Below are 72,089 nucleotides of genomic sequence, written 5' to 3' on the forward strand. Positions count from 1 at the left end.
TTTACCAATTTTCGCATCAAGATCTAAAAACTCCGAATCATTGGGACGTCTTCTAACTAAAGTTGACTCATCTCCAGTCCCATCATTATCAAGATTCATATTGCGAAACAAAGATTTAATAGGAGACACATCAATCACTTTTAGATCTTCATCATTATTATCATGAAAACTAGAAGAACACGCTTTCACAAAGCAATCTTTTTTAGCACGCATCCTAGCGGTTCTTTCTTCGCACTCATCAATGGAAATTCTCATAGCTTTGAGAGACTCATTGATATCATGCTTTGGTGGAATAGATCTAAGTTTCAAAGAATCAACATCAAGGGAAATTCTATCCACGTTCCTAGCCAACTCATCGATCTTAGGCAATTTTTCTTCAAGCAAAGCATTGAAATTCTTTTGAGAAACCATAAATTCTTTAACACTAGTCTCAAAATCAGAGGGCATCTTATTAAAATTTCCATAAGAGTTGTTGTAGGAATTACCATAATTATTAGAGGAATTACTAGGAAACGGCCTAGGATTAAAGTTTCCTCTATAAGCGTTGTTACCAAAATTGTTCCTACCAACAAAATTCACATCCATAGATTCATTATTATTCTCAATCAAACTGGACAAAGGCATATCATTAGGATCAGAAGAAACACTCTTATTAGCAAACAATTTCATAAGTTCATCCATCTTTCCACTCAAAACATTAATCTCTTCAATCGCATGAACCTTTTTACTAGTACATCTTTCGGTGTGCCATTGAGAATAATTAACCATAATATTATCTAGGAGTTTAGTAGCTTCTCCTAAATTGATTTCCATAAAAGTGCCTCCCGCGGCCGAATCTAAAAGATTTCTAGAAGCAAAATTCAATCCGGCATAAATTTTTTGTATAATCATCCATAAATTCAAACCATGTGTGGGGAAATTATGTATCATTAATATCATCCTCTCCCAAGCTTGCGCAACATGTTCATGATCAAGTTGCTTAAAATTCATAATATCATTTCTAAGAGAGATGATCTTAGCGGGAGAAAATACTTAGAGATAAAAGCATCTTTGCACTTATTCCAAGAATCAATACTATTTTTAGGCAAAGACGAAAACCAAGTTTTAGCATGATCTCTAAGCGAAAACGGAAATAGCTTCAGTTTAACAATATCATTATCCAGATATTTCTTCTTTTGCATATCACACAAATCAACAAAGTTGTTTAGATGTGTGGCGGCATCTTCACTATGAAGGCCAGAGAATTGATCTTTCATGACATGCTTCAGCAAGGCAGCATTAATTTCACAAGATTCAGCATCGGTAATGGGAGCAATCGGAGTGCTAAGAAAATCATTGTTGTTGGTATTGGAAAATCACACAATTTAGTATTATCTTGAGCCATCGTGACAAACAATCCAACACACAAGCACACAAGGAGCAAGCGAAAAAGAGGCGAACGGAAAAAGAGGGCGAATAAAACGGCAAGGGTGAAGTGGGGGAGAGGAAAACGAGAGGCAAATGGCGAATAATGTAATGCGAGGGATAAGAGTTTGTGATGGGTACTTGGTATGTCTTGACTTGACTTGACTTGGCGTAGATCTCCCCGGCAACGGCGCCAGAAATGGCTAGTTGCTGGAAGATCAAATCTTCACTTGACTTGGCGTAAGCCTCCCCAACAACGGCGCCAGAAATCCTTCTTGCTACCTCTTGAGCACTGCGTTGGTTTTCCCTTGAAGAGGAAAGGGTGACGCAGTAAAGTAGCGTAAGTATTTCCCTCAGTTTTTGAGAACCAAGGTATCAATCCAGTAGGAGACTACACGCAAGTCGCCTTGTACCTACACAAACAAATAAGAACCTTGCAACCAACGCGATAAAGAGGTTGTCAATCCCTTCACGGCCATTTGCAAAAGTGAGATCTGATAGAGATAATAAGATAAATTTTTTTGGTGTTTTTTATGATATAGATTGAAAGTAAAGATTGCAAAGTAAAAGAGATTGGAAACTTATATGATGGAAAATAGACCCAGGGGCCATAGGTTTCACTAGTGGCTTCTCTCAAGATAGCATAAGTATTACGGTGGGTGAACAAATTACTGTCGAGCAATTGATAGAAAAGTGCATAGTTATGAGAATATCTAGGCATGATCATGTATATAGGCATCACGTCCGCGACAAGTAGACCGAAACAATTCTGCATTTACTACTATTACTGTACACATCGACCGCTATCCAGCATGCATCTAGAGTATTAAGTTCATAAGAACAGACTAACGCAAGATGACATGATGTAGAGGGATAAACTCAAGCAATATGATATAAACCCCATCTTTTTATCCTCGATGGCAACAATACAATGCGTGCCTTGCTGCCCCTGCTGTCACTGGGAAAGGACACCACAAGATTGAACCCAAAGCTAAGCACTTCTCCCATTGCAAGAAAGATCAATCTAGTAGGCCAAACCAAACTGATAATTCGAAGAGACTTCAAAGATAACAAATCATACATAAAAGAATTCAGAGGAGATTCAAATATTGTTCATAGATAATCTTGATCATAAACCCACAATTCATCGGATCTCGACAAACACACCACAAAAAGAATTACATTGAATAGATCTCCAAGAAGATCGAGGAGAACTTTGTATTAAGATCCAAAGAGAGAGAAGAAGCCACCTAGCTAATAACTATGGACCCGAAGGTCTGTAGTAAACTACTCACACATCATCGGAGAGGCTATGGTGTTGATGTAGAAGCCCTCCCACTACAAAAAAATACACTTCCGTGATGATACGTGTTTGTCACAGTAGGTCACGTTTTCTGTCATGCATGTACATCCATGAAAAATTTATGACAGAATCAAGATAGTCATACCCGTGCTGTCGTAGAAGTGTTCCATGACATTACCAAAATTATCATCACGGAAGTGCCCACTTCCATGACGATAAATCGCGCGTCACAGAAGTGCTTTCATCAAGGGTGACCGACACGTGGCATCCACCGTAACGGAAACGCCGTTAAGCTATCGGGTCCGGTTTTGGATCCGATAACCCGTTAACAGCCCCGACCAATGGGGATTTTCCACGTGTAAAATCATCATTGGCTGGAGGAAACACGTGTCGGCTCACCGTTGGGACAGATGTCATCCACTCATTGGACCCAAAGCGCCTATGATACGTCGACACGTGGCATGGCCCAACAGAGGCCCATATAGGTTAAAAAGGCCGGCCCAGTCAAAGGCCCATAGTACTTACTCTGGTTCTAGTCGGCCAGCCCAATAAGGGCCTGCTTAATAAAGGCCCAATTACACCCTGAAGCCAGATCTGGCCCGTTAATTATCAGTCGAATATTTGGGCCCATTTACGGCCCGAAGCCAGATCTAGCCCGTTAATTGTTCGCCGAATATTTGGGCCCAATTACAGCCCAGTGACTTTCGGCCTGTTAGAGGCCCGATGTAGACATGGGCCCATTTCAGCCCGGTGTGACTTTCGGCCTGGGAATGGCCCGTGCTGCCCATGGGCCATATATGGTCCGACGGGACATCGGGCCCACTAACGGCCCGTGATAAAGGTGGCAACAGTTAAGCCCAACGTGACTTTGGGCCTGTTAAAGGCCTGTCGCATAATTCGGCCCGTTGATGTCTGTACTAAGCTTTCGGCCTCTTAAAGGCCCATGATATCAGTGGGCCAACTAAGGCCCGAGATATGTTTCGGCCTGGTAACTGCCCGTGATATAACTGGGCCCAAAAAGGCCCGGTCTACATTTCAGCCTTGCTGAAGGCCCGTCGACGACTAGTGAAAATTGAGGCCCAATACGCATTTCGGCCTGCTAAAGGCCCATGGTTTCATCTGGGCCGTAACAGGCCAGTACAATATTCAACATATTAATGGCCCAACGCTACCTGGGCCAAACTAAGTGCTGGGTCCACAAAAGGCCCAACTAAAATATAGGCCGGTGTAAGTTGTGGGCCTCACGCAAAGTGTGAAGGCCCCAATCATTCGGGCCCAAGAAAGATGCAGGCCGACCCAATTGTGGCCCGCTAAACACCAGGCCCGTTAGAGGCGAATGTTTCGGCCCGGTCGACTACATCTGATTTTTTTCAGATAGCTAATGATGGCAGTAACTCGTAGGAACTAAGAACAAACCTACTCTATACAATAAAGAAATTACGGCATAGTAACTAAGAATAAACCTACACTATACAATAAAGGATTTATGTTATATTACATCCACTAGGCATCGAAGTTCGCCACCAGTGATCATAAAGCGCAACGAAGAAGCAGATTACAAAAACTGGGCACCATTGCAGCGTAACAAAATAATACTGAACCGAGACCACTTCCAAGACAGTTCAAGAAAGGTTAGCCTTGCGTGGGAACTGCTGCGCAAGCTGCCGAGCAAGGCTGTGAGACCGGCCTAGCATGTCGGTCATAGCTTCCAGGTGTAGCTATTTAGCGATGAGGTTCTCATTGGTGTTCTCCGCAATCTTTCTTAGAGATAGGACTTCAAGTCGAAGTTGAGTTGCAGAATGCCTTTCTGCTAGAACTTGGGACTGAAGAAGTCGAACTGATTCAGACAACGAATTCTGTGAGCTTGTCTGACTTCTAGTCTAAAGTAACTTGAACACTGCATCAAGACAAGACTTTGGGGTTGTCTCGCTATCTTCAAGATGTTTTGCCTTCTTTGCTGCAATATATGTTGGGTTTGTCGCACAGCCTTCAGCAGACTTGTGCATGCCATCAGGCATATCACCCTGAAACAAAGCAGAGAGATGACAGGTTTTGCACGTGTATAAACAAAGATGATAACTGTGCTGTCAATTCCATCCAATTTCAAATTAGAAAATAAAGAGTAAGTTCAAAATATCAATAGCATAATTTGGCATTGTTCATAATGCGGGGAGCTTCACCACACTACTGGATTACCATGTCAACATAACAAGCATAGATGAAGGGCAAAGAAAATCATTGTATCTATTTTGGTTAATGTGCATGGCATGTTGTTCATATCATCAGCCACATCAGTAAGATAAAACAGGAGATGACAAGGTGCAAACGTGGGCTGCTTCACCACACACTGGATTATAGATCCACAAAAACAAGCATACATATAGGGAGTATTGAGTAATGTGCATGGTATGAATAAGGAATTTGGTTTTACAAGTAAAACTTAGAACTTACGGTTCTTGCGAACATGCATTTTGGTAGAAACAGCAAACTAAACAGCAGTAAACGATAGGGAGTATGAGCAAATTAAACAGCAGTTGAGGATAAAGGCTTTAGAAGGACTGACTTACATTAACAGTTAACACCGGCTTTATAATGCCCTTCTCCATGTCAAGGGAAGGATAACTCAAGAATTTCAGCACATAATCTTCTTCATAAGCATTGCCTGTACTCTACATTTTGTAGAGAGTAATTATAGATATGATAATACTGGAAGGGATAGAGGATAATGAAGATAAGATGCAGATTGATGCTACATAATCAACTACCAATCCCTGGAAGTACAAGCATTACAGGACAAAATGTACTGACAAGAGCAATGGGCTACACTTCTGCACTGGCATTGTCTGTGTATTCTACTTTTTGGTAAGATTAAATATAGATCTGATCTTTTTTAGTAAATGGTGGGCGAGGGAGATAAGATGCAGAATGCTACACAATGAACCAATCCCTCTTCCCATAATACAAGAGTGTTTTGAACACTGGTGTACTGTACAAAACGTTCTTATATCATGGGACAGAGTGAGTAGCTGTTAATGTAAGTACAGTGATAGATGACGTTCAGTCCTTACAAGAGGACTGCAGAGCTAAACCTCTTCAAAAGCATTGGGTTTATTCTAAATTTATGTAAGAGTCCATACGGATCTTATAATGTCCACCAAATGGACGATAACGAGGCTAACATGTGCAGTGATGCTACATAATCAAACAGCTATGAAAGTAAGTATGGTCATACAGGGCAAGAGGTACTCACAAGAGCAATGCAGTGTGCAGTATAGTTGCGAGATTCTGTGGTCCCTTGAGAACGAATGTTCTTTTGCTAACAGTTTTTGTACAAGTGAGACGTTAAGGCAAATGCAGAAATGTAGTTCAAATTGTGATGTTATATCATAGATAGTACCTTACGCTGCAGCCGAGACCAATGTGTAAACAAGATTATTCCAGTCACCGTCGGATAAATGTAGCACCGGAGACTTTACAGAAATTTCGTTTAGAGGCTTGCCATCGAAGTGCGCTTGCCTCAGGTAGGAACGATACTTCATCAACGAGTGCTTGAAAAGCGCAACCAACCCTTGCTCGTCTTCACAATCCAGTTTGGTCCTCGCCTATTTAAAAGAATGAAATCTTGTGTCTTCTGTCAGCAGAAACATATGCAGTAATGACCATGAATAACATTAGTACATTACTTACGCGTAAGTTGCGGAGGAAGACTGGAAATTGTTCTGTGTCTGCGGTATAATCTTTCCATGAAGGAAAGATGCGCACAAAGTTCCTGACAACAATATAAGCTTTGTCTTCTAAACTGGGAAGAAATGGAACAGGGGTCCTATTTGCTGCAATTGGGGCTCTCTCTGGTTGAAAAGGGATTTGGCAACTGGATTTGGTGTACTCTTTGCTGGAATGGGGGTTTTGCGTCGTAGAGCTGGTGCTATGTCAACTGGCATAATCATAATGTTTGCTGCAGTTGGGGTCTGCTGAGTTGGGGCATCAGAAATGACCAGTGTAGTAGGGCTAGAGTCTGCTAGAGTTGGGGTGTTTTGTGGGTCAGGTGATATTGCAACTACACCTAATGGGCTATTTGATTTATCAGGTGCCACTACCTTTTCCAAATACTTTGCTTGTGCTCCTCCACGATCAGCAATCGCCCTCTTCCTTTTGAACGTCTGATACACAAGAACAACATTTGAATGGATAAATATGGTATGATGACAGATGGAATATGTACTGAAAATGGATAGGCAGGCCGTATTCACATACACGATGTGTAAACTAAGCTAATGGCAGTTCAACAAAGTAGAAGCAATGCAAAGCATCAGTTGCAAGATATGTGCGACAAATATAACCTTGGAAAGTTAGAGCAAGCACCTTGATGGGTGAATAAGATAGGGCATCTTCCTCTGACTCCTCCACTAGGGAGCTACATTGACTTAGGTCTCCCTCTAGCTCAGAATCACTGTTAGGATCATATTCTGAGCATGAATCTGTAGGTGGAGAGCGTTTGCATTGCATTGCATCCAGACTTGATTTCAGTCCCTTAATGCCAAGTTTGACAGCCATGGCATTGTTCTGCTTTATTCTTTTCATGCGCGCAAGCTCATAATCATTATGATGCTGTTCAGAATCTGAGATTCATGAAAACATAAAAAGTAGTCAGATTATCTATGGAATGCATTGCGGATTCAACTCGAAGAGTGTCTCCCTATAAACCCTGCATATGCAAAGTTCACCCCCAACCGTGCTGACCAGACCACACACAGAAATACAAACCCCTTATGTCTCTATAACAGGCAGACACACATTTCAAAACTGAAGTAGGAACATTAGAATTATATGAAATTCGTATTTGAACAAATAAACTAAGGAATTATGAGTGGCATAATGTTTAGCTTCAAGGGTGGAGTGTTGGTAGTGCGACACAAAGCAAGTAGGCAGATTGTATTCCATGTAAAAGATCGAAGCCTATGTAAAAGCTGGAAATGACACTTTCTTTCTATACAATGCAGTGTTCGTTGCCCACACATGATGGAAGAGATCACATAGAGAAATACTATTCACTCATGTCTACGGTTGCAGTATTTAGAAACAGGGTGGTCCACCCTAAAAGAATATTGACAACAAATATGACAAGGCAAGCATAGATGTAGTGAATCAATCATTTACTTGTGAGCTCACTAGGACAAGTATGCAGAATTGTAACTGCAGTAAGAGACCGTCCAAAATCTGAATCAAGAAGTTTGTCTAGCACTTATTGTTTGCAACTAATCGACGTGAATAATTGGATATTATATCGAATGAGTAAGAAAGACAAGTAAAATTTTCAACAAACCTGGCTTGCAGTAGTAATCTGGGTCAATGTCACTACGACCAACAATCCAAAATGACTAGTGTCTGTTCCTAGGGCCGGAATTTTGAAAACCCTGTGAACTTTACAGGTACTAAAGATTACCGAAATACATCTGAACCATTAAGTGTAGGTAGCACTGAGCACACAACAAACCCTAATGACAGTCCTGCCTAATGAGTAATGAATCAATTAGAAAATGGGTGATGAGGAGTGGCTGCTGAGTGTTGAGGACTTATCTCAGGATAAATCGGGTTGGCTTAGTGGGTGCTGCACGCCTGAGCCCTGAACGGACTGGGAAGGTAGGCACGGCGGCGCGCCCGGGCAGCGGTGACGCTGTTGGGCGAGCGGCTCCTGACCTCCTGTTAGTCCGGCGTCTCCTCCTAGAGTCATGCCGTCCGGGGACGGCAAGTCGCCGGCGAGGCAGGCGGCTGGGGCGAGTAGAGATCGGAAGCGCGCAGCAGAACAGAGGGGAATCGGGGCCTGGGACGACCCAAAATCCCAGGGTGGGCCGGCCCACCGTGGGCACCCTGTAGAGATACACACCTGAGCGGCGAACATGCATTTTCGAAACTAATTTAGGAACATTTAGCTGACCAATTAAATGAATCTGTTTTAATAATATCAGATTCGTATTTGAACAACTATGCTTGTTTAGCTTGATGGGTCGAGCAGTGCTATTATGACACGAAGCACGTATTCTGATCGTATAGCGATCATAAAAGGAGGAAACCGGAGAAATGCTATTTAGCAGCCATTGTTTGCTTCGAACTAAGAACTAAATTCTAAGAGCTGAAAAGGAAGTAGAGTAACCAAGTTAAGATCTATTTTCTAGTTGAGATCAAAAGGTTGAGGAGATATGAAGTACCACCTCTCTTGCGGCGCCGTGTAGGCATCAGGGGTGCGATGGCTGTCGGTCGCATTGAAGCAGATCTGTGACGGTAGATGGGTGCATCAGGGGATAAGTCCCGTTGCGGTGGAAGAGAAGGTCGTGTGAGCGGCCCCGGCAAAGAGGACGACGGCGCCGATGAAGCGAGAGGACGTGATGCAAGGCTCTTGGTCCATCGCCGTGGATGAGAAACGTCCATCTCTAGCAGTGGACGACGCAGTCTTGGTAGGCGCTCCGGCATGGTGGAGGACGGTGGCGATGGATGTGGTGGAGGATGGCGGCGATGGATGTGGTGGAGGACAGCGACGATGGATGGGGTGGCGGACGGAGGCTGGTGTGGGGATGGTGTTCTAGCGCGGACGGTGTATGAATGGGAAAATGGAGGGAGAGGTACGGGGAACCATGTTTTTGGGACGCGCCTGTCTGAAATATGGGAAAGTTACGAACTTAGCCCCCGTTTAAAATTTGGACGTCTCGTCGGTTGGGGATACGACGGTAATCTCGCATCTCACCAATATTTGCCCAGAGCGATTTCGGGCGAGGAGAGGGTGGTTGGCGCCCATGGTTGGCGCCCACGGTGTATGAACGGGGCTGACAGGTAGGGCGGTTGTGTCACGTCTGAGTGAAGTTACAAACCTGCCCCTATTGAAAATATTTGCCTACATCGATTTCGGCCGAGTCGAGTTTGTTTTGCCGCCCACCGTGTATGAATGGGGAAATGGAGGGAGAAACAGAGGTCTTTCAGACGAGCTTGAATCAAATGTGTTTTGCCGCCCATGTTTGGCGCCCACCGTGTCGGAATGGGCTCAGAGGCGGTCGTGTCACGTCTTATTGAAGTTACTATCCTACCCCTATTTAGAGCAGTGGAAATCGGGCCGATGGATTGTCCGTGTAATGGGTAGACAGTAATTTCCATCTCCCAAACACTTGGCTTCGGGCAGCCGACGTGGGAGTGGACATTTTGCCGCTTCTTTCGAATTTTGGGACAATAAGCATCCACGTTTACCCTGGCAACTAAATTCGAATCCATTTTGTATTCCTATACGAATCTTTATAAATCATTCTATGTGTTTTTATATATCTTCAAAAGGACGACAAAGATGTATTCCACTGTCATATATGAATATGGTTTACAAATGCCGATACTCAAATTCAGAAGCTAGAATCCAGTTTAAGGTGAATTCGAATATTTGGAACACTTCATGTCCAACTCAAATGTCACACGCAGCATAATGTGTACTCCCATTTAGATATGTACACAAGCGATGTATCAAGATTCAAATACCGAGTGAATCAACCAAGAATGTACAGAACTAACAGACATATAAACACTTATAGAGTATATGGATCAATAATATCAACTAACATACATAAGCCAGGCCGCTGTACTTTTCTTTGCTACAACAACATCCTTTTTTAGCCAAGCTACTACAGCATCTTGGCCCTTTCCGATGCGTGCCACTTATGGTCCATCTATACTACTATTATTGCTGAATGCACATTCAGCCCGATTGGCATATTTGTAGGTCTGGCACAGCAATCAAAATGAAATGTCTCCGAGTCTTATCAATTAATACAGACTTGTGCTCAAATAAAATTACAAACCAAAAACAAAAAAAAAACAATTATTACATGATCTCTAAAACAAATGGTTTGATTGATTACATGAACAAACAACACAAAGGTTATTCAACGATGGAAAGAACATTTCACCTATGATTTACCAAGTGGGAATTTAATTTCCTTTTTTCCTTCAGGACCTTAACAATGTGGTCAGTCTCAGCTTGCTTCGTTTTGAAATCCACCAAATATTTAATGGTTGTCTTGAGTACTGCTACTGATTGTGCTGTTTGCTTCCTCAACATGTCAACTTCATCTCTAAGTGCAGAAGCAGAATCTCTTTCTACCACTAGTTTAGCCTCTAGAGCATCAGCAGTTGGCAATTCATAATGCACGATTGGGCCGGTGCCACTGCTGTGGGATGATACAACGTCCATGGGGACCTCGCTCTTTGATCTTGGGCTAACCTGTTTTGCCATTAAAGTTCCGATTGGATTCAGAAAAGTTGAAGTTAGCAAAACATCTCAACTGGGAGTTATAACAGCAAACCAGTTAAACAAACAAGGAATTAAAGAGTTTCAATTCGATGCTGAAAAGTAGTTATTAACATCATTGTAACCCGTTGTTGCAGCAGCAAAGCAGTTAAACAAACAAGTAGCTATTTAAGTTCAGGCAAACAGGTAATTCTTAACAGTAAGTATCAAACACATAGATAGGTGCAGTCTATAATAGGATTAACAGGCTGTGGCATTATGTAATCAGTAGCAAACTAAATTAAGCCAAGCAACGTAATTGAACAATTTTGCAATAAGTGGCTAACTAAAATTCCGAGAAGCAGGTAACTGAACTTACGCTAGTTCTTTGTACAGGCACACTGCAACTTCTTTTTCGCTTACAAGGTTGTACGAAGGAGTCCATGGCATCAATTGCTTGGATACGCAGTCCCAATACTTCTTTCTTCCCACACTGCATTGGTAAGTCGAATGGTTAATCTGGTAAGATGGTGCGTCCTTGATATGTTATATGAGGACGTGTAGTCAGACTAGTTGTAGCCACACACATCACACTGGCTTTTACTGTATATTTCATGCGATTACTTTTGGCATATCGAGATCTAAGCAATCTACAATAGGATGAAAAGACTGGCATCCTTCACATTATTGGCGAACTCAGTTCATAGAAACAAGCAATTCAACCATTCTGTGGGTAAATCAAAAGCGCCACTGGAATATTTTTCACTACCCCTATCATACACGCAAAAAGGGGCGACGCCACCATAGGGGCTGGTATGGGCGGCCGCCTCGGGTGGCTCGAAAGTGTGCACCTAGTTTGAGTCGTCCAGGTTGGCCCAGGCTAGTTTTGTTCGTCCCAACGCACGAGCAGGCAATGTAAAAAATGAAGAAAAATGTTTCAATTTGGATAGGCCAATAACATAAGTGCAAGGCAGGCCCTATAGCAGGCTCGCGGCCCAAACGAGCGCCTCCCATATCGATCGACAGCAGGAAAAATCCCAATTCATCCGCTCCAGCCTCCAGTCTGGTTCGCTCCTAACCTAGCCGCCGCTGGACAGACCGACACAGCACTTCCTCGCGCCCTCGTTGGAGGGCGGTCGCCGGGCTTCAAGCGAACGGAAGGACAAGAAGATGAAGATCCAACCCTGGGTGTAGCCTGCGTGGGAGGCAGCGGCGGCAGCACGGGCATGGCATCGAGCTTGCGCAAACGGACAGTCGCAGCTTGCAAGAGTAGCATGCGCAACGAGCAGGTACATCACATCCCTGATTATATCTAATTCAACTCTTCAATTTCTGGCCAATAGTTAAACCTGACGGTGTTGTAAAACTGCTTGTATGTAGGGAATCTATGAGAAAATGAAACCAATTTCTACTTATTTTATAACTCCCCCAATCAATACTGAACTGACTGAATCTGATGTATCTAATCAAGTTTCCGGTGCAAACATCCAAGCTCATGTTGTTCTTGAGCCTGAAGTGTCTAATGAACAGACTGCTAATGAAGGATTTGATGCAAACATTTTACATGCTCCTGGTGATGAACATATAGTGTCTAATGAGGCATCTAATGCAAGCATTTTGCAAGCTCCCATTGAAGGATTTAGTGTCTAATGATGATCTGCTATGTTGAGAGAGACATAGAGATTTGCAGGCATTGATGACAAGCAAATTATAGTGCATTTTCATGGCTTGAGGAAACGTCGAGGCCATCTACCAGAAAGTCCCCGTATCATGACAACGTAGCATAAATACTTTTCTAATCTGTTGTTTGAAACTATTGGCATACTTGTGCAGGATAGATATATTGATATGCAGTTTGCGCACTGGTTATAGGTGCAATTACACTTCGATATTTTCAGCCAGAGAACGAATAATTCAAGCAGGTACAGACCATGTTTGTAGTCCTTGTACACCATGTTGCATTTTGTGTTTTTTGGTGCTTGCATCATTTAGTGTTTATAATCTGAACTACTTTGGATCATTAGCTGGTTTTCAAAGTGCATGTAGCTTCACATTTCTCAAGTTATGTTGATTTCCGGAGTGCAAGTGCCTTCGTATTTTTTAAGTTAAATGTTCGCCCCTGGTAACTTGAATTCGTGGATCCGCCACTGCACACAAATCATACACGAATGCCAGTACGAATTAAATGAAATGCAGGGACTTACGCTAGCTCGTTGTACAGGCTCACTGCAGCTCTGCTTGCGCTTGGGATGTTCCATGTACAAGTCCATGTTACCACTTGCTTGGATGTGCAGGCCTTGTGCTCCTTGCATCCCCCTCTGCATTTTTGACACGGCGAATGGCTGATCAAATAAGAGGAATCGACCTTGCTGTTGTACCGGAGGACAGATACTTACAAGGTTATACGGGTGTGCAGGATGTGTACCAGATCCCGTAGCGCCGTCATGCTTCGCTAAAAAATGGATTTGCTTGTTTCAGATGATATCTCCAGAAGAAATAAGAGTTAAAGTCAGAGTTGGATAGGCGTGTAAGCTAAGAGAGCAGTGAAAGGATATCCAAACATCGTCGGAACAGTGCACAAGGGAGTGATGTGTGGATACCTAGTTCGGGCCGGCGTTTGGGCATGCTCGCCTAGCTAGAGTGCGGGTCACTTCAGAGCCGTTGAGGGTGATGCGCTGGCGTTGGCTGGCCGCGCACGGATGCAGATCTTGAGTGGCAGCGGAGCGCTACGATGCGGTGGACGAGACCGTTGGTGAAGCCCCAGCGGCCTCGGGGGGCGGAGGCGCGACGATGTGCTCGGTGAAGTAGCCCCGGTGAGCTGGGAGACGGCGTCGGTGAAGCGCACCTGATGCGGTGGAAGTCGGTGTCTGTGAGGCACGTCGGTTGCGGCGGCCGACGTTGTCGGTGGACCACCCGGTGCGGTGGACGAGGGCGTAGATGAGGTAGCTCCGGTGCGGTGGTGAAGCGCGACCGTCGTCTTCGTCGTCGTCGTCCGGCACAGAGGTGGGGAAAGAGACGAGACGAGGGGCGATTCGAACTTTGCTTGGGTTGGCGGCGAATTAGGGATTTGAGCAATCTGGGCGCGGAAGGGGACGGTGGAGAAGGGAGATTTTGCAGGGCTGGAATTGGGGCCGCCAGATATTTCAATCCGAAACGTGGAAGCGCGAACTTATTTTGTCGTCGTCCTTTTTTTGGGGGGGGGGAGGGGGAGTGAGGGAGGGGGTGGGTGGCTGGGTGCTACGCGTCCGTCCGACACACGCGACCACCACGACACGACCCTGGTGCGCCTACATTTGAGAATGCAAACGAATCTTCTTTCATTTGCAAACGAATCTGTATGTATTACCATGCCCGTGTTTTCCTTGCAATAATTAGTCATTCGAAACGAGATACTATAAATTAATTAATGAGGAGTTATTTGAAAAAAAATCGAAACGGTATCCACGCTAACGTGGATTAGAGTGTGTGTCACATAATTAGTTATTTGAATTAGAGTGTGTGTCACATAGCGATCTCCAATTCTAACGTGGATTTCGCATTTCACTGTATCCACGCTACTTTTTTAATACAAATTCATATGTATATGATGAACACCATGGTAGTGAGAAAACTTTTGGATGGATTCAAACATATGACCTACAAAATAGCACAACAAATCGAGTCAATGTCAACTTTTCGAAACCTAGTATGGCACGAATTCGAAATAATTACCCATATGCATGGTCCTCAGTTCAAATCTTACAATGTACACCGAATTGAAACATCGATATTAAGTCTCGTACTATCTACATTCAAATGTTGTTTTTAGCCCCCCCCCCCCCGCACACACGCTACATACTTCCTGTATCGGTCAATCTTCCTCTCCTAACCACCTTAGGAAGCTATCGGTTTCCAACACACATCCATTCTTTCTCTCCATGTTTCGATCTCTAACTCTCTCAACTACACAACCCCCTTTTTCCACTCTGTTACGAAATGTATTTACCTCACACACCCGCCATTGCACCCCATGCCGAGCTCTCTCTCTCTCCCTCTCCCTCTCACCCTCTCGCGCTAAATACATGCATTGCCTATCTAGCCCCCCAACCTCTCGTGCGCACGCACGCACGTTGTCTATCTAGGTCACTCCCTCGAGACTGTCTCACTCTTTCTTCCGCACGGCGGGCCACACTCGCTCAATCTCGCTCTCTTTATCTGAGTCTCGTTTAACCTCGTTTTCTTTCACACACAAATGATATATCTCCCTGTTCGGGCCTCGATCGACACACTCTATACTCTCTCACACAGATTGTCTATCTAGGTCAGTCCATCGAAGCCGCCCCCACTCTTTCGACCTCATGGCGGGCCACTCGCTCTCTCTCTCTCTCTCCTCTCTCTCTCTCTCTCTTTGTATGTCTCGATTGACCTCGCTCTTTCTCGGACAAAAACGATATATCACCATGTTTGAGCCCAATTCGACTTATTCACATTGTATACTCTCTCACGCACATTGTCTATCTAGGTCACTCTCTCCAACCCGTCTCACTCTTTCGATCGCACGACGACCCTATGTGATCGATCGACCTTGCTTCCTCCCACGCACAAAATATATCTACACGTCTGTGACTGGATCATCTCTCAAGCTCTATCTTACAGCCCTCACCCTTGCCAAAAGCTCAATCGGACAATATCTCTCCAGAGCATATATATTTGTTCCATGAATGTCGGACCACACTCACTTTGTCTCTCTATCTATATGTCTCTCGATTGACCTCGCTTTCTCACGCCGTATCTTCCACACATTGAAGCTACCTCTCCATCCCTCGCAAAGCCGGAGCTATTTACATTGCGAGGGGCACTCCAACCTTGGATTAATTTGTGTAGGCATTTATTCCGGTCGGTTTAGATTATATTTTCGTAGCATTCGGCCCACAACTACTCGAAACACCGTTGCAACCCCCGCAACTCCCCTAGTTGATTTCCCTCTGGCTCGGTCATCGCTCTCTCGCACGTCCTTTCTCGCCTTCAACGTCGCACCATGGTATTATTGCAAAAAACTCTGTTGTTCTCTTTAATTATTATAAATAAGCTACAAAACTACACACCGATAGTCCACTTGGAATGGAACAAATTTGGACCCACAAATTAAAGTGCTACAAACTACACACCGAGGGGCCCACATGTCATGAAACAAATTTGGACCCATATACAAATTAAAAAATAAAGGACGAGGATCGAACATGCGACCAGGGCCTTCAAGCCGCACGTCAATAGGCAACATACGTAGAACAACAATGTTTGTTGTACCTCCCTTTGTTCACATAATGTTTTTATATTACCACAGCCTATTTAATTGATAACATGTAATATTATTTTTAGTACTATTCGCCTTCACTTACTGGTGGGTTCCATGTGTGCTCTCTCTCTCTCCTCCCCTTCTGCGTTTAGACGCACGGGCAAACACGAAGAACTCGCGGGCGATGTTGCCGTTGACCATATCTGGACGCATTCATAAGTTACGGCACCAGTTTCACGTGCTAGCAGCACTAGTCAGTGTGTACGTGCAATGCACGTTAATTTGGAAGTATATTAAGTGCATGCGGATATTAAGTTGGATATTATTTGCGTGTTATTATGTGATTAGCACTATTTTTGGCATGAAATTAACTGCACGCTAAACGTGTTGAGCGCTCGACATTGAAGCAGTCTAGGTCGTTGGATGACAAGGAATACATGTGGCTTGATGACGTTTTATATTTAATTTGATACGGCTCTAGCAGAACATTCAATCGATCAAACCATAGATTTCGTTCAGTCTGACTCCAACTTTAAATTATACGACGATCGATCTAAAATAAACGGAAATGATAAACGTTCGGATTTTAAGCATGGCAATCCGAACGTTTTTCATGGCAAATTTAGATTACGCGGCGGCGGCGGGGGCGTCTTGCGGTGGGAAGCGGCTCCTCTGCCGTGCTCTGTGTGTCGTCGGGCCACTGACCGACGGCGACGGCGGCGTCTTGCGCCGTTGTTGGCGTACTCCTGGACGTTGGCCCTAGCTTCAAGGAAGGCCAAAATGTTCTGGACTTCGGTCCAGGAGCGAGTCAACTGGCGGGAGGAGGCGACTGGCGTTGGTGCAAGGAAGCGGTCGACGGCGGCCATCCATGCCGCTGAGGGGGGCACTGGCACCCGCGCGGGGACAGGCGCTGTCAACGGCGCGGCGGAGACATTCGTGTGCACGGGCACCGGCACGGGCACGCACGTCAGTGCACGCGCAGGCGCATGCGCTGGCAGGTGCACGGGCACTGGCACGGGCGTGCGCGTCAGTGCACGCGCAGGCGCATGCGCTGGCAGGTGCACGGGCGCGTGAAAGTCGGCGGGGACCTCGTGGAACCCCGTGGCATCAAGCTCGGCGACAATGTGCGGCTCCCAGCCCATCAATGCCACGGGGATGGGCGCTGGCGCAGTCGGGGCGACGGGAGCCGGAACGGGAGCGGGGACAGGCGCGGCGTCTTCCCGCAAGGCCAGTTCAAGCTCGTCCCAAAGCGCCTTATGTTCTTGAGACTCCGGCTGGGTGTCTTCCTCAGGAAACTGGAAGACTAAGGGCAGACCATCGTGATGCGGCATGGCGTACGTTTAGGTCAGGCTGGTTGGAGGTAGACGACAGGAGAATCGGAGAGGAAGAGAGAAGATTGTAGCGATACCGGGTAGTGCGGGGTTGATTTTAAACTGCGGCGCCGGCGACATTAAAAGTGGGAGCAGTTGGGACGAAGGTGGGCGGCGGAGCCTGGTCAAAGGGCTCGCCTCCCGGTGAGCCTGCACAGCGGTCTGCTCGCACGCCTCCCTGTCAGCCGGCGCAGCGGTCTGCTCGCACGCCTCCCGTCGACTCACACGCTTGCTCGGACGGCACCTGCCGATGAGAAGCGGGACTCGTGGCGGCACGTAAACGCCCACGGTTTCAATAGTGAAAGCGTTCGCCTTAATGTGACAGGTCTTTATTCCAAAATACCTTGGCTCTTCATTTGTGCAACTTGTCATAAGCAGTTTGTCTCAAATTGAAGAAAAAAATTATGAAGTAATATTTGTGCCATATCACGTGACCATGCTCAGTTTCAAGGAGTTATGGTCACTTTTGGATTTTCTGAAATTTAAGATCCAGGATTCGAAACAATATCATAACCTGCATCATGCAATAAATTTTCACCATACATCTGTCCTGTTGTATTTCTTAAGAAAGGATTTGGTCAAACATTTTGCTTAGTTAGACTTCAGACAAATTATGTATGCAAAGCAATAGGATAATCCCTCCGTACCAGTGCATTGCCTGATATATTAACTCAAGTACTAGGCACGAACAAACAGGGCTCAATTCTGTGCTCATCCTGGTGTAGTAATAGTAGTACTAGGCAATGCAGTTGACGGGTGACCTTGGCGAGTGGCGACCGAGGGAATTGAACCGTGCTCGGCACGGTAGGTAACGTTGTCTAGTTACTTTTTTTTGAACACAATGTTGTCTAGTTACTAATGCATCCCTCCGTTGTTCATCGGTAGTCATTATGGACAGGGGACATGAGGGGAATTTCCTAGGACTGGAATTCTGGCCGCCAGATATTTGACTCGAAACGCGGAGGCTCGACTGGTTGGGGTTGCCTAATGCGCGTACCACGCAAGCCACCAGAAGGACACGAGCCCGGTTTTTTATTTTTTATTTTTTAGGATCAACACGAGCCAAGGTCTGGCTGGTACGCCGTTGGGTCCTACCATTCGAGAATATGAAAGGAACCTTTTAAGTTGCCGAACGAATCTATGTGTATTACAATGTCCGTATTTTCCTTGCAAATACCAATCTCAACGTGGTAATTGATTTATGACGAGTTGTTGAATTAGAGTGAGTTTGTGATATAGTGATCTCAACGTGGATTTCACATTTCATGGTATCCCTGCTAAGTTTTTCAATGCAAATTCAAATTTAAAAGATGAACAATATGGAGGTGAGAAAACTTTGTATGTATCAAGCATATGACCACACACACACACACACACACACGAACACAACAACAATCCAATAAGTATAGTGCATCTATTTTTCCAAACCATGCATGCATGTCACGAATTCAAAAATACTCCTTATGTTCCTAAATACTAGTCTTTTAGAGATTTCAACAAGCGACTACATACGGAGCAAAATGAGTGAATTTACACTCTAAAATATGTCTATATACATCCGTATGTGCCAGTCCACATGAAATCTCTAAAAAGACTAATATTTAGGAACGAAGGGAGTAAAATGTAAGACATGCATGGTCCTCAATTCAATATTTAAAACGAACATGAAACTGAAACATGAATATTAAGTCTAGTACTACAGTACATGCAAATGTTGTGTTTAATTAGGCGGAGCTATGATTGTCGGGGGTCACCCCCTCGACCTTAGGTAAAATTGTGAAGCTCTGTTTAGGGTTGTTTAGATTATATTTGTCCCCACCCTCCCAACCACCGATTGGTTGTGCACCCCCACCCCTCCTCCCCGGGAGAATATCATGTGCCCCCATACCTTAGATGCTATATGCCAATACGAGTTGCTTGGAGCTTGTAGATCTGAGATATAGCAGCTCACATGATGTCTTAATATTTTTACAGGAAACCTTGATGAGTTTGAGAATTGCACACAATTTGTACAAAAACTACTCAGATGCCCTTGGATCCCATATCCAACGACCTCGAAGCTCGTGTCACCGTAGCATCTAAGATGAAGGAGGACATCATATTCTCCTGTATGTAAGAATATCATGTGCTACCACACCTTAGATGCTTTGGTGATACAAGCTCTTCGGAGCCGTTGGACCCAACGCCTCCTCGGTGGTTTGAATGGTTTTTTGTAGAAAATCCCCCAAAGAGTTCGGCCACTGCTTACAAGCACAAAGACTGCTCATATGCCATTGGATCTCAGATCAAACGACCTCGAAGCTCGTATCACCGTAGCATCCAAGCTGCGAGAGCACCTTATGTTTTCTCACACGGGAGAATATGAGGTGCTCCCGCACCGTAGATTCTATGGTGATACGAGTTCACGGAGATCTAACGGCCCACAGTAGGAGGTTTGAATGTTTTTGCAATATACGGCTGAGAGAGTTTGGGAATTGCGCAGAAAGTACAAGTACTACGCATGTGCCATCTAATCACTGATCATACGACCTAGACGCTCATATCACCGTAGCGGGTAATTAAGCTACGGGGAGCACCTAAGATGAGCAACGGGGAGCCGTTGGATCCAAGATGCAGCGGCACACACGAGACCTGAATGCCATTGGATCTCACTTCCAACGGTGTAAAAACTCGTATCACCATAGCATCTAAGCTGCGGGGTGGATGTGATATTCTATGCTGCTGTCATTTTTGTTCGTAAACTTGCAAAATACATGTAACTTGTGCCGTTACTTGTCTAACCGCGCAAAGTGTTTGTTCAAAAAAAACCATCCTACACTGAAATATCGGAACAACACATGCGGGTCCCACTTGTCATTAAATCAAATTTGGACCTAAAACTAACAAATCTGAAAGACGAGATTCGAACTGGCAACCTGGACTACAAAGCGTAAGTCGATAGCCTGAAACAACAATGGTTGTTGGCTTTGTCCCATAACTTGATTTTATACAGTATTACGTTGAGTAGAGTAGAGGGAGTGCCTCGTCTACGCGTGCATGACCGTTGACTCACTTACTGGTGGGTCCCAGGTCTGCAATCTCTCTCTTCTCTCCATCGTCTAACCTTTGCACGGGCACACACGAAGAGCGGTGCTAGCTTGCCGTGGTGTTATTACAACTAAAAAAAAGCTTGGAAAATAGAAGAATCGCCTAGAACAAGAGACATGGTGGCTGGTCGAGACGGAGCTAACCACACCTATCCTCCGTGCCATGTTAGCATGATGAAGCGTGTGGCTACTGGGGTGTTTTCGACCTACTGGCTGGGTCCCTAGGTCGAACCATAGGTACTACGTCTGGTACAGTAAATTTTTACACGCACATTTTTCCTCCGTGCCGAGACATGGCACACCCTACCGCGCGGTTCTGGGGTCCTCCCGGGTGGTGCACGCATATATTCTTCCTGACATGGGACGCCCTACCGCGCGTTTTCGCCAAGCAAGTAAATAAATGAGTCGTCAAATCACGAAAGACCACTTTTCCCGCCGAGTACATCAGTGAAGCACGGTGGCTAGCTACATTTGTTTTTTCACCACATTTGTTTGTTCAACCGATTAGCTAGGCCGCCGCCACATTTGTTTTTTCACCACTTTTTTTATCTACTTGCTCTGGTGTTTGAGTGCGGCAGGATTTTTAATTTTTTGATTGATGGGAGAAGGCGCGGCAGGATTTTTAATTTTTTGATTGACGGGAGCAGGCGCGGCAGCAATTAGTCACGATGACTCCGCCTGTAAAACCCACTGCTCCCTGATGTGAGAAGTCGTCGACTGGTGTTTTACCATGGTGAAAACCAAAAGATTCCCCGCTCCTCGGCTGACTCCCTCCGCCTTCCCGTAGATTGCATTGCCTTTCAGCCGTTTCGCCCCCTGCATCACCAACGTCATGCGCCTCGAGAAGCAGAGGGACTTCGGTGGTGTTTAGGCGCCCTCTTCATGGGCATGTCCATGTCTCGGCGCAACATGACCGTTGGATCAAACTCAGACGGTGCAGATCAGTCACTGTAGCACAAAGCGTGTGGGTGTGTTTGGTTGCATTCTCATCTCAATATAGTGTGTAAGTCACCTTACGAAAACCAAATAATCCCAAAACACTTAGGCACGGTACATTAACTCCCTCCCCGTTTCTTGTTTTGTGACATATCAACAAATAAGAGACGTGGGCCGTGCATGCTTTCAATGACTTGAGACTAATAAACATGACATGCAATGGTTAGTTCACTACATGCAATGCTATTAATTAGCAAAAATACATTAAGTTTTCTCGTTTTCCTCTCCGCCTTGGTCGCAGTGCACAACGTAAGATGACTTACACACCTAGACGGAGTAGTTTTTTCCTCTTCGTGTATTTGTGTTAACCTACTAGTGTGGACTCATGCAGCCTTCATGCACTCTGCCAAACACCCAAAAGTGGGTCGAGAAGGGAACTTTTGCTCCCATCCCGTGCACCCTTCATACACCCTGACTAACACTATTCGTGCTTCATATGGTTCATGTTTCGTGGAGTACTGTAGCACCGTACGTACATGCGCTGTAGACCTAGTTCTGTTAACATGCGCTCCATCCTGATCCGTAAGGACAACGAGGTGCAGGTCGACTGCAACCTTCTCTTCGGATCTGCGTCACAAGTATAACGTGCGCTCCATCCCGATCCGCAAGGACGACGAGGTGCAGGTCGACTGGGACCTTCTCCTCACAGCTGCATCTCAAGTACAAAGATTATTCTGAGTGAAGGACAAGTTCCACTCGAAAGCAAACACAAGCATATCCGGAGATAAACCAAGTTTAGATAAATCCTAAGGTTCCGAACCGCGGATTAAAGTACTCGGGCATCAAGCCCGAAGAACTTTAACGGCTACAAAATGACTCGGCATTCCGAGGCAAATTTAAGGTGAGGCATAAAAGTTCGTTCACTCCGCAGGAGGAGGGCCAGCAGGCTCGCGAATTCGTCCAGGTCAATTCCGTCAGCAATCCGAGTGGCAGCAGCAATAAAGGTCTCCATGAAAGATTGGAAGTCGTGCCTCTTGGTATTGGCAACCTTGATCGCCGCCAGCTTCTCTTCTCGCGCTTCCTTGCAGTGGACACGAACCAAGGACAGAGCCACATCAGCGCCGCACCGAGCAGAAGACTTCTTCCATTCTTGCACTCGATCGGGAACCTCATTAAGTCGAGCCATCAAAGACTCGAGGTCATTCTAGAGCGTCGCCCTTGGCCAGAGTGCTGTGTCGATCCGCGACATTGAGACTTTCAGTCGAGCAAGATAGTCGACAACACCAGCAACGCGAGATTCCAGTCGGAGTACGTTCATGGCAGCTTCGTCCTTCACTGGAGAGTGGATGGGGTCCAAGCTTGTCTCAACTCGCCCAGTCTCTTCCTCGAAGTTCTGGCAAAATTCTGCACGCACAATTCAAAGATGAGTAAGTGGTTGTATGTCGAGTCGACAGTAACAAGTCAGTCGGGCCAAAGAAAATACCTTCAAGCATGACGAACAACTTCTTGGCAGGACCTCCCAGATAGTTCTCCAGATCGTCCCTCTTGCGAGCAATGCCTTCCATCTTCTCGTTCAGATTGTTCTTGTCCTTCTTCAGGCGAGTCGCTTCCTTATTGGCTTCATCAAGGGCAGTTTTCAGCTTGGCGTTCTCTTCTTCCAGTTTGCCAACTGAAGCTAGCTTCTGTTCAGCAAGTGCAGTTTTCTCATCAGCTGTTTTCTGTGCGGCTGCAAGGTCTTGATCCTTTTTCTCCAGAGCTTGGTTCAGGTTCTCTGAAAGAAAAACGCTCGGTTCAGAAAGAGCAAATAACATCCGGTTCAGAGATAAATCAGTCGACAAGTTTTCTCTTACCAGCGGCTTCATCCTTGGCCTTCTACAGATTTGTCTTGGCCAGCTCCAGATCGAGGTTGAGCTGAATCTGCTTCTTCTCCAGGTTAGCAAAACGAGCTCCAAGTTCACAAGATTTCTGTAATCAAAAGACAGTCAATCGATAGATGGAAAGATTGGTTATGCCAGAGTAATGATCTGATAAATTCAACAAGTTCTAAGACTACTGCCGAATCAAACATCCAACAGTAGTCTCGGGGACTACACCCAGTGGGTGCACTCAGTGCCCCCACTGGTCCAGTTTCCACTCGACGTGGTATGTCCAGGCCGAGTGTAAAAAAAGAGGCAAGATGTTCTCAGACCGTAGTCGACTGCCCGCAGTCGACCACGGTCTCGGGGACTACACCCAGTGGGTGCACTTAGCGTGCCCCCACTGGTTCAGGTTCCACTCGACACGGTCCGTCCAGGCCGAGTGGAAAATTTAGCTTCTCAGACCACAGTCGACTGCCCGCAATCAACTATGGTCTCGGGGACTACACCCAGTGGGTGCACTCAGCGTGCCCCCACTAGTTCAAAGATCCAATCGACACAACCTAGTCGACTCAAGATACAAGTTTGCTCAGTGGCAAATCAAAACACCCAGTGGGTGTACGAATGCGAAACGCAGACAGATGAAAAGGTTCTTCAAAGAAAGTTCTCAGGTAGCATATCCTAACAGAACAAGCGACAAGCTAAAGAGTCAGTCGGTGATCAACCAACCTGGACGTTGCTCTGAAGGGCTGAGCTGGCGTCGTAAGCTGCTTGGCTGGCTTCCCGGACCACCTTCATCTGCTCCATCATGATGCCCGCCTGGCGTATGGTTTCCTTGGCAGCACCCACTTGGTCCTCTGGGACATGATGTGCAGTAAAGAGCGAAGATGGATCGACTGGAGTCTGAGCAGTCGACGCTGAAGGCTGAGCACTCGTCAGTGGTACGGTGAAAGTTACAGAAGTCCGATTGGCATTGCCACCTTCCTGGATCGCCGTTTCGGTCGCCGATGCAGACTGAGGTATCTTTCCAGCTGACACCTTCCTGTTTCTTCTCCCCTGGGACCTCAGTGGCACGTCTTCGTCATCATCTGGAAGATCAATGACATGGGGAGGAGCTGCAAAAAGAATCAATTACCAGAAATTCAATCGACCAATAAAACGACCGAGTAAATAAGGACAAGATTACGAGAATCGTACCTGGATTGGAGGTGATTGCATCTTCCATTTCTTCGTCTTCATTCTTGTAAGCGGAAGTCTCGGAGGTAGCAGCACTGCAAATTTCAAGATCCAGTCGGTCATATCTATAACAGTGAGTCGACCAAGACCCAGTTCGTACTAAACAAAGAATTCAAGTCCAACTATTACCCGGAAATAGTGGGAATGGTCACTTTGATCTTGGGCAAGGCTTTCTGTGGTTTTGACGGCGCAGCTTTCGGTTGCTTCGGTGCCTTCTTAGTCGGCGCTGGAGAAGACGTCCGAGGGCGCTTTGACGACTGCCCGGTTTGCGCGGTCGCTTTGCCGCGGATGCTTGCCGGATCATGAGTGTGCTTGGATCGCCTTTCCCTACGGGGAGGTGAGTTGACCTCTTCTTCATCACTCGGGTCGTCGCTCTCCTCGTCCTCCTCTCCGTCAGAATGCCACTCACCGCTCTCGCCTCCACTCGCCTCCCCCTGTTGATCCTGCTCCTGCTCCCCGTTGGGCATCGAGTACATCTCAGTAAAGGCCTGAAAGACATCAAGTGAAACAAAAATCAGTCGGTTGACAACAAGCAGTTACATGATAAATCAAGAAAACACTCGACAATTCAGAGTTGGACCTTGCCTGTTTCATATGAGTTGTCGAGTGGAGGGACTCTCCTGGACCCCCTGGGGTTATCTTTGTTGCCAGTGATACCCCTCAACCACTTCTCCACCGTATCCTTGTCGACCTCTTCTGGGTGGATCCGAGTGGAATCGTCAATGCCCGAATACATCCACATCGGATGGTCACAAGCTTGAAGCGGCTGAATGCGGCGTCTGAGGAAGACCTCCAATAGATCCATGCCGGTCACGCCATCGCGGACGAGCTGGACCACTCGCTCTACCAGCACCTTCACCTCCGCTTTCTCCTCCGGGGTCACTTTCGGGGCGGAGGGCTTCTCTACTCGAGCCATGGAAAAGGGGGAAGTCCAGTCGATTGACCTGGAGTCGGCTGGTCTTTGCAGTAGAACCAGGTCGACTGCCACCCTCGGACTGACTCAGGAAGGATCATGGCTGGGAAAGAGCTTTTACCCCTCATCTGAATCCCATGACCCCCACACATCTGGATCACTTGCGTCCTTTCATCACTCGGATTGGCCTTCTTGACCGACTGAGAGCGACACGTGAAAATGTGCTTGAAGAGGCCCCAGTGTGGTCGACAACCCAAGAAATTCTCGCACATAGACATGAAGGCAGCAAGGTACACGATGGTGTTGGGGAAAAATGGTAGAGTTGTGCTCCAAAGAAGTTCAAGAAAGCTCGGAAGAAAGGATGACGAGGCAGAGAAAATCCGCGGTCGACGCGGGTAGCGAGGAGAACGCACTCACCCTCCTATGGCTGCGGCTCAGTCTCGCCCTCAGGGAGCCGCTCGGATCCGTGGGGGATCAGTCCCCCCTCGGCCAGATCGTCGAGGTCGTCCTGATGGATCGTCGACCGAATCCAGTCACCCTGGATCCAGCCGCACGGCAGGCCGGACCTCGACGAGGATCCGCCCCGGCTGGACTTCTTCCCCTTCGCCTTCGCCGTCGCCTTCTTCGCGCGCTCCAAGGCCACCATCTTCTCCTTCCCCATCGCTGCGAATGGGGCACGAACGGGGCGGCGGCGCTGAGAGGAGAGGTGGCTATGGCGAAGAAAATTGAGGAGGAAGAAGAGGAATGGGAACGCACAGTACGAAAACCCCAGGCCAGCGCCTTATATGAGATCTTTTCCGAGTGGCTAGCCGGTGGGCCCAGGCGATCCTGTCAAATCCCGCAACAGCCGCGCACGCGATACATGGAGAAAAAGGCGGCACGAGAATAAAGGCGACCCTGCCTAATCCGTCCCGATTACTGCGGCCCCCTTCGCCTCACGTGCTTCCCAAAATTCGAATCCCGGGAGATCCGCGGACAGCAGAGCAACCTGTCATACTAAAGATTATTTCCATATCAGCACTCGAAGCTTAACAATGAGAGTTCACTCGACGAAACAAAGAATGGATCAAGACGACTGAAAAGGAAGTTGGAGTCATCATGTTGATTCATTAGACCAGACAAGACACCGCTGAAGCGCAAAAATTGAGTCGGCAATATTCTCAACTCCTTCTCCACTCGAACCCTGAACCATTCGGGGGTTAATGATGAAGCTATGTACCTAGGGTAGGGTCATAGACCTGACCGAGACACCCTCCCCTAGGACATCACCTTAAAGTCAGAAGTATTCAAAGGATAACAGCATCCACTCGACCAGAAGCATTCCACTCAAAAGGTTCTATGTCACTCGACCGTAACAGAAACCACTCGACAGACAGAAGATCTAAAGTCACTCTGCACAGCAACGGTCGGGCGTAACTCATAGACTTAATGATCATTTATATCACTTTATTACAGACGTTACCTGTAATGCTCCCTCTTTATGTACATTGAACTCCTTGTAACATGGGCTGGCTGGGGTCCCGGCGCACTCTATATAAGCCACCCCCTCCACTGGCACAAGGGTTCGCAGCCCCTGTAACACACACACGCACGCATAATCCAGTCGACCGCCTCCGGGCACCAAGACATAGGGCTATTACTTCCTCCGCGAAGGGCCTGAACTCGTAAATCTCGTGTGTACAACTTCGCCATAGCTAGGATCTTGCCTCCCTAATACCTACCCCCCATTCTACTGTCAATCTTAGATCCACGACAGCGGTCTTTGCCTGCAAAATGCTCTGGTGATGACGCCGTCTCGGGCTCCATGGTGACCTCCGTCCTACCGTCCGGCTGGTCTTGGTCTCATTGCATTGATATGGAAACCTTTGCTTGATGCCTCGGTACTCCGCACCTGCGCTTGCCTCCTTAGCACCAAAGAGGAAACAAGGACACTGCGCGCGCTGGCGCCCGCCTGTTCTTGATTGTCATGGGTCATGTCACGAGAGCCTCGCGAGGTTTGCCCCGCCATGATTTCTCCGTCCTTGCGAGGCAGCCTGGTGAGGCCGCTCCGGAGGAGGTCTTGCATCGTCCGCCTCGTGAGGCTTGGCCCCTCGCGAGGGTCTTGAATGTCTCGTTGTTGAAGTTGGGCCGTACAGGCCTGCAGCACAGCCACGCCGTGGGCCGCAGGCGGGCAAGTCTGGGGACCCCCGTTCCCAGAACGCCGACAGTAGCCCCCGGGCCCAAGGTCCACTCGGGCTTGGCTTCGCAGCGAAGCCAAAGGTCAAGCGCGGAGTGCCGTGGGCCACAAAAGCCTGCGGCCCTGGTCGACGCGTGGCGGTTGATCGGACGTGGGCGTCTCAGCTCCCCCACGCTTCCTTGAAATCCGCCTGGCTATGTGGCCCCCGCAACCTATACAGTTATTCTTCCATCGCCCACACCTTGCTTCCCCAATCCCTCTGCTTTCTCGAGACTCTGCTTCTCCTCTCCAATCTGTCCTGCCCCCCTGCTCGCTTCATCGCCATGGCGCCGAAACAAGCAGACAAGGGGAAGAAGCCCCTGTCTTCGCCAAGTGCGCCCCCGGCCGTCGAGCCCGCGGTCGGCCGATCCTTGGTGCTCAACGACGAGGCCATGGACAAGGTGCATCCAATCCTTTCTTCCAGATTCAACGAGTGGGGGAGACGGTGGCTTGGCCTGCGTCCCGTGCTCGCGTTGTCCGGGCAGCCACCGAGATCCCAATCTTCGTCGATGCCCTTTGGGCTGGCTTGATTCCTCCTTTCTCCGCCTTCTTCAACGCAGTGTTTGAGCATTATCAGATCCACATGCTGCATCTCGATCCTCAATCAGTGACTCTCCTTGCCGTCTTCGCCTTTGTGTGTGAAGCCATGGTGGGCATTGCTCCTTCTGTGGCCCTCTTCCGCCGTTTCTTCTCATTGCATCTGATTGACCCTCGGCAAAGCTCGGGGTGCGTGAGCTTCCAGGCCGTGGCCGCGACTGCGGGCGCGGGGATCGACTTCGAGCTCCCTCCATCCACGAGCGAGTTTCGGACATGGTGGGTGTTTGTCGATGCTGGTGTGCTCAGCCCCCTGCTCCATGCCCCGTCAGCGCCGGCCGTCTCCCACACTGGCTGGGGCCACGAGAAACTCGCGAGTCCCGTCTTGTCCCCGTCTGGCTCAGGCTAAGGAGGCTGAAGGATCGCGGCGTGACCGCACCTATGGTGGTGAAGGAGTTCATCAAGCACCGGGTTGCTCCGTTTCAGGGCCATTCTCGCCCGATGTGGACCTTGCTCAACAGTCAGGACCACATGAGGTTTCAGGAGTCCGGGTTCCCCCTTGGGATGCAGCGAACGGTGCTCAAGGTCCTGACAGGTGTCCCTTCACCGGATGACTTGCTCGGAAAGAACTGTCTGCTGTACCGCTGTAAGAACAAGGCTGAATTTGCAGAGAGCATGCCTCCCTTTGACGAGTGGGGACTGCGTCCAGACGGCCTGGTGGGGTCCTGCGAGAAACCTGTGAACATGGTTCCCTTCCTCGTCGCCGGCGCCGAGCTCATCCTGAGTGTGGGTGCAGGGGGACGAGTGTCGCGAGAGGCTGGTGGCATGAGTGCTGATGTGCGGACGCCGCCTGGTGCTCCTGAGGTGTCGTCCTCGGGAACCCATGATCTTGCGACGTTGGTCGCTGAGACGATGCAGCACGCGGCTCCCGAGGCCGAGTCAGACAATTCTCCGCAGCCAGGCACCCCTGAAATTGCTCCCCTGAGCACTTCTCCGGCTGCGCCCCAGACTAGCCGCCACGTTCAGCGCTTCGGTCGGCTTTGTGTGGACTTCGAGGAGCTCCGCAAGAGGAAAGGATCTCCGAGCGGCAGCGGTATCTTCGGGCCGTTGAAGCGACGAAAGTACTTCGCCGGCGACGAGTAAGTACTGCACCTTGTGATTTCTTGACTGCTGCTTTCCTTCCTGACGCTGGCTCTTCAGGACCCCTTCTGCCAGGGCCGTTGAGTCCTTCGAGGAGCAACCCCCGCCTTCCTCGGCACTCCCGTCGGCCTTGAGTGCCCCAAGCCTGCACGCCGCGCCCGGAGCCGGGCCAGCCGAGGGGGTGCGCTCGCCTTCATGGCGCCTTGAGTCCGCGGCTTCGTTGCCCTTCCTCCACGGTCTGGCTTGGAGCTTGGCGGGCATCCCCCGGGTTCCTCCTCTGGTCATGGACGGCGGCTGGTTGGCTTCGGCCTTCAGCTCCTCTTCAAGCAGCGGGCCCCGGCTGGCCGGGGCCCCTCGTGAGGTCAGGCCGGCACCTGGAGCGGCACCAGCCCCTAGCCCCCTGCTAAGAGGGGGTGCACCGCTTCACGTCCCACCTGCAGCCCCCGTGGCGGAGGACGAGGTGGGGCGTGCGTTCGAGTTCGAGCGTGGGTGGAGCGTAGTTTGTCATGAGCTCTTCCAGGAGGCGATGGGCGCAATGAGCCGACTTGGTGAAGAGCTCGCGGGTGTCGACCCGCGCCTTGAGGCTGAAGGTCTTCGGCTGGTGGAGGAACGATGTAAGCTGAGGGTGGCTATCAACCTTGGCTGCTACCAGCGTGATCTTGACAACACGAAGGCCGAGGTGTCCCTCAAGGTTTCCCATGAGGCTTGCTCCCGAGCCTTGGAGGAGGCTCGCGAGGCTGGCCGCCGCCGCGAGGCTGCGGAGAAGTGCGCGTGGAAGCTCCAAGCCTGGAGTGCGTCCCTCGAGTGCCAAGTTGAGGTGCGCAGAGCCCCCCTTGCGTCGCTGAGGGGGATGCCTGCCGAGGAAGAGGAGGTCCGGAAGCGCGAGGAGGCACCGGCTCTGGAAGCCGTGGAGCGCAGCCTCGAGCTCGAGCAACTGGAGACGAGGGAGCGTCAAGTTGCTCAAGCGGAAGATGCCGTCGGGGCTCGCGAGGCCAGGGTCCAGGAGGAGGTCGACCGCCGGGTGGCCGAGGTTCGTGCGGATCTTGAAGGTCGGTACGACCTAAAGCTGAAGCTTCCGGGGACTGAGGCAATGGGCAGGACCGCCGCTCTCAGGCTCAGGCTAGACGAGGCAGAGAGGCGTGGGGAGGCCACGGCTACTACCCTGGTCACGGTGCAAGCGGACTTGGCATCCGCCCGCGCCGAGCTGCTTTCGCTTCGGAAACGGGTTGATGATGCCGAGGCCGTCGCACGGTAGAACAGGGAGGAAGTGCTTCAACAGCGGACGCTGGAGCGCGAGCACGCCCCCATGCTTCAGGACCTCCGGAACAGGGCTAATACCGCCCTGGGCTTCATCTGCGACGAGAATGCATCGCACCCCCACTCGAATGACTACGCCAGTCACCTGATCTTCTTCACCAACGGGGTGACGCATCTGGAAGCCCGGTCTGATAGGGCTCGCCAGCTCGTGGAAGAGAGAAGTCAGGGCCTGCTCGGGCGCACGTTCTCCCGTGTATTCAGCCATCTCCGGAACACCTTCCCCGACTTTGACTTCGACGTCGCCATTGCCCCCGTACGACAGGCCGTCCGGGGCGACATGGCGCGGTGGGTGGGGGACAACGTGGATGCGCTGGTCAGAGCCTTTGCTTCCGACGATGACGCGGTGGTGGTCGTCGCAGACGAAGGCGACGTGGTTGACGACGGCGACGGAGGCGTCGCTGAAGGCGGCGACGGTGCCGGCGAAGACAGAGACGACGCGAGTGACGCGTCCGAGGGCGATGTAGCGAGTGACATATCTGGCTGATCCCATGTTCTCCTGTCGTTTTATCCTATACTCAAAAACTTGGGCATGGCGCCTAAAGATTGTGAGAGCATTTTGAGAGGGGGAGCCCCTCGTGCAAGCAGATCGACGCCTTTATTCTTTTGTGTCGAGATGAACGTGTACCTCTGTGAATTCATGAGTCCGGCAGCGAGTTTGCCGCATCATCTTACCTTGGTCGTGGTGTGCCTCGAATGGGATCACGAGGTCTATATCTCCTGAGGAATTCCTGAAGGGCCCGCAAACTCACCCGAGTGGGCCTCGCGAGAATCAGATGCCGATAATGGTATCAGCGCGCGTGGTATGTGTGCTGCGCCCAGCCCCGCTCGCGAGGGGCCCGCGAGGGGGAGGTGACGATCGTGCGCTTCATGACAAAGCAAGAACCGGGCGGCAATAAATCGCTCGAACGAGAAAAGGCACCCCCCGCGCGCATCAAAGAAAAATCAACTTCAACTTAAATCCAAATCCAAAAAGGTAAGGCTACAGAAAAGGGATTCAAAGCAAATGGCCGCGTCCGGCTCCTAGTCTAGTCTTCTTGTCTTCAAGTCTTCTCACCAGCGCGGAGCTAAGTGCTGCCACTAGGCGTGGGAGGGAGCCCCAGGGCCTGAGGCCGGCACCCCTGAGACTCTGGGGCGTGTACAGCCCCACTCATTATCACGTGAGAGTGTCACGGGCGGCGATCTTCACACGCACTGGGCCTTCTTCACAGGTACCGGCCTTGCTTCATATCGCCAGACGAGGGCCCTGCCTTGCGCCACCCTCGACCACCTTTGAACCGACCGGCAACCAGGACGGCGCAAAAGGGGGGAAAGGGGACGCCAGCGGCGCCCTCGGCAACCACGGGTCCTCTGCCGGGGAAGGCTCGCCGGCACCTCCCCGGCAGAGGGCCTACCTCCGGGTGTCGCCTGGCTTCGCCCGACGTGGGGAGGGGCCTTGCTCCTGGCTCCCTCCATGCAGCCCCCAGCGTGCTTCCCCTGCGGAAGGGGTGTTGCTGCGCCGGGGTCGTCGGCCGAGGCTATGACCTGGTTCACTGGCAGCCCATGGTTAGCGTAAGCTTGCTCTAGAGAGATTAGCGGTACCCTATAGCTGTTGTTGCAGGCACGGTTGTTGCGGTTCCCCGTCGGTTCTTGGAAGGCTTCAACTTCTAGCACCCCTTCTTCCCAATCTTCTCCGAGGAACGAGCCAGGGTCGTTCCCCGGCGCGTACTCCTGGTCCATCATGCGGGGCACGTAGGCTTTCGGGGCCGTTACCCCAAACACCTCGCCGTAGTGCCCCACACTCCACGTTGCCCGGCCCAGTGCGGCGTCCTGAGGATGGTAACGCGACATTTCACTCGGACCATGGGAGGCATCGCTTGTGCCCACGCTTGCCGCAGGCGGCACGGGGGCGACGGGGCCCCGGCACCGCCGGCCGTGCTGGTGTTGACGAAGCCCCCAGGCACACCTGAGGATGCGTGGTTGCGGCAAGGCCCGCCGTGAGTCCCCGTAGTGGCCTGAGAAGGAAGCAGATAGCAGAAGGGAGGCGCTCCCGATGGATGCGGCGACGCGTTCCAGCAGTGCGTCCCGGCCACTCTCCATTTGTCGGCACCGCAGCAACTCCCGCGCCACCGTGAGCGCGGCCCGCATGTTCGCCTGCTCCCGCCGTGTGTGTGGTGCCGTTGCTGCGGCGTGGCTTGCTGCCCTTGCAGCGGCTCGCGCTTGTCGTGGGGTGAGGGCGGACGACGCCCCGCCACGCCGCCCGCGCCCTGCAGCGTTAGGTGGCGCTCGGGCCGCCTGGAGCGCGGGGTTGAGGTCTTCATGGGCAGGTGGCGCCGCCAGGGCTGGCCAGGCTGCCCAGCGGTCGGAGTCAGCCCTTGGGTCGATTGGCAGGGAAGAGGCTCCTATGCACCCCTACCTGGCGCACCAAATGTCGGATCACGGGTTCCGGCAAAACCCTCAAGGTTCGAACACTGGGGTGCGCGCGGAGAGTTCCTTCCTACCGATCTACGCCCTAGCTCGTTAAGATCTTGCGAACGAACTCGACGAACTCGCAACACAAAGACACAAGATTTATACTGGTTCGGGCCACCGTTGTGGTGTAATACCCTACTCCAGTGTGGTGGTGCTGGATTGCCTCTTGGGCTGATGATGAACAGTACAAGGGGAAGAACAGCCTCATGAGGTTGAGGTGTTCTTGTGCTCTGCGGACTTGTGGGTGTGTGGATCCAGTCCAAGATGAGTTGCCCCCACTATGGTGGCTAGTTCTACTTATATAGGCCCTGGTCCTCTCCCCAAATATTGAGCGGGAAGGGAACCAACAACGGCCAATTTGAAAGGGGACAGCTAGTACAGCTTATCCTGACAAAAGCGGTCTTCGCCTGCAAAAGGCTCTGGTGATGACGCTGTCTTGGGCTCCATGGTGACCTCAGTTCTGCCGTCCAGCTGGTCTTGGTCTTGTTGCACTGATATGGAAACCTTTGCTTGATGCCTCGGTACTCCGCACTTGCGCTTGCCTCCTTAGCACCAAAGAGGAAACAAGGACACTGCGCGCGCTGGCGCCCGCCTGATCTTGATCGTCATGGCTCATGTCACGAGAGCCTCGCGAGGTTTGCCCCGCCTTGATTTTTCTGCTCCTCGTGAGGCAGCCCGGTGAGGCCGCTCCGGAGGAGGTCTTGCATCGTCCGCCTCGCGAGGTTTGGCCCCTCACGAGGATCTTGAATGTCTCGTTGATGAAGTTGGGCCGTACAGGCCTGCAGCATAGCCACACCGTGGGCCACAGGCAGGCAAGTCTGGGGACCCCCGTTCCCAGAACGCCGACACCCCCGGCTTCGCTGACGGCCGCTCCGACCCCGGTGCCCACTCACCATGGTGATGGCCACTCAAGCCCCACCGTTCAGCTCCTGGCCTCTCACGCTGCCACTCCAGGCAATGGCCACCCCTTCCTCTCCTCCAGCCGGCCACTCGCGGCCTAATCGCTGGCTCGCCATGAGCCCGTCCTCGTCCGGCGACTCCTCGCCTGACCCCTACTCGTAAGCTCACTGCCGGTCATCGGCGTCCTAGCCCCCCCCCCCACCGGGTGCGCGTAGCCCGCCTCCCCGCTCCAAGATCCACCGGGTCACTGTGGAGGCAGAACCCCCACAGGACGGCTGACAAATGGCCAGGGGCCGCAAGCACCCTCGTCAACCACGTCTGCAGAGCCCTCGCCGCCCCCGTCGTGGCCCTGGTGAGCCGCTCAGGTTATCTCAATCCTGGATCAAGCCAGGTGAGTGCCCCAGTGCCTCTCCCCGGGTCACCCGCGCTCTGAATGTCAGAAGGACAATAATCATCATATCTAGCAACTATTTTATCATTGTCAATTGAAACCTCTTCCAAAATAGTGGATTCATCATTAAATAAAGTCACGACCTCTCCAAATCCACATTTATCAATATTGTAACAAGACTCAACACCCTCCAAAATAGTGGGATCATTAACTAGGGTTGACACTCTTCCAAACCCAGTTTCATCAATATAATCATCAGAAATAGGAGGCATGTTATCATCAGAATAAATGTGCTCATCAAAACTTCGGGGACTAAAAATATCATCTTCATCAAACATAGCAGTGCTACTTCTTGAGCTTGCGATGACTTTTCCCTTGAAGAGGAAAGGGTGATGCAACAAAGTAGTGATAAGTATTTCCCTCAGTTAAGAACCAAGGTATCAATCCAGTAGGAGGTACAAGCAAGTCCCCAATAGATGCACCTGCAAAAACTAACCAACACATGCACACAACGCAGAAAAGGGGTTGTCAATCCCTTCATGGTCACTAGCAAGAGTGAGATCTAATAGAGATACGTATAAAAGATAAGTAAAAGGCAAAATAAAGTAAATATAAATAAATTGCAACAATGTATTTTGGGGTTTTTGGTTTTATAGATTTGGAAATATATGATGAGAAATAGACCCAGGGGCCATAGGTTTCACTAGAGGCTTCTCTCTTAAATAAAGCATACAGTAGGTAAACAAATTACTGTTGAGCAATTGATAGAAAAGGGCATAGTTATGACGATATCTAAGGCAATGATCATGAATATAGGCATCACATCCGTGACAAGTAGACCGATTCCTGCCTGCATCTACTACTATTACTCCACACATCGACCGCTATCCAGCATGCATCTAGAGTACTAAGTTCATAAAGAACGGAGTAACGCCTTAAGCTAGATGACACGATGTAGAGGGATAGATCCGATAAATATTGTAAAAAACACCATCTTTTTATCCTTAATGGCAACAATACAAATACATGCCTCTCTACCCCTACTATCACTGGGTGAGGACACCGCAAGATTGAACCCATCATAAAGCACCTCTCCCATTGCAAGCAAAACCAATCTAGTTGTTGAGAAACGTTGCATGGAAAACAAAAAAATACTACGCACATGCAAGATCTATCCATGGAGATGCATAGCAATGAGAGGGGATAGTGTGTCTACGTACCCTCGTAGACCGTAAGCAGAAGCGTTTAGTAACGTGGTTGATGTGGTCGAACTTCTTCGCAATCCAACCGATCGAGTACCGAATGTACGACACCTCCGCGTTCAGCACACGTTCCGCTCGGTGACGTCCATGCCTTCTTGATCCAGCAAGACAATGAGGAAGTGGATGAGTTCCGGCAACACGACGGCGTGGTGATGCTATCTCCGTGGGGCTTCTCCTAAGCACTACGAAAATATGACCGAGGGTGCAAATGGTGGAGGGGGCGCCACACACGGCTAAGAGATTATCGTGGTCCTATGTGGTACCCCCTCCCACATATATATAGGTGGGGGAGAGGGAGAGGCCAAGGGGCGCCCCTAGTAGGGCCGAATCATACTTGGGGTCTTTCCCTAGCCGCCCCTACCATATTTGCCGGAGGGGAAAGGAAAGGGGAGAAGAGGGAAGGAAGGGGGAGGCCGACTCCCCTCTTTCCTTCTCCCCCCAAGGGATGCAGGGGCGTGCCAGCCCCTTGTGGGCTGGTGTGTTCCCCCCTTGGCCCATATAGCCCATTAACCTCCCGGGGTGTCCGGAACCCCTTCCGGTGATTCGATTGCTACCCGGTACATCCCGAAACTCTTCCGGTGTCCAAATATCATCGTCCTATATGTCGATCTTTACCAACAGACCATTCCGGAGCTCCTATTCATGTCCGTGATCTCATCCAGGACCCCGAACAACATTCGGTCACCAAATCATATAACTCATATAACACTATATCGTCAACGAACGTTAAGCGTGCGGACCCTATGGGTTTGAGAACTATGTAGAAATGCCTGAGACACCTCTTAGGTCAATAACCAATAGCGGAACCTGGATGCCCATATTGGCTCCTACATATTCTACAAAGATCTTTAGCGGTCAAACCTTATGACAACATACGTAATTCCCATTGTCCATCGGTATGTTACTTGCCCGAGATTCGATCGTTGGTATCTTCATACCTAGTTCAATCTCGTTACCGGCAAGTCTCTTTACTCGTTCTGTAATACATCATCTTGCAACTAACTCATTAGTCACTTTGCTTGCAAGGCTTCTTATGATATTTATTACCGAGAGGGCCCATAGATATCACTCCGATACTCGAAGTGACAAATCATAATCTTGATCTATGCCAACTCAACAAACACTTTCGGAGATACTTGTAGAGCATCTTTATGATCACCTAGTTACGTTCTGACGTTTGATAGCACACAAGGTATTCCTCCGGTATCCGGGAGTTGCATAATCTCATAGTCGAAGGAATATGTATTTGACATTAAGAAAGCAATATCAATAAATTGAACGATTAATATGCTAAGCTAACGGATGGGTGTTGTCCATCACATCATTCTCCTAATGATGTGATCCCGTTATCAAGTGACAACACATTTCTATGGTTAGGAAACCTTAACCATCTTTGATCAACAAGCTAGTCTAGTAGAGGCTCACTAGGGACACGATATTTGTCTATGTATCCACACATGTATCTAAGTTTTTGATCAATACAATTCTAGCATGAATAATAAACCTTTATAATGAATAAGGAAATATAATAATAACAATTTTATTATTGCCTCTAGGGCATATTTGCATCAGTCTCCCACTTGCACTAGAGTCAATAATCTAGTTCACATCACCATGTGATTAACACCCATAGTTCACATCGTCATGTGACTAACACCCAAAGAGTTTAGTGGAGTCAATAATCTAGTTCACATCGCCATGTGATTAACACCCAAAGAGTACTAAGGTGTGATCATGTTTTGCATGAGAGAGAAGTTTAGTCAATGGGTCTGCCACATTCAGATATGTACGTATTTTGCAAATATCTATGTCTATAATGCTTTGCATGTAGCTACTCTAGCTAATTGCTCCCACTTTCAATACGTATCCAGATTGAGACTCAGAGTCATCTGGATCATTGTTAAATCTTGTATCGACGTAACCCTTTACGAAGAACTCTTTATCACCTCCCTAACCGAGAAACATTTCCTTAGTCCTCTATAGGTACCGAAGGATAATTTTGACGGCTGTCCAGTGATCCACTCCTGGTTCACTATTGTACCCCCTTACCAAACTCATGTCAAGGCACACAACAGGTCTGGTACACAGCATGACATACTTTATTGAACCTATGGCTGAGGCATAGGGAATGACTTCCATTCTCTCTCTATATTCCGCCGTGGTCGAGCTTTGAGTCTTACTCAACTTCACACCTTGCAACACAGTCAAGAACCCTTTCTTTGACTGGTCCATTTTGAACTTCTTCAAAACTTTGTCAAGGTATGTGCTTTGTGGAAGTCCTATTAAGCGTCTTGATCTATCCCTATAGATCTTGAGGCCCAATATGTAAGTACCTTCACCGAGGTCTTTCATTGAGAAATTATTATTCAAGTATCCTTTTATGCTATCCAGAAACTTCATATCATTTCCAATCAACAATATGTCATCCACATATAATATCAGAAATGCTACAGAGCTCCCACTCACTTTATTATAAATATAGGCTTCGCCATAAGTCTGTATAAAATCATATGCTTTGTGTTGACGCTCAAAAGTGGCACGATCATTAAGAGTAGCTTGAAGCTATGTCAAGATTTATTCAAACTTATTATTGAAAGTCACCATGGGATGGCTAACTTTGAGAAGATCAAGATGGATATGAAGATGGTCTAAACGTAGCTCGGATGCAAAAGTTATGACAAGTTCAGAGATGCTCATGTTGACACCAGATTAAATAATGGCATGTAAACCAATCAAGATGGCCTCAGATGGAAAAAGTTTAAACATTAAAGTTTTGCGTCTCGTCGAAGCGGTTGATTTTGATATAAAAAACTTCTCAATCGGAGTTCGTATGCAAAAGTTTGAGCCGAAAATGCACGGCTGCTTTAGGATGTAAACCGAACCGTTTTGGAAAGTTTGGACTCCGAGTTGGATCCAGACTAGGATTTTGAACGTGAATTCTAACCTTTCCTTGCACGGGAAGTCCATCCGACTGTTATATACCTAAGGGGTGACGGCCGATTGAATAACAACACAGAATCGCAAACGCATCTAGAACTTTTTCATCTATGTCTTGTCCCTCCCTCGTTCTTGCTCCCTCGTCCTTCGTTGTTCTTGTTGGGAATCATTGCATGAAAAAACAAAAAATATTCTACGAACACGCAATGATCTATCCATGTAGATGCATAGCAACGAGAGGGAGAGTGTGTCTACATACCCCCGTAGACCATAAGCGGAAGCGTTTCACAACATGGTTGATGTAGTCGAACTTCTTCGCGCTTCGACCGATCAAGTACCGAACACACGACACCTCCGCGTTCTGCACACGTTCAGCTCGGTGACATCCCTCGCCTTCTTGATCATGCAAGACGTCGAGGTAGTAGATGAGTTCCATCAGCACGACGCTGTGGTGACGGTGATGGTGAAGCGATCTCCACAGGGCTTCGCCTAAGCACTGCGAAAATATGACCGGGGGTGTAAACGGTGGAGGGGGGCGCCGCGCACGGCTAGGCAATTGTCTGGGGTGTGCTAGGGCACCCCCCCTCATATATGTATATATAGGTGGGAGGTAGAGGGGAGGCTGCCAGGAGGCGCCCCAAGTAGTCCGAATCCTACTTGGGGTCCTCCCCTTGGCCGCGTCCCCTGCCATGTTTGTCGGAGGGGGAAGGAAAGAGGGGGGAGAGGGAAGGAAGGGGGAATCCTATTCCTCTCTTTCCTTTCCCTTCCCCTCTTTCCTTCTCCCCCTAGGCCGGTCCATGTGGGGGCTGCACCAGCCCCTTGTGGCTGGTGTGTTTCCCCTCTTGGCCCATAAGGCCCATATCTTTTGCCGGGGGTGCCTGGAACCCCTTCTGGTAACCCGATAAGTACCTGGTACCCCCGAAACACTTCTGGTGTCTGAATACCATCGTCCTATATATCAATATTTACCTCTCGACCAATTCGAGACTCCTCGTCATGTCCGTGATCTCATCCGGGACTCCGAACAACATTAGGTCACCAAATCACATAACTCATATAATACTATATCGACATCGAACGTTAAGCGTGCGGACCATACGGGTTCGAGAACTATGTAGACATGACCAAGACACCTCTCCGGTCAATAACCAATAGCGGAACCTGGATGCCCATATTGGCTCCTACATATTCTACGAAGATCTTTATTAGTCGAACAATTATGACAACATACGTAATTCCCTTTGTCTATCGGTATGTTACTTGCCCGAGATTCGATCGTCAGTATCTTCATACCTAGTTCAATATCGTTTCTTTCAAGTTTCTTTACTTGCTCCGTAATACATCACCTCGTGACTAACTCCTTAGTCGTTTGCTTGCAAGCTTATGATGTGTATTACAGAGAGGGCCCAGAGATACCTCTCCGATACTCGGAGTGACAAATCCTAATCTCGATCTATGCCAACTCAACAAACACCTTCAGAGATACCTGTAGAGCATCTTTATAATCACCCAGTTATGTTTTGACATTTGATAGAACACAGGGCATTCATCCGGTATCCGGGAGTTGCATAATCTCATAGTCGAAGGAATATTTATTTGACATGAAGAAAGAAATAGCAATAAAACTGAACAATCATTATGCTAAGCTAACGGATGGGTCTTGTCCATCACATCATTCTCCTAATGACGTGATCCTGTCATCAAATGACAACTCATGTCCATGGTTAGGAAACCTTAACAATCTTTGATCAACGAGCTAGCCTAGTAGAGGCTCAGTTGGGACACGGTGTTTGTTTATGTATTCACACATGTATTAAGGTTTCCGATCAATACAATTCTAGCATGAATAATAAACCTTTATCATGAATAAGGAAATATAAAATAACAACTTTATTATTGCCTCTAGGGCATATTTCCTTCGGTTCTTCGCGTTGGAGAGCTGCGAATCACAAGGCTCTAGGGGCGGCTTGACTGACCTAGGGCAGCCCATAGCCGCTGCACTCCCCGACGGGGTCCCTCCCAGGAGTGTAGGGTTTAGGGTCCTCAAAAGTTCTCTCCGGTCGACTTGCGAATTGCGCTTCCGGTGAGACTCCTTCGACGTGAGCTGCGGTGCATCACCCCCGACGTTGAGGGTACACGTGACGTGTTCGTGTGCGAACACACTTTTTGGCGATGCCGCTGGGGAATAAAGAGCAATCATCATCATCCATCATGTATACCAGCGACAAGATCCCAAGCCCTCGGAAATCAACGCCGATAACATAATCAAGCCCAATTTTGAGGAGTTATCAGAGGAACATCGCCAAGCTAATGAGGAGTACAAGAAGGCGTGTGAAGAGAAGGAGATGCAGGAGTTGCTTGCTAAGTTCAAGAAAGATCGTCAAGGCAACATCGCTCCGGTTGGAGAAATCAAGCTTCCTCCTCTTCGTGATGAGCAGATTAAACCCTCTGTGAGTAATACCTTCTCTCTTGAGGTATGGGCTGAAATTGATAGTCGCATTACTGATAGCGTAAGTATTTCCCTTGAAGAGGAAAGGGTGATGCAGCAAAGTAGCGTAAGTATTTCCCTCAAATTTTGAGAACCAAGGTATCAATCCAGTAGGAGACTACACGCAAGTCACCTCGTACCTACACAAACAAATAAGAACCTTGCAACCAACGCGATAAAGGGGTTATTAATCCCTTCACGGCCACTTGCAAAAGTGAGATCTGATAGAGATAATACGATAAATATTTTTGGTATTTTTTATGATATAGATTGAAAGTAAAGATTGCGAAGTAAAATAGATTGGAAACTTATATGATGGAAAATAGACCCGGGGGCCATAGGTTTCACTAGTGTCTTCTCTCAAGATAGCATAAGTGTTATGGTGGGTGAACAAATTACTGTCGAGCAATTGATAGAAAAGTGCATAGTTATGAGAATATCTAGGCATGATCATGTATATAGGCATCACGTCCGCGACAAGTAGACCGAAACGATTCTGCATCTACTACTATTACTCTACACATCGACCGCTATCCAACATGCATCTAGAGTATTAAGTTCATAAGAACAGAGTAACACATTAGGCAAGATGACATGATGTAGAGGGATAAACTCAAGCAATATGATATAAACCCCATCTTTTTATCCTCGATGGCAACAATACAATGCGTGCCTTTCTGCCCCTGCTGTCACTTGGAAAGGACACCGCAAGATTGAACCCAAAGCTAAGAACTTCTCCCATTGCAAGAAAGATCAATCTAGTAGGCCAAACCAAACTGATAATTCGAAGAGACTTGCAAAGATAACAAATCATACATAAAAGAATTCAGAGGAGATTCAGATATTGTTCATAGATAATCTTGATCATAAACCCAGAATTCATCGGATCTCGACAAACACACCGCAAAAAAAATTACATCGAATAGGTCTCCAAGAAGATCGAGGAGAACTTTGTATTGAGATCCAAAGAGAGAGAAGAAGCCATCTAGCTAATAACTATGGACCCGAAGGTCTATGGTAAACTACTCACACATCATCAGAGAGGCTATGGTGTTGATGTATAAGCCCTCCGTGATTGATTCCCCCTCCGGCGGAGCGCCGGAAAAGGCCCCAAGATGGGAGCTCACGGGTACAGAAGGTTGCCGCGGTGGAAATAGGGTTGCGTGGTGCTCCTGGATGTTTTCTGGGTATATGAGTATATATAGGCGAAAGAAGTCAGTCAGGGGAGCCACGAGGGGCCCACGAGGGTGGGGGCGCGCCTACCCCCTGCCACGCCCTCCTGCCTCGTGGCCTCCTCGTTTCTTTCTTGACATCCACTCCAAGTCTCCTGGATTGCGTTTGTTCCAAAAATAACTCTCCCGAAGGTTCCATTCCGTTTGGACTCCGTTTGATATTCCTTTTCTGCGAAACACTGAAATTGGCAAAAAACATCAATTTGCACTGGGCCTTCGGTTAATAGGTTAGTCCCAAAAATAATATAAATGTGCATAGTAAAGCCCATTAAACATCCAAAACAAAAATACAATAGCATGGAACAATAAAAAATTATAGATACGCTGGAGACGTATCAAGCATCCCCAAGCTTAATTCCTGCTCGTCCTCGAGTAGGTAAATGATAAAAACAGAATTTTTTATGTGGAATGCTACCTAGCATAATTCTCAATGTAATTTCCTTTATTGTGGCATGAATGTTCAGATCCGAAAGATTCAAGACAAAAGTTTAATATTGGCATAAAAATAATAATACTTCAAGCATACTAACAAAGCAATCATGTCTTCTCAAAATAACATGGCTAAAGAAAGTTATCCCTACAAAATCATATAGTCTGGCTATGCTCTATCTTCATCACACGAAGTATTTAATCATGCACAACCCCGATGACAAGCCAAGAAATTGTTTCATACTTTTGATGTTCTCAAACTTTTTCACGCAATACATGAGCGTGAGCCATGTACATAGCACTGTATGTGGAATAGAATGGTGGTTGTGGAGAAGACAAAAAGGAGAAGATAGTCTCACATCAACTAGGCATATCAATGGGCTATGGAGATGCCCATCAATAGATATAAATGTGAGTGAGTAGGGATTGCCATGCAACGGATGCACTAGAGCTATAAGTGTATGAAAGCTCAACAAAAGAAACTAAGTGGGTGTGCATCCAACTCGCTTGCTCACGAAGACCTAGGGCATTTTGAGGAAGCCCATCATTGGAATATACAAGCCAAGTTCTATAATGTAAAATTCCCACTAGTATATGAAAGTGACAACATAGGAGACTCTCTATCATGAAGATCATGGTGCTACTTTGAAGCACAAGTGTGGTAAAAGGATAGTAACATTGTCCCTTCTCTCTTTTTTCTCTCATTTTTTTATTTGGGCCTTTTTTCTCTTCTTTTTTATGGCCTCTTTTTTCCCCTTTTTTTCTTTTCGTCCAGAGTCTCATCCCGACTTGTGGGGGAATCATAGTCTCCATCATCCTTTCCTCACTTGGGACAATGTTCTAATAATGATGATCATCACACTTTTATTTACTTACAACTCAATACTTGGAACAAAATATGACTCTATGTGAATGCCTTCGGCGGTGTACCGGGATATGCAATGAATCAAGAGTGACATGTATAAAAGAATTATAAAGGTGGCTTTGCCACAAATACCATGTCAACTACATGATCATGCAAAGCAATATGACAATGATGGAACGTTTCATAATAAACGGAACGGTGGTAAGTTGCATGGCAATATATTTCGGAATGGCTATGGAAATGCCAAAATAGGTAGGTATGGTGGTTGTTTTGAGGAAGGTATATGGTGGGTGTATGATACCGGCGAAAGGTGCGCGGTGTTAGAGAGGCTAGCAATGGTGGAAGGGTGAGAGTGCGTATAATCCATGGACTCAACATTAGTCATAAAGAACTCACATACTTATTGCAAAGATCTAATAGTTATCGAAACGAAGTACTACGCGCATGCTCCTAGGGGGATAGATTGGTAGGAAAAGACCATCGCTCGTCCCCGACCGCCACTCATAAGGAAGACAATCAATAAATAAATCATGCTCCGACTTCATCACATAATGGTTCACCATACATGCATGTTACGGGAATCACAAACTTTAGAACAAGTATTTCTCAAATTCACAACTACTCAACTAGCATGACTCTAATATCACCATCTTCATATCTCAAAACAATTATCAAGTATCAAACTTCTCATAGTATTCGATGCACTTTATATGATACTTTTTATTATACCAATCTTGGATGCCTATCTTATTAGGACTAATTTTATAGCCAAAGCAAATTACCATGCTGTTCTAAAGGAATCTCAAAATAATATAAGTGAAGCATGAGAGATCAATAATTTCTGTAAAATAAAACCACCACCGTGCTCTAAAAAGATATAAGTGAAGCACTAGAACAAAATTATAAGTGAAGCACATAGAGTATTCTAATAAATTCTGATTCATGTGTGTCTCTCCCAAAAGTTGTGTACAGCAAGGATGATTGTGGTAAACTAAAAAGCAAAGACTCAAATCATACAATACGCTCCAGCCAAAACAAATATCATGTGGTGAATAAAAATATAGCCTCAAGTAAAGTTACCGATAGACGAAGATGAAAGAGGGGATGCCTTCCGGGGCATCCCCAAGCTTAGGCTTTTGGTTGTCCTTGAATTTTAACTTGGGGTGCCATGGGCATCCCCAAGCTTAGGCTCTTGCCACTCCTTATTCCATAATCCATCAAATCTGTACCCAAAACTTGAAAAGTTCACAACACAAAACTCAACAGAAAATCTCATGAGCTCCGTTAGTATAAGAAAACAAACCACCACTTTAAGGTACTGTAATGAACTCATTCTTTATTTATATTGGTGTTAAACCTACTGTATTCCAACTTCTCTATGGTTCATACCCCCCGATACTAGCCATAGATTCATCAAAATAAGCAAACAACACACGAAAAACAGAATCTGTCAAAAACAGAACAGTCTGTAGTAATCTGTATCAAATGCATACTTCTGGAGCTCCAAAAATATCTACCAAAATAGGACGTCAGATAATTTGTTTATTGATCTACTGCAATTGGAATCAGTATTGTATCACGTTCTGGTGATTTTTAACAATTGTTTTCGTGAGCAGAAAGTTTCTGACTTTTTCAGCAAGATCAAATAACTATCATCCAAGAAGATCCTATAGGTTTTACTTGGCACAAACACTAATTAAAACATAAGAACACATCTAACCAGAGGCTAGATCAATTATTAATTACTAAACAGAACCAAAAATCAAGAAATAAAAATAAAATTGGGTTGCCTCCCAACAAGCGCTATCGTTTAACGCCCCTAGCTAGGCATAAAAATAAGAATAGATCTAAGTATCATCATCTTGGTATGTAATCCGTAAGTGGCTCTCACAATAGATTCATAAGGCAATTTAATTTTCTTTCTATTAAAGTGTTCCATGCCCTTCCTTAATGGAAATTGGAATCTAATATTTCCTTCTTTCATATCAATAATTGCACCAATCGTTCTAAGGAAAGGTCTACCAAGAATAATAGGACATGTAGGATTGCAATCTAGGTCAAGAACAATGAAATCTATAGGCACATAATTCCTATTTGCAACAATAAGAACATCATTAATTCTCCCCATATGTTTCTTAATGATGGAATCCGCAAGGTGCAAGTTTAAAGAACAATCATCAAATTCACGGAAACCTAACACATCACACAAAGTTTTCGGAATCGTGGAACACTAGCACCCAAATCACACAAAGCATAGCATTCATTATCTTTAATCTTAATTTTAATAGTAGGTTCCCACTCATCATAAAGTTTTCTAGGGATAAAAACTTCTAATTCAAGCTTTCTTCATAGGATTGCATTAAAGCATCAACGATATGTTTGGTAAAAGCTTTATTTTGACTATGAGGAGAATTTAACACGGATTGCAACAAGGAAATACAATATATTAAAGAACAATTATCATAATTAAATTCCTTGAAATCCAAAATAGTGGGTTCGTTGCTATGTAAAGTTTTGACCTCTTCAATCCCACTTTTACCAATTTTCGCATCAAGATCTAAAAACTCCTAATCATTGGGACGCCTTCTAACTAAAGTTGACTCATCTCCATTCCCATCATTATCAAGATTCATATTGCAAAACAAATATTTAATAGGAGACACATCAATCACTTTTAGATCTTCATCATTATTATCATGAAAACTAGAAGAACACGCTTTCACAAAGCAATCTTTTTTAGCACGCATCCTAACGGTTCTTTCTTTGCACTCATCAATGGAAATTCTCATAGATTTGAGAGACTCATTGATATCATGCTTAGGTGGAATAGATCTAAGTTTCAAAGAATCAACATCAAGGGAAATTCTATCCACGTTCCTAGCCAACTCATCGATCTTAGGCAAATTTTCTTCAAGCAAAGCATTGAAATTCTTTAGAGAAATCATAAATTCTTTAACACTAGTCTCAAAATCAGAGGGCATATTATTAAAATTTCCATAAGAGTTGTTGTAGGAATTACCATAATTATTAGAGGAATTACTAGGAAATGGCCTAGGATTAAAGTTTCCTCTATAAGCGTTGTTACCAAAATTGTTCCTACCAACAAAATTCACATCCATAGATTCATTATTATTCTCAATCAAACTGGACAAAGGCATATCATTAGGATCATAAGAAACACTCTTATTAGCGAACAATTTCATAAGTTCAGCCATCTTTCCACTCAAAACATTAATCTCTTCAATCGCATGAACCTTTTTACTAGTAGATCTTTCGGTGTGCCATTGAGAATAATTAACCAGAATATTATCTAGGAGTTTAGTAGCTTCTCCTAAAGTGATTTCCATAAAAGTGCCTCCCGCGGCAGAATCTAAAAGATTTCTAGAAGCAAAATTCAATCCGGCATAAATTTTTTGTATAATCATCCATAAATTCAAACCATGTGTAGGGAAATTATGTATCATTAATATCATCCTCTCCCAAGCTTGCGCAACATGTTCATGATCAAGTTGCTTAAAATTCATAATATCGTTTCTAAGAGAGATGATCTTAGCGGGAGAAAATACTTAGAGATAAAAGCATCTTTGCACTTATTCCAAGAATCAATACTGTTTTTAGGCAAAGACGAAAACCAAGTTTTAGCACGATCTCTAAGCAAAAACGGAAATAGCTTCAGCTTAACAATATCATTATCCACATATTTCTTCTTTTGCATATCACACAAATCAACAAAGTTGTTTAGATGTGTGTCGGCATGTTCACTAGGAAGGCCAGAGAATTGATCTTTCATGACAAGATTCAGCAAGGCAGCATTAATTTTACAAGATTCAGCATCGGTAATGGGAGCAATCGGAGTGCTAAGAAAATCATTGTTGTTGGTATTGGAAAATCACACAATTTAGTATTATCTTGAGCCATCGTGACAAACAATCCAACACACAAGCACACAAGGAGCAAGCGAAAAAGAGGCGAACGGAAAAAGAGGGCGAATAAAACGGCAAGGGTGAAGTGGATGAGAGGAAAACGAGAGGCAAATGGCGATTAATGTAATGCGAGGGATAAGAGTTTGTGATGGGTACTTGGTATGTCTTGACTTGACTTGACTTGGCGTAGATCTCCCCGGCAACGGCACCAGAAATGGCTAGTTGCTGGAATATCAAATGTTCACTTGACTTGGCGTAAGCCTCCCCGACAACGACGCCAGAAATCCTTCTTGCTACCTCTTGAGCACTGCGTTGGTTTTCCCTTGAAGAGGAAAGGGTGACGCAGTAAAGTAGCGTAAGTATTTCCCTCAGTTTTTGAGAACCAAGGTATCAATCCAGTAGGAGACTACACGCAAGTCGCCTTGTACCTACACAAACAAATAAGAACCTTGCAACCAACGCGATAAAGAGGTTGTCAATCCCTTCACGGCCATTTGCAAAAGTGAGATCTGATAGAGATAATAAGATAAATATTTTTGGTATTTTTTATGATATAGATTGAAAGTAAAGATTGCAAAGTAAAAGACATTGGAAACTTATATGATGGAAAATAGACCCGGGGGCCATAGGTTTCACTAGTGGCTTCTCTCAAGATAGCATAAGTATTACGGTGGGTGAACAAATTACTGTCGAGCAATTGATAGAAAAGTGCATAGTTATGAGAATATCTAGGCATGATCATGTATATAGGCATCACGTCCGCGACAAGTAGACCGAAACGATTCTGCATCTACTACTATTACTCTACACATCGACCGCTATACAGCATGCATCTAGAGTATTAAGTTCATAAGAACAGAGTAACGCATTAGGCAAGATGACATGATGTAGAGGGATAAACTCAAGCAATATGATATAAACCCCATCTTTTTATCCTCCATGGCAACAATACAATGCGTGCCTTGCTGCCCCTGCTGTCACTGGGAAAGGACACCACAAGATTGAACCCAAAGCTAAGCACTTCTCCCATTGCAAGAAAGATCAATCTAGTAGGCCAAACCAAACTGTAATTCGAAGAGACTTGCAAAGATAACAAATCATACATAAAAGAATTCAGAGGAGATTCAAATATTGTTCAGAGATAATCTTGATCATAAACCCACAATTCATCGGATCTCGACAAACACACCGCAAAAAGAATTACATCGAATAGATCTCCAAGAAGATCGAGGAGAACTTTGTATTAAGATCCAAAGAGAGAGAAGAAGCCACCTAGCTAATAACTATGGACCGGAAGGTCTGTGGTAAACTACTCACACATCATCGGAGAGGCTATGGTGTTGATCTAGAAGCCCTCCCACTACAAAAAAATACACTTCCATGATGATACGTGTTTGTCATAGTAGGTCACGTTTTCTGTCATGCATGTGCATCCATGACAAATTTATGACAGAATCAAGATAGTCATACCTGTGCTGTCGTAGAAGTGTTCCATGACATTACCAAAATTATCATCACGGAAGTGCCCACTTCCATGACGATAAATCGTGCGTCACAGAAGTGCTTTCGTCAAGGGTGACCGACACGTGGCATCCACCGTAACGGAACGCCGTTAAGCTATCGGGTCCGGTTTTGGATCCGATAACCCGTTAACAGCCCCGACCAATGGGGATTTTCCACGTGTAAAATCATCATTGGCTGGAGGAAACACGTGTTGGCTCACCGTGGGAAAGATGTCATCCACTCATTGGACCCAAAGCGCCTATGATACGTCGACACATGGCACGGCCCAACAGAGGCCCATATAGGTTAAAAAGGCCGGCCCAGGCAAAGACCCGTAGTACTTACTCAGGTACTAGTGGGCCAGCCCAATAACAACCTGCTTAATAAAGGCCCATTTAGGGCCCGAAGCCAGATCTGGCCCGTTAATTGTTCGCCGAATATTTGGGCCCATTTACGGCCCAAAGCCAGATCTGGCCCGTTAATTGTTCACCGAATATTTGGGCCCAATTACAGCCTAGTGACTTTCGGCCTGTTAGAGGCCCGATGTAGACATGGGCCCATTTCAACCCGGTGTGACTTTCGGCCTGGGAATGGCCCGTGCTGCCCATGGGCCATATATGGTCCGACGGGACATCGGGTCCACTAACGGCCCGTGATAAAGCTGGCAACAGTTAAGCCCAACGTGACTTTGGGCCTGTTAAAGGCTTGTCGCATAATTCGGCCCGTTGATATCAGTGGGCCAACTAAGGCCCGAGATATGTTTCGGCCTGGTAACTGCCCGTGATATAACTGGGCCCAAAAAGGCCCGGTCTACATTTCAGCCTGCTGAAGGCCCGTCGACGACTAGTAAAAATTGAGGCCCAATATGCATTTCGACCTGCTAAAGGCCCATGGTTTCATCTGGGCTATAACAGGCCAGTACAATATTCAGCCTGTTAATGGCCCAACGCTACCTGGGCCAAACTAAGCGCTGGGTCCACAAAAGGCCCAACTAAAATATAGGCCGCTGTAAGTTGTGGGCCTTGCGCAAAGTGTGAAGGCCCCAATCATTCGGGCCCAAGAAAGATGCAGGCCGGCCCAATTGTGGCCCGCTAAACACTAGACCCGTTAGAGGCGAATGTTTCGGCCCGGTCGACTACATCTGATTTTTTTCAGATAGCGAATGATGGCAGTAACTAGTAGGAATTAAGAACAAACCTACTCTATACAATAAAGAAATTACGGCATAGTAACTAAGAATAAACCTACACTATACAATAAAGGATTTATGGTATATTACATCCACTAGGCATCGAAGTTCGCCACCAGTGATCATAAAGCGCAATGAAGAAGAAGATTACAAAAACTGGGCACCATTGCAGCGTAACAAAATAATACTGAACCGAGACCACTTCCAAGACAGTTCAAGAAAGGTTAGCCTTGCGCGGGAACTACGGCGCAAGCTGCTGAGCAAGGCTGTGAGACCGGCCTAGCATGTCGGTCATAGCTTCCAGGTGTAGCTGTTCAGCGATGAGGTTCTCATTGGTGTTCTCCGCAATCTTTCTTAGAGATAGGACTTCAAGTCGAAGTTGAGTTGCAGAATGCCTTTCTGCTAGAACTTGGGACTGAAGAAGTTGAACTGATTCAGACAACAAATTCTGTGAGCTTGTCTGACTGCTAGTCTCAAGTAACTTGAACACTGCATCAAGACAAGACTTTGGGGTTGTCTCGCTATCTTCAAGATGTTTTGCCTTCTTTGCTGCAATATATGTTGGGTTTGTCGCACAGCCTTCAGCAGACTTGTGCATGCCATCAGGCATATCACCCTGAAACATAGCAAAGAGATGACTGGTTTTACACGTGTATAAACAAAGATGATAACTGTGCTGTCAATTCCATCCAATTTCAAATTAGAAAATAAAGAGTAAGTTCAAAATATCAATAGCATAATTTGGCATTGTTCATAATGCGGGGAGCTTCACCACACTACTGGATTACCATGTCAACATAACAAGCATAGATGAAGGGCAAAGAAAATCATTGTATCTATTTTGGTTAATGTGCATGGCATGTTGTTCATATCATCAGCCACATCAGTAAGATAAAACAGGAGATGACAAGGTGCAAACGTGGGCTGCTTCACCACACACTGGATTATAGATCCACAAAAACAAGCATACATATAGGGAGTATTGAGTAATGTGCATGGTATGAATAAGGAATTTGGTTTTACAAGTAAAACTTAGAACTTACGGTTCTTGTGAACATGCATTTTGGTAGAAATAGCAAACTAAACAGCAGTAAACGATAGGGAGTATGAGAAAATTAAACAGCAGTTGAGGATAAAGGCTTTAGAAGGACTGACTTACATTAACAGTTAACACCGGCTTTATAATGCCCTTCTCCATGTCAAGGGAAGGATAACTCAAGAATTTCAGCACAGAATCTTGTTCATAAGCATTGCCTGTACTCTACATTTTGTAGAGAGTAATTATAGATATGATAATACTGGAAGGGATAGAGGATAATGAAGATAAGATGCAGATTGATGCTACATAATCAACTACAAATCCCTGGAAGTACAAGCATTACATGACAAAATGTACTGACAAGAGCAATGGGCTACACTTCTGCACTGGCATTGTCTGTGTATTCTACTTTTTGGTAAGATTAAATATAGATCTGATCTTTTTTAGTAAATGGTGGGCGAGGGAGATAAGATGCAGAATGCTACACAATGAACCAATCCCTCTTCCCATAATACAAGAGTGTTTTGAACACTGGTGTACTGTACAAAACGTTCTTATATTATGGGACGGAGGGAGTAGCCATTAATGTAAGTACAGTGATAGACGATGTTCAGTCCTTACAAGAGGACTGCAGAGCTAAACCTCTTCAAAAGCATTGGGTTGATTCTAAATTTATGTAAGAGTCCATACGGATCTTATAATGTCCACCAAATGGACGATAACGAGGCTAACATGTGCAGTGATGCTACATAATCAAACAACTATGAAAGTAAGTATGGTCATACAGGGCAAGAGGTACTCACAAGAGCAATGCAGTGTGCAGTATAGTCGCGAGATTCTGTGGTCCCTTGAGAACAAATGTTCTTCTATTAACAGTTTTCGTACAAGTGAGACGTTAAGGCAAATGCAGAAATGTAGTTCAAATTGTGATGTGATATCATAGATAGTACCTTATGCTGTAGCCGAGACCAATGTGTAACAAGATTATTCCAGTCACCGTCGGATAAATGTAGCACCGGAGACTTTACAGAAATTTCGTTTAGAGGCTTGCCATCGAGTGCGCTTGCCTTAGGTAGGAACGATACTTCATCAACGAGTGCTTGAAAAGCGCAACCAACCCTTGCTCGTCTTCACAATCCAGTTTGGTCCTTGCCTATTTAAAATAATGAAATCTTGTGTCTTCTGTCATCAGAAACATATGGAGTAATGACCATGAATAACATTAGTACATTACTTACGCATAAGTTGCGGAGGAAGACTGGAAATTGTTCTGTGTCTGCGGTATAATCTTTCCATGAAGGAAAGATGTGCACAAAGTTCCTGACAACAATATAAGCTTTGTCTTCTAAACTGGGAAGAAATGGAACAGGGGTCCTATTTGCTGCAATTGGGGCTCTCTCTGGTTTGAAAAGGGATTTGGCAACTGGATTTGGTGTACTCTTTGCTGGAATGGGGGTTTTGCGTCCTAGAGTTGGTGCTATGTCAACTGGCATAATCATAATGTTTGCTGCAGTTGGGGTCTGCTGAGTTGGGGCATCAGAAATGACCAGTGTAGTAGGGCTAGAGTCTGCTAGAGTTGGGGTGTTTTGTGGGTCAGGTGATATTGCAACTACACCTAATGGGCTATTTGATTTATCAGGTGCCACTACCTTTTCCAAATACTTTGCTTGTGCTCCTCCATGATCAGCAATCGCCCTCTTCCTTTTGAGCGTCTGATACACAAGAATAACATTTGAATGGATAAATATGGTATGATGACAGATGGAATATGTACTGAAAATGGATAGGCAGGCCGTATTCACATACATGATGTGTAAACTAAGCTAATGGCAGTTCAACAAAGTAGAAGCAATGCAAAGCATCAGTTGCAAGATATGTGCGACAAATATAACCTTGGAAAGTTAGAGCAAGCACCTTGATGGGTGAATAAGATAGGGCATCTTCCTCTGACTCCTCCACTAGGGAGCTACATTGACTTAGGTCTCCCTCTAGCTCAGAATCACTGTTAGGATCATATTTTGAGCATGAATCTGTAGGTGGAGAGCGTTTGCATTGCATTGCATCCAGACTTGATTTCAGTCCCTTAATGCCAAGTTTGACAGCCATGGCATTGTTCTGCTTTATTCTTTTCATGCGCGCAAGCTCATAATCATTATGATGCTGTTCAGAATCTGAGATTCATGAAAACATAAAAGTAGTCAGATTATCTATGGAATGCATTGCGGATTCAACTCGAAGAGTGTCTCCCTATAAACCTCTGCATATGCAAAGTTCACCCCCAACCGTGCTGACCAGACCACACACAGAAATACAAACCCCTTATGTCTCTATAACAGGCAGACACACATTTCAAAACTGAAGTAGGAACATTAGAATTATATGAAATTCGTATTTGAACAAATAAACTAAGGAATTATGAGTGGCATAATGTTTAGCTTCAAGGGTGGAGTGTTGGTAGTGCGACACAAAGCAAGTAGGCAGATTGTATTCCATGTAAAAGATCGAAGCCTATGTAAAAGCTGGAAATGACACTTCCTTTCTATACAATGCAGTGTTCGTTGCCCACACATGATGGAAGAGATCACATAGAGAAATACTATTCACTCATGTCTACGGTTGCAGTATTTAGAAACAGGGTGGTCCACCCTAAAAGAATATTGACAACAAATATGACAAGGCAAGCATAGATGTAGTGAATCAATCATTTAGTTGTGAGCTCACTAGGACAAGTATGCACAATTGTAACTGCAGTAAGAGACCGTCCAAAATATGAATCAAGAAGTTTGTCTAGCACTTATTGTTTGCAACTAATCGACGTGAATAATTGGATATTATATCGAATGAGTAAGAACGACAAGTAAAATTTTCAACAAACCTGGCTTGCAGTAGTAATCTGGGTCAATGTCACTACGACCAACAATCCAAAATGACTAGTGTCTGTTCCTAGGGCCGGAATTTTGAAAACCCTGTGAACTTTACAGGTACTAAAGATTACCGAAATACATCTGAACCATTAAGTGTAGGTAGCACTGAGCACACAACAAACCCTAATGACAGTCCTGCCTAATGCGTAATGAATCAATTAGAAATGGGTGATGAGGAGTGGCTGCTGAGTGTTGAGGACTTATCTCAGGATAAATCGGATTGGCTTAGTGGGTGTTGCACGCCTGAGCCCTGAATGGACTGGGAAGGTAGGCACGGCGGCGCGCCCGGGCAGCGGTGACGCTGTTGGGCGAGCGGCTCCTGACCTCCTGTTAGTCTAGCGTCTCCTCCTAGAGGCATGCCGTCTGGGGACGGCAAGTCGCCGGCGAGGCAGGCGGCTGGGGGCGAGTAGAGATCGGAAGCGCGCAGCAGAACAGAGGGGAATCGGGGCCTGGGACGACCCAAAACCCCAGGGTGGGCTGGCCCACCATGGGCACCCTGTAGAGATACACACCCGAGCGGCGAACATGCATTTTTGAAACTAATTTAGGAACATTTAGCTGACCAATTAAACGAATCTGTTTTAATAATATCATATTCGTATTTGAACAACTAAGCTTGTTTAGCTTGATGGGTCGAGCAGTGCTATTATGACACGAAGCACGTATTCTGATCGCATAGTGATCGTAAAAGGGGAAACCGGAGAAATGACATTTAGCAGCCATTGTTTGCTTCGAACTAAGAACTAAATTCTAAGAGCTGAAAAGAAAGTAGAGTAACCAAGTTAAGATCTATTTTCTGGTTGAGATCAAAAAGTTGAGGAGAATGAAGTACCACCTCTCTTGCGGTGCCGTGTAGGCATCGGGGGTGCGATGGCTGTCGGTGGCGTTGAAGCAGATCTGCGACGGTAGACAGGTGCATCGGGGGATAAGTCCCATTGCGGTGGAAGAGAAGGTCGTGTGAGCGGCCCCGACAAAGAGGACGACGGCGCTGATGAAGTGAGAGGACGTGATGCAAGGCTCTTGGTCCGTCGCCGTGGATGAGAAACGTCCATCTCTAGCAGTGGACGACGCGGTCTTGGTAGGCGCTCCGGCATGGTGGAGGACGGTGGCGATGGATGTGGTGGAGGACGGCGGCGATGGATGTGGTGGAGGACGGCGGCGATGGATGGGGTGGCGGACGGTGGCTGGTGTGGGGATGGTGTTCTAGCGCGGACGGTGTATGAATGGGAAAAATGGAGGGAGAGGTACTGGGAACCATGTTTTTGGGACGCGCCTGTCTGAAATATGGGAAAATTACGAACTTAGCCCCCATTTAAAATTTGGACGTCTCGTCGGTTGGGGATACAACGGTAATCTCACATCTCGCCAATATTTGCCCAGAGCGATTTCGGGCGAGGAGAGGGTGGTTGGCGCCCATGGTTGGCGCCCACGGTGTATGAACGGGGCTGACAGGTAGGGCGGTTGTGTCACGTCTGAGTGAAGTTACAAACCTGCCCCTATTGAAAATATTTGCCTACATCGATTTCGGCCGAGTCGAGTTTGTTTTGCCGCCCACCGTGTATGAATGGGGAAATGGAGGGAGAAACAGAGGTCTTTCGGACGAGCTTGAATCAAATGTGTTTTGCTACCCATGTTTGGCGCCCACCGTGTCGGAATGGGCTCAGAGGCGGTCGTGTCACGTCTTATTGAAGTTACTATCCTACCCCTATTTAGAGCAGTGGAAATCGGGCCGATGGATTGTCCGTATAATGGGTAGACAGTAATTTCCATCTCCCAAACACTTGGCTTCGGGCAGCCGACGTGGGAGTGGACATTTTGCCGCTTCTTTCGAATTTTGGGACAATAAGCATCCACGTTTACCCTGGCAACTAAATTCGAATCCATTTTGTATTCCTATACGAATCTTTATAAATCATTCTATGTGTTTTTATATATCTTCAAAAGGACGACAAAGATGTATTCCACTGTCATATATGAATATGGTTTACAAATGCCGATACTCAAATTCAGAAGCTAGAATCCAGTTTAAGGTGAATTCGAATATTTGGAACACTTCATGTCCAACTCAAATGTCACACGCAACATAATGTGTACTCCCATTTAGATATGTACACAAGCGATGTATCAAGAATCAAATACCGAGTGAATCAACCAAGAATGTACAGAACTAACAGACATATAAACACTTATAGAGTATATGGATCAATAATATCAACTAACATACATAAGCCAGGCCGCTGTACTTTTCTTTGCTACAACAGCATCCTTTTTTTAGCCAAGCTACTACAGCATCTTGGCCCTTTCCAATGCGTGCCACTTATGGTCCATCTATACTACTATTATTGCTTAATGCACTTTCAGCCCGATTGGCATATTTGTAGGTCTGGCACATCAATCAAAATGAAATGTCTCCGAGTCTTATCAATTAATATAGACTTGTGTTCAAATAAAATTACAAACCAAAAAACAAAAAACAAAAAACAATTATTACATGATCTCTAAAACAAATGGTTTGATTGATTACATGAACAAACAACACAAAGGTTATTTAACGATGGAAAGAACATTTCACCTATGATTTACCAAGTGGGAATTTAATTTGCTTTTTTCCTTCAGGACCTTAACAACGTGGTTAGTCTCAGCTTGCTTCGTTTTGAAATCCACCAAATATTTAATGGTTGTCTTGAGTACTGCTACTGATTGTGTTGTTTGCTTCCTCAACATGTCAACTTCATCTCTAAGTGCAGAAGCAGAATCTCTTTCTACCACTAGTTTAGCCTCTAGAGCATCAGCAGTTGGCAATTCATAATGCACGATTGGGCCGGTGCCACTGCTGTGGGATGATACAACGTCCATGGGGACCTCGCTCTTTGATCTCGGGCTAACCTGTTTTGCCATTAAAGTTCCGATTGGATTCAGAAAAGTTGAAGTTAGCAAAACATCTCAACTAGGAGTTATAACAGCAAACCAGTTAAACAAACAAGGAATTAAAGAGTTTCAATTCGATGCTGAAAAGTAGTTATTAACATCATTGTAACCCGTTGCTGCAGCAGCAAAGCAGTTAAACAAACAAGTAGCTATTTAAGTTCAGGCAAACAGGTAATTCTTAACAGTAAGTATCAAACACATAGATAGGTGCAGTCTATAATAGGATTAACAGCCTGTGGCATTATGTAATCAGTAGCAAACTAAATTAAGCCAAGCAACATAATTGAACAATTTTGCAATAAGTGGCGAACTAAAATTCCGAGAAGCAGGTAACTGAACTTACGCTAGTTCTTTGTACAGGCACACTGCAACTTCTTTTTCGCTTACAAGGTTGTACGAAGGAGTCCATGGCATCAATTGCTTGGATACATAGTCCCAATACTTCTTTCTTCCCACACTACATTGATAAGTCGAATGGTTAATCTGGTAAGATGGTGCGTCCTTGATATGTTATATGAGGACGTGTAGTCAGACTAGTTGTAGCCACACACATCACACTGGCTTTTAATGTATATTTCATGCGATTACTTTTGGCATATCGAGATCTAAGCAATCTACAATAGGATGAAAAGACTGGCATCCTTCACATTATTGGCGAACTCGGTTCATAGAAACAAGCAATTCAACCATTCTGTGGGTAAATCAAAAGCGCCACTGAAATATTTTTCACTACCCCTATCATACCATAGGGGCTGGTATGGGCGGCCGCCTCAGGTGGCTCGAAAGTGTGCACCTAGTTTGAGTCATCCAGGTTGGCCCAGGCTAGTTTTGTTCGTCCCAACGCACGAGCAGGCAATGTAAAAAATAAAGAAAAATGTTTCAATTTGGATAGGCCAATAACATAAGTGCAAGGCAGGCCCTATAGCAGGCTCGCGGCCCAAACGAGCGCCTCCCATATCGATCGACAGCAGGAAAATTCCCAATTCATCCGCTCCAGCCTCCAGTCTGGTTCGCTCCTAACCTAGCCTCCGCTGGACAGACCGACACAACACTTCCTCGCGCCCTCGTTGGAGGGCGGTCGCCGGGCTTCAAGCGAACGGAAGGACAAGAAGATGAAGATCCAACCCTGGGTGTAGCCTGCGTGGGAGGCAGCGGCGGCAGCACGGGCATGGCATCGAGCTTGCGCAAACGGACAGTCGCAGCTTGCAAGAGTAGCATGCGCAACGAGCAGGTACTTCACATCCCTGATTATATCTAATTCAACTCTTCAATTTCTGGCCAATAGTTAAACCTGACGGTGTTGTAAAACTGCTTGTATGTAGGGAATCTATGAGAAAATGAAACCAATTTCTACTTATTTTATAACTCCCCCAATCAATACTGAACTGACTGAATCTGATGTATCTAATCAAGTTTCCGGTGCAAACATCCAAGCTCATGTTGTTCTTGAGCCTGAAGTGTCTAATGAACAAACTGGTAATGAAGGATTTGATGCAAACATTTTACATGCTCTTGGTGATGAACATATAGTGTCTAATGAGGCATCTAATGCAAGCATTTTGCAAGCTCCCATTGAAGGATTTAGTTTCTAATGATGATCTGCTATGTTGAGAGAGACATAGAGATTTGTAGGCATTGATGACAAGCAAATTATAGTGCATTTTCATGGCTTGAGGAAACGTCGAGGCCATCTACCAGAAAGTCCCCGTATCATGACAACGTAGCATAAATACTTTTCTAATCTGTTGTTTGAAACTATTGGCATACTTGTGCAGGATAGATATATTGATATGCAGTTTGCGCACTGGTTATAGGTGCAATTACACTTCGATATTTTCAGCCAGAGAACGAATAATTCAAGTAGGTACATACCATGTTTGTAGTCCTTGTACACCATGTTGCATTTTGTGTTTTTTGGTGCTTGCATCATTTAGTGTTTATAATCTGAACTACTTTGGATCATTAGCTGGTTTTCAAAGTGCATGTAGCTTCACATTTGTCAAGTTATGTTGATTTCCGGAGTGCAAGTGTCTTCGTATTTTTTAAGTTAAATGTTCGCCCCTGGTAACTTGAATTCGTGGATCCGCCACTGCACACAAATCATACACGAATGCCAGTACGAATTAAATGAAATGCAGGGACTTACGCTAGCTCGTTGTACAGGCTCACTGCAGCTCTGCTTGTGCTTGGGATGTTCCATGTACAAGTCCATGTTACCACTTGCTTGGATGTGCAGGCCTTGTGCTCCTTGCATCCCCCTCTGCATTTTTGATACGTCGAATGGCTGATCAAATAAGAGGAATTGACCTTTCTGTTGTACCGGAGGATAGATACTTACAAGGTTATACGGGTGTGCATGATGTGTACTAGATCCCGTAGCGCCGTCATGCTTCGCTAAAAAATGGATTTGCTTGTTTCAGATGATATCTCCAGAAGAAATAAGAGTTAAAGTCAGAGTTGGATAGGCGTGTAAGCTAAGAGAGCAGTGAAAGGATATCCAAACATCGTCGGAACAGTGCACAAGGGAGTGATGTGTGGATACCTAGTTCGGGCCGGCGTTTGGGCATGCTCGCCTAGCTAGAGTGCGGGTCACTTTAGAGCCGTTGAGGGTGATGCGCCGGCGTTGGCTGGCCGCGCATGGATGCAGATCTTGAGTGGCAGCGGAGCGCTACGATGCGATGGACGAGACCGTTGGTGAAGCCCCAGCGGCCTCGGGGGGGGGGGGGGGGGCGGAGGCGCGACGATGTGTTCGGTGAAGTAGCCCCGGTGAGCTAGGAGACGGCGTCGGTGAAGCGCACCTGATGCGGTGGAAGTCGGTGTCTGTGAGGCACGTCGGTTGCGGCGGTCGACGTTGTCGGTGGACCACCCGGTGCGGTGGACGAGGGCGTAGATGAGGTAGCTCCGGTGCGGTGGTGAAGCGCGACCGTCGTCTTCGTTGTCGTCGTCCGGCACAGAGGTGGGGAAAGAGACGAGACGAGGGGCGATTCGAACTTTGCTTGGGTTGGCGGCGAATTAGGGATTTGAGCAATCTGGGCGCGGAAGGGGACGGTGGAGAAGGGAGATTTTGCAGGGCTGGAATTGGGGCCGCCAGATATTTCAATCCGAAACGTGGAAGCGCGAACTTATTTTGTCGTCGTCCTTTTTTTGGGGGGAGGCGGGAGTGAGGGAGGGGGTGGGTGGCTGTGTCACGACCGGTTTTTTAATAAAATCTTATTGAGAGACCAATCCCTTTTACGGACCAGTAAAGAAGAATTCCTTCTCACTGGTAGACAATATCTTGGTCACAGAAGAAAAACACTAGGAGTACTGAATATAATACAAGGTTGAGCGGAGACAGCTCAACAATTTATTACATGCACACCATTAAAACATAATGGCGGATAGGGTGGCATAACTACTAGCTCACGATAGAAGAGGTGGTGAAAATATCACCGCGATGTGGGTGATATGACTCCTGAAAACTACAGCTCTTCGAGCGTCGGGGTGAAGCTCGAGGAGATTTATTGCGGGTGGCGGAAGCGTATATTATACAAGTGACCAATATCCAGGATCGCACGGGGCTGACTGGGACTCCTCTAGGCGTCGGACTCACTATCAAACTCTTCATCCATGAGATCGCCTTCGTCAACATCTGGCCAAATCAACAAGCCAGGTGAGTACTATGAAAGTACTCGCAAGACAGTTCGGACATAAGATATAACAAATGTAAACATGAAGCATATGAATAGATTAACAAGTGCATTCAGCCATAGAGACAATAATGCATGGGAAATAAAAGAGAAGTCGGGCGGTAGTCCTCCCGAAATCCCAAAATAAATACTGGGTGCCAAACGAGGGTCTGAATGACTCCTCGAGAGGAAAAATGCAAGAATAACAATGCCGCAGTCGGGCGTCAGGGCGACGCCACATAAAGGGCTTATAATAGAAAATAAAAGGCAGTGCGTGCCACAGTCGGACGTCTGAGCGACATCACATAAAGGGCTTATATTGAAAGTAAAAGACAAACATGCCACAGTCGGACGTCTGAGCGACATCACATAAAGGGCTTATATTGAAAGTAAAAGACAAACATGCCACAGTCGGACGTCTGAGCGACATCACATAAAGGGCTTATATTGAAAGTAAAAGACAAACATGCCACAGTCGGACGTCTGAGCGACATCACATAAAGGGCTTATATTGAAAGTAAAAGACAAACATGCCACAGTCGGACGTCTGAGCGACATCACATAAAGGGCTTATATTGAAAGTAAAAGACAAACATGCCACAGTCGGACGTCTGAGCGACATCACATAAAGGGCTTATATTCATAACTTAGTAGCTCATGAATTTTAAATCATATCAAGAGAATAATCAGGCATGAGATAAACAACAGGGTTAGTCCATCCACAGGAATAACGTTCAACCAAGTTTACTACTCACGCTCGCTTACCGGAAAGAAAAATATACCACGAGGTTATGACATAGACATGGATACGCTGATCACATTACTTGACCATGGATACGATGACTCGGAAGGATTTGACTCTGCAGAGTTTGTACTTTAATCACAGCCAACGGATTTCAGTAGACACAGGGACTAGTTCCGTTTATGGTGTTTTGGAAGAAACACGTCTAACCAGTACACACCCATTCAACATTCCGAAGCCAGGAATCACCCACGGCAACGTTCAAGAAAAACCTTGAGACGGGGAGGCTACAACCTCGTGTAGCATGGGATCAAATTTCTATACGCGCGCTCTAAGGGGTGCCCCCCTCTCGGTCCCAACCGGAAACACCCATGCCCCCTGACCGGATGACTGGCTTTAATCCAGGGCCATGGAACCCTCATCCCGGCCCCTCTGTTTGGTGTGTACACGGAAAGAGGTTACCAACTTACTAAACCGCATTCTGGCAGAAAACATGTGGTAGCACGGAAGGGGGAAGAACGATAACGTGACTCCGTCCACGTTAACGTCGGAATTTATCAGATGACGTAAGGCTGGCATGCTACAACAGTAGCCCTTACTTCCCTTCATGTCACCACATGACTAGGCCATCTCTCATCAGAGATCACAGTAACTTTGGAACACACGGGTAGTTGCCTCACATGCAACGAGATACTCACCGATACTCATATGCCATGCACAAACTTTCACGCAAACATGCAAAACACATATCATATCAAAGGTTCAAACATGCTTGCCTGGTTCGGAGAAGTCGGAGTCTAGCTCGGCGAAGTTCGCGGCTCCATCACCTCTCCCGGAACCTACGGTATAGCGAAATGCATACTAACGTGAAAACCAACGCGTGCAGAAAAGCTGTTCCAATTTTTTTTCAAATAAATCCCATAAAAAACTAGACAAAATTATAAGACTGTCAGAAAAAGAATCACTCAAAAATCACTTTTTATTAAAAAGTTATAAGGGTTTCTGTCCAGGGACTCATCTGTAATGAAACAGAAAAGTTCCAGGGGCTTAACTGAGAAAACAGAAAATGGTTTGAATAGAAACGCGCCAGCCCACAGAGAAAACGTACTCTGCCCGAAGGCGCCAACAGAAAATGCTTCGGGGGTGAAAGAAGAGAGGCTGACGTGGGGGTCCACATGTCAGGTTTGAAAAACCTCGCCGGTGCCCGAAGGCTGCGGTGGTCGCCGGCGTCGAACCACGGCGAGTCAGGGAGATCGGAGTGTACCAAGAGTATCAGCGTGTCCTTCCGCGTCGGTGGGTGGTGGACTTGGGCGTCGGAGAGCACCACGTCGACGGCGACACTTTCTCCGGCGGACGGCGGCTCGGGCAATGGTGGGGAACTCCGGTGGCGTGCTGCAAACTTTGAATTGAAGCGCGGGTCAGAAGGAGGGATGCACTAGAGAGCTACTGGCAAGCGATGGGAGGCAGAGGTGCACGCACGGGAGCGAATCGAGCTGGATCCCGTGGCGGGTCGCGGTGGCCGGAGTTGAGGAAGGAGACTCCCTCGGGGCTCTTCCAGTGGCTAGGCGGGGTCTTGGTGGAGTGAAGAGGTTGTGTGGGTACTAGCTGGAGCTCGGGGCCTCTATTTATAGGCGGCTCGAGGGGGTGGCCGTGAACGGAGAATCTCCGGCGAGCGATTACAGCGAGGCAGTGGCTTGGCAGAGGGTTTAGGTGGCCAGGCAGCACCAGTGAGAGCTACTGGTCCCGTTCCACTGCTAAACTCGGTCGGGCATGGCGTAATGGCGTCGGTCTTCGTCGGGGTCGCCGTACTGGCACGGCGGCGGCAGAGAGCGTGCTCCGCGCCTAGCGGTTCACGACGAGGGTGGCAGCGCGCACGGGGGAGTGGAAGACCATGCGGCGGCCTCCGGTGGCTTGGGCGGCGGAGGTCAGCGCCGTCTACGCTGTGCTTCTTCCTGGCGGCCGCAAAGCCGCCGCTGGCGTCGGTCACGGGGCGGCGCACCTCCTCCTGCTCGTCGCCGACGCCCGCAAGCATCCAGGCGCTCGTGCGATGCAGAGGACAAGGGGGAGGGGACAAGGAACACGGCGACGCCGAGGCACTGGCGAGATCGACTACGGACACTGAAGAAACGACAGTAGTTCAGACACTGTTAACTGAACTTGACTGAACCTTTGAGAAACAGTGTCCAGCAGGTGTTCGATGAAATGATTTGGTATGAATTTTTTTTCCTAGAGCTGGGACTTGGTGAGGTGACCTCTCAATGCACCCAGAGGCTGCCTGATTTTTCTCAGAATTTTTGGAGAAGGATTTGAATGAATTTCATGAAATTTGGCAAATCTGGTCCAAACTTGCAGCAAGTATAGTTTGAAAATTTTGAACTGGAGACCAGTGGATCTTCATAGATCTTGGTTGAGGGTTCAAAGGACTAGGAAGGGAAAATGGTTTGGGGGCAAAAATCAAAGCAGAAAGAGTAGTTCCTTTGTAAACCTCCAAGGATCAAGATATAAGGCAGAAATTGTTTTTGATAAGAAATAAATGGAAATAATTATATGGAGAGGTTCAACTTGCTGGATTTGAAGCATATCATGATCCAAAGATGAGGAAAGGCTTATGGGAGGGAATTTACCCTTGGGTCATGGCAAGAGGAATTTTTGAAAGTGGAAAAGGATCATTCCAAAAGCTATAGGGCCTTTTAAATAAATTTTCAAAGGACATTTTTCCAAGAGAAAAACATTTTGGTTTGAGTCCAAATAAAAGAGGAAAACCTCCAAGACCAAAATCAAGTTTAAATCACCTCCCTCAAAACAAGGAATTTAGAAGAAAAGTTCAAATAAAAGAAAATATTTTGAGAGGGAGAGTTCTTTTAGAAGAAAAGTTTAAATCACCTCCCTCAAAACAAGGAATTTTTTTGAAAAAGCCAAATAAAATTTTGGGTGTCACAGGCTGGGTGCTACGCGTCCGTCCGACACACACGACCACCATGACACGACCCTGGTGCGCCTACATTTGAGAATGCAAACGAATCTTCTTTCATTTGCAAACGAACCTGTATGTATTACCATGCCTGTGTTTTCCTTGCAATAATTAGTCATCCAAAACGAGATACTATAAATTCTCAAAGTCATGCCGTGTGAACTGGAAGACCTGAGGATGAGTTCTACTGCTAAACTATCCAGCTGCTGTGTCCTTGTCGCCACGTGTCTTGAAGTAGTGTTTTCATGTAGCATTGTTGTCAGGCGTGTTCTCGAGGCTGTATTTGACCACAACAATTTCCTGGCTGTGCCTTCGATTACGAAGGGTGTGGTTCTTGTAAAGCTTCCCAACAAATCTGTTGCGGCCTGTCTTCATGATCATGTTTATGAGTGGAAAGACCACTCTGTTAGGTTCTCCAAGGTTGACAAGATGGTGATGGTGCATGTAGACATCTCTCACGAAGTCCATGGCCTAGTCAGTTATGCGGGGTTCATCCTGTAGGTCGGTGGCAAGAAATAGTCTGCAGAGTTTAATTAGTGCAACTTTGCTTCTCTGTAGTAAGTACTATTGTTCAGTACTTGATTTGTGTTTGTGAACCCTGTCTTGTTTATTAGTACTGCCGCTTTTGGTGTGTGGTCAGTCCTGAGAACGGTCTATGTGAATGTCTGTCCACTCAATTCAGTATGTATATTTTGAAGTATCCAGATCATCTTTTTTGTGAGGACGGTTTATCAATTATGGTTACACTCCAATATCTGTATGCATTGCAGGGTTTATCGCACCCACCAGGATTTCCAGTCCCATGGATGTTCGGTCCATACGATTTGTCATGACCTTTGGACTGTCCTGCTTGTGGGAGCAGGCGGGGGGCCCTGCATGCCACCCGTAGTTGGACGATCAATCTTCTGTTTAGTACTTCAACATAGTGATTTCCTGGTAAGGATTCACTCGTGTCACATCAAGTAAATCTTATTGATTTACTGTCTAAATCTTATTGATTTAATGTCATGTTTTCTTTCTTTTCCTGCAATTTTACGACGTAGGTTTTGCCATGTGACATTCATCATAGAATAAACCGTTTGGTTTTCTCTACGATGGCTATTTTTGCAGGTTTCACTTCTTATGTCGTGTCAGTAACGAAGGCACTGTCCATCACTTATATTACTGGAAAAAATTGGATCAGTCTGTTGTCTGAGTACAAGCTGAATCCCTATGATGAACTGCAGTTTGGTTTAACAAAAACGCCACAATTAGTCCTTCTCGCGTTTAAAAGAAATGAAGAAAAAAACTGGATCACGGTCATGAAGCCTAGTCAAGTTAGAAAGCTGATCATAGCAGACCAGACACGATCGCCGCTGTCTCGCACATCGGTACCACCTTCAGCAACGGATCGAGCACCGGCAGTTGCTCTAGCACTGACAGCGGCAGCAGCTCAGTTTGATCCAGCTGAGGATTGGGCACCGACCGCGTCAGCGGATCAGGCTGATCTACCGGAGGATCGGGCATCGACACCGGCACCTGCTCCGACACCGGCACCAGCTCTACAAGGAGCACCATCCCGGCAGCAGCGGCTTCGGCACTTGCACCAACACTTGCACTTGCATCTGCTCCGGCCCATGCAGCGGCAACCGAACGAGCAGTTGCACCGGCAACAGACTGGGCTGCAGTTCGCACTTCATATACCAAAGTCCTTACAAAAACCGACATGTCCACCTTCTTGGTAAGCATTGGCCGCCCAAGTGTTTCGTTCTTTTTTATTTCCATGTTGTTTCGCATGATTCACTGTGTTGATCTAACTGTTTGGGTATGTCTTCTTGTTTGCAAACAGAGAATTCCTAGAGCAACGAGGGAGTCGTTCAACAATCCGGGCGACATCGGCCAAGTTTCTCTTACCATGCGCAGCCTTGGTGTGAATGAACATGCTCAATATACCGTAAGTACAAAGGGTGGTCGCATGATGATTGATGCTAAAGGATGGTCAAGGTTCAAATCTAAATCATATCTTGCGGTAGGGGATGATTTCAAAATCGAACTTTCTCGGCAAGGAGAGCTGGTCCAAATCAACTTTGAAATTCTTCAGTACTGCCGAACTGATCTATCCGCCGAGAGATTTTGATGTAATACTCTGGCATGGTGAAACAAGTGTCCTGTGTGTATAAGTAGTATGACAGTATCATTGATAGAATTGCAACTCTGATTGCTGGTTAGGAACTGTCGTTTGATTTCATTCCAACAGCTGTTGTGCTTTATTCAATTTTGTGTATTGCCTTGCGACAGCATCTAAAACCAGCGCCGTACCGACCGCTTGCAATATGAAAAGCGCTGAGGTAGAACACATGGGCCCCAAAACATGCAGGCCCACCGGCCTATGGCCCAAAGTCTAGAACTGTGAGCCTGTCTGAGTATTTCTCAGCTGAACCCCCATAATGCCCGTGCGTTGCACGTCACGTCAAGATGCATTTGTATGGGTATTTTATCTTGTGAGAGAAAAGGATGAACGAGGGAAGGCCTTATTTGCAAATGCGGAGAGGTGTGTGGGTACCTTTTTGCAAAATTGCCATAGTTTCCTTCCTATCCGTCAGATATAAATCGGACGGCCTATATTGCAGGACGACAGGCACACCATCATCACAAACTCGTCTATACCGTGTTAAAAAACTTTGTTTTTTATAATTATATACGTTATATATTCCCCTTGATTTTTCTTATGTATAAAGTTGTGATATAAAAGATCTTTATATTTCTTTACAGAGGGAATATCTCTCTGTCAAAAATATATTTATGGGTAATAACTAGTTACTCCTGTCTTTCTACTTCCTTGCGCTGATATGTGGGGCATCCAACAATGGGGTCCACATGCCATATGCACCAAATTAGAGTGCACAACTGCACGGTAGACACACCCCGGTCGTAGTGCCGCATTAATGCCCAATGAGCCGTCAAATCACAAAAAACCCCACCTTTCCAGCTTTAGCAGTAAGCTGGACGGACGAAGCGGCAATATTTCACTCGGCCTGAATCCCTTCTCCCTTGTTTGCTTGTTCAAAGAAAACCCCCGCTCGGCGATTGCATAGGGTTTTCTCATGGAGAACCTGGTACGAATTCTTCATCCATCCCCGATAAATCCAAGTCCCTTGGTCGCGGGTACTCCTAGGATGGCAGCCGCCGCCGTTGATGCATTTTCCTTCCTACTGAATCTAGTGTGTTTCATTTGCAGTGCCCAAAGTGCGAGGACCCTACCGGTTTCTGCGCCCTCGGCGAGACGCCACACTTGTTCCTTCTCATCCTAATACAGGATTTTAAAACACGCACAGCATGTTCCTAGAATCCTCTTTTCTATCCGGGAGGGTGGGTTTTTTGAACATGATGTCGACTAATTTGGAAATTTGGATTGCTATATTTGGATAAAAGGTACTAGTACCATGGTCAACACTGACGTGAAGGAGGAAATTATTTCTAGATTTGGATATAGGGAATACATTGTGTTCTCATATTATTTTTCCTGCAGTGCATTCCTTGCTCTGCCAGAAGACATGTACTCAAGATGCTCGGCCTTGCCATAACTGAATACACCAGTTTAATGGTAACAGTGAAGACAAGCCATGGATATAAGTTTCGAGTTGGGTTCATGAACCAAGAACATCGCTGCTTTTTTATGGCCGACCTTGGATAAACTTTCTCACGTGTTACAGACTGAAAGTTGGCGCACGAATGTTGATGGAAATAGCAGAACCTGGTCTCATCTTCACTGCGATCTTCCACCCCGACGTCGTTCCAATTGTTCATCCATGTTAGTTTTGTATCTGGTTCTTGCTTGTTGCCTAGATTACTTCTTAATCCACCTATTCTGTCTAACTGATCACAATTTAACTTTAGAAGTAGCAACGAATCTCTCACGAAGATGCTACTTCTAACTAATATTTTCTTATAATTGGTGGCACATGTAGGATTTTTCAGAGTTAACCAGGCTGCTCGTTTGTTATTCTGTAACAACTCGGCTGTTACTGATGGCACTGAAGTTGACTGGGACGACATCCACAAGTTCCTACACTTTATTGATCGTCTTGAGGTCCTTGTGGGGCGTTTCAATGGTGGAAGGCCACGTGGGATATGTGTGCCACTGCTGCACTCATTGAACAGGTCCAACTGTGTCGAGAAACTTATGGTACGAGCTATTTTCTGTTATATATGTTGTTCATAAACTATTGCTTATACACAGTTTTACAGTTGTGATCTTCTTGAAACAGAAACTGCCCAGTTCTATTGTTCCTATACAGATGCCTGACCATGGTCGGGTCAGACTTGCGCTTGGTCACAACATGATGTTTATGTCGACCTACTCCATTCCCCTTGGAGGTGAAAAGATACTTATTCATGGGTGGTCTCAAATAATGAAGGCCCGTCCATCTTCGAGAATAGGACAGAAGATTATGTTCCTGCTTTTCCATGGATCTAAAGCGAATATCCTGTTTATTGACCACATTGCGGGATGAAGCCACTTTCAGAAGGTTGTGGATGCGCGGGGTGGCGCCTGGGCCTTGTCCTGGGGCTTGGAGGCCTCACCCTTGGTTAACTGTAGGCAAAGTAGCACTGTTCGAGGCGTGCTATGGTTGTTAAGTGCCCCTGCTAGTTTCAGTTAAGGTTGTTAAATACTCCTGCTGTTTTTACAGTCTATCGTGTTTCTTCAGTCCTGTCTTCCTCCAGCCGCAAAAACCAAACCAGCGCCGGTGGGGCCGCCTGCTTCCGCCTCCCACGGTTGGCTGCGCCTCAGCGCACGCATCGCCGCCCCACCGTCTCCTAAATCGTTAACGTCGACGTCCCAGGCCTCGCCATCGTCCTCCGCGCGCTTTGGTGCGCTCGCCGCGGAGCCGCCCTCTCGCATTGTCAACATGGTCAACAAACAATAGGAATCGGCAGAAGTACGTGAAGAGGATGACATTAGGGCCCACCATGTCAGTGTATGGAAAAATAAAATGCTTCCTCCTAGTGTTTTCCTGACATCTGGGACCCGTGACATTGTGAGTGTATATAGTCAATAGACAAGAGAACAACACAAGATCGGCTGGCACCTGGGACGTAGCAGCTCGAGCAGTATTTTTTTTGTTATTGTTGAGACGGAGCAGGGTTTGAACTGGGCTGTGGCCCATCTAGCCCAGGGTTATATTTTATGTTCACCATGTGACCAGCTCAGCTATTTTTTCTTTGTGAAAATGAGCCTAGTTTAATTTTTTTGAAGAATACCCAATCCAGGCTTACTTATTTTTCTACGCCCTGATGGGCTGCAACTCTTTCAAGACGCCGGCAAATCTTGAAAGTAATATGAAATGGGTTGTAAATATAAAAACAGATGGCAAATTGGCAATTACTTTATAATTTCTGAATTTTTTCACATTTTCAGATTCCTATTTCATTGGGCATTAACCTAATTTAAATATATCTTCAAAGTACTTTAAATCTGGCTCGACATTTCGGTATTAAAAATAGTTTGGAACCTACAGAAATATGCGAAATTGGCCCTGGCCAACCAAAAAAACGAACTGCAATAAATTGCATAAGAAGTCGCAATGAGCTATATATAAATAATTAAAAAAAGAGGGAATGGTCTGACTTATGGGCCTATTAAGTTAACGCATATGCAAGATTTTTTTAGTTATTATATACGTCAACAAACGATTCTAGCAGACGTAACCGTTGGATGTCAATCCAACGGTCGTCGTGTTTCTTCAATCTCTGATCTTCTTGCTCCAGCCGCCAAATCCAGCGCCGGCGGGACCGCCTGCTCCCGCCTCCCGTGCAGGCCTCACCGCCCCCTCCTACTCCCACCGCTGGTCAGCGCATCCCGCTACTCACCCACACCCCCTGTTATTCTGCGGCGACGGCAGCCTCACACCGTAGCCGAACCACTGAACCCTCGTACTCCTCTCTGCGTGGGCATCCACTGCCGCGTCTTCCCCGGCTCCGCGTCGTCCCCTTCCTAGGCCTCGCCGTCGTCCACCGCCCTGGTGCTCTCGGCGCGGCGTGGTCAACGTGGTCAAGGAACGACTTCCATCGAAACAGTACTGTCGTGGAGAGGCTGACAGCTGGGTCCACGGCAGCCGCAAGGAAGTGCCTCCTTATTACGCGAAAAATAATTATTCCTCCACCTGACAGCAGGGACCCATCGGACGGGCCACCGTATTTGGCGAAAAAATGTTTCCCCCCTGACTGCTGGGACCCACCGGACGGGCCACCATATTTCGCAAAAAAACGTTCCCCCCGCTGTCAGCTCGGACCCACCGGAAGTGCCTCCTTATTACGCACAAAAAATGAATACTCCCCCTGCTAGTTAGGACCCACCTTGGTGGGAGGCTGACTTGTGGGCCTACTAAGTTGACGGGGACGAAATGCTTTGTCAACTTAGTCAATATGAACGATTCTAGCTCCAGTGATCGTACGATGTCAATCCAACGGCCGTAGTGCTTCTTCAACCTTTGGTCTTCTTGCTCCAGCCGCCCAAAGCAGCGCCGGTCGTGCCGCATACTCCTGCCTCCCATGGCTGGTTGTGCTGCCGCGGAGGCCTCACCGCCCCCTACTATTCCCACCGCTGGCCAGGCCCTGCAGCGACGACAGCCTCACACCGCAGCCGAACCAGTGAACCCCCGCACTCCTCTCTGCGCGGGCTTCCACTGCCGCGTCTTCCCCGGCTCCGCGTCGTCCCCTTCCTAGGCCTCGCTGTCGTCCACCGCCCTGGTGCTCTCGGCATGGCGTGGTCAACGTGGTCAAGGAACGGATTCCATCGGACGTGGACTGTACGTGGAGAGGCTGACAGCTGGGTCCACGGCCGCAGCAAGGAAGTGCCTCCTTATTACGCGCAAAATAATTATTCCTCCACCTGGCAGCGGGGACCCACCGGACGGGCCACCGTATTTTGCAAAAAAACGTTTCCCCCTGACTGCTGGGATCCACCAGCTACATCTTCGCACGCAAGGAAGTGCGTCTGGGCAAAAAAATCGATTCGACCCCTGACTGCTGGGACCCACCAGCTACATCTTCACACGCAAGGTAGTGCCTAACAGTCGGGACCCACCTGGTCGAAGCGTGCATAGCGTTGTCATTCTAGTCGCAAACTTGTACGTACATACTGGTCGATGTAGAGGCGCGCACGTGTTGTAGTAGAGGCGCGCACGTAGCATGTACACGTAAGTACAGCGGCCAGGGTGCAAGAAAGTAAATACGGCCACGTACGTACATACGGGCGGGGTCTCGAATGCCTACTCGTGTGTACATACGGCCATGGCTCATGTACATGGCTGGGTCGGAACGGAGAAACAACGTCGTCGTCGTGTTCATGGGGAGGCAACGGAATGCGTCGTGTTCATCGGGAGGCAACGGAACGCGTGGGAACCAACCGGCTAGGACGGAACAG

Source organism: Triticum aestivum, chromosome 3D, assembly GCF_018294505.1.
Source record: "Triticum aestivum cultivar Chinese Spring chromosome 3D, IWGSC CS RefSeq v2.1, whole genome shotgun sequence".
Taxonomy (NCBI): domain Eukaryota; kingdom Viridiplantae; phylum Streptophyta; class Magnoliopsida; order Poales; family Poaceae; genus Triticum; species Triticum aestivum.